General features: G+C 46.6%; 1 long non-coding RNA gene across 1 annotated transcript; it reads left to right on the top strand.

The window, feature by feature from the left end:
• The first annotated feature begins 51,321 nt into the window (after positions 1-51,321).
• LOC116982942 lies at positions 51,322-59,353 on the top strand. Its single transcript, XR_004414567.1, has 3 exons — positions 51,322-51,376; positions 52,582-52,587; positions 59,343-59,353. It is a non-coding gene; the product is annotated as an uncharacterized LOC116982942 (long non-coding RNA).
• The last annotated feature ends 12,736 nt before the right edge of the window (positions 59,354-72,089 follow it).

Genomic DNA, 72,089 nt, shown 5'->3' with positions numbered 1-72,089 from the left:
TTTTAAGGTCAAGATAAGACTATTTTAAGAACCCGAAGCTTTGAGGATACAAGATGGTGCCCGAAACATGGCGACTCTGTGTTCAGCCTCGGTGAAGTCTACTATTCTTCCACTACAATCATTGCACTATTGTACTTACCTTTGATTGTGCTTATGTACAGTACGATTTTACTGAATTGTATCCAAAACAAAGCATTTCACTGTATCCAAACACATGTGACAATAAAATGCTACTGAACCATTGAAAGTAGCAGAAATCTCCTTCCCGAACGTGTTGAACAACCTGAAGCAAGAACTACTACATTTATGATCATTCATAAATTTAAACCCATTCAGAATAAGCAGCTCTTGGAAAAGCAATTATGTCTATGTTGAACTAGTTAACAGCCGCTTGTTTTTTACGCGTTTCATGAAGACATTCTTAATTAGAATGTTAGCGTATTCAAGAGTTATCATCAAGAACTGATTACCACTTCTTTGTGTGGGAGTGTGGACGGCTTGAGCTGGTTTGCAGGCAGGAATACTACTCAAAGGATAGAAGTATGTAAAATTACGAGAGGCATAGATAGGATAGACAGTCAGAACCTTTTTTCCCATGTTGGAACTATTATATACTAAAGGGCACAGCTTTCTCTTTTAAATTTTAAGGTGAAAGGGGGAGAGATTAAAGGAGATTTAGGAGGCAGAGGGTGGAGGATGCCAGAAACCTGCTGCCAAGGGAGATGCTGGAAGATACGTTAGTGATGCTTAAGAGACATTTGGACAGAGTCATGAACAGACAGGGAATGGAAGGATACAGACCACATGTAGGCAGATGGCATTAAATAGATTGGCAACATGATCATCATAGATATTAGTTTAGGTTAATTTAGAGAAACAACATGGAAACAGGCCTTTCGGTTTACTGAATCCACACCGACCAGTGATCACCTCATACACTAGCTTTATCCTACACTCTAGGGACAATTTACATCAAGCCAATTAACTTATCAACCAGCACATCTTTGGAGTGTAGGAGGAAACCAGAGCACCCGGAGAAAACCCATGCCGTCCCAACATCCATGCAGTACAAACTCCATACAGAGAGCACCCGTAGTCAGGATTGAACCTGGGTCTCTGGAGCTGTAAGGCAGCAACTCTACTGTTGCACCACTATGCCACCCTACATAGTTTTAAGGTGAGAGGGGTAGAGGTTAAAGGAGATTTAGGAGGCAGAAAGTAGGGGGTTCCAGAATCATGCTGCCAGTGGAGATGGTGGAAGATATATTAGTGACATTTAAGAGGCATTTAGACAAAGCTATGAACAAGCAGGGAATGGAAGGATATCTGTTGGCAGATGGGAATAGATAGATTGGCTTCACGATCATCATAGATATGGTGGGCAAGGAGCTTAATCCCCTGCTGTACTTTGTTTTATGTTCTATGTTCACTTAAAAATCAACGTCCAGTTGTATAACTCTGAGAAAAATCAGTATGATGAAATTGAGCTTCTAGGCATTACATTTCTATAGCAAATTTCAGAGCTTTTCAACCCCCTGTACTGCCAATAAAAACATCCATTCAAATCAATCTCCATGGTCAACAATGTGATTCTGACCTATTTCCTCTTGCTTTTGGGTGTTATAGGATCATACAGCACAGAAACATACCCTTTGGCCAGCCATCATGGACCTGTCTTTCACCAATCCAATTTTCTGTGGGTAGTTTGAAAGTTGTAAGACAAGGGGCCTGTTCCAACTGAGATACTTAGAGGTTTTTACTCACAAAGGGGAAGGTATTTCTGGAATGTTTTGCCCCCAAGAGTTGTGGAGTCTGGTTCTTTGCAAGTTTTAAAAGAGGAGCTTGATGAATAAATAAAAGATCAGCAGATCGAGGGCTTTGGGGATCTGGCGCAGAGGGTAAGATGTGGTCTGGTGGAGATCAGCCTTGATCATATTATAGATGGAACTAGATGCGGAATTTGAGGTGGAAGTAAGGAGGAGGATTTAGAGAGAATTCGAGGTGAAATCGGAGGTGAAATTAGAGGTAGAATTTGAGGTGGAATTAGAGGAGGAATTGGATGTGGAATTAGAGATGAATTCAAGGTGAATTAGCGATGGACTTAGAAGTGGATTTAGTTAAGGAAATAAAGGTAAATTGGAACCACGGATTAATTACTGGTTAAATAGGGACAGATGAGTTTCTAATATGCGGTCTCTCTTTAACCCGGATTTCACTGCAATGGTACCGTGCAGCGACATGTTTAATCCAGTGGAGGGAATCTCACCTTGGAGACATGGTTTTGCATCGGTCTGGATGGTCATGGAGAATCATTGATATATTGCTCCTTTCATGTTGGTATTTGGGGTTCAATTGATAGCATTGAATGCTTGCTCAATTTAAATTATCAGTTCAGTTGCATGGAACTTTGAATTAAGAATTGTGTTCTGTTCCATTTGTTGCCTCACCCATCTCTATACCTTCCTCCTACCCAATAGCTCACTGACATTGCTGCACTTTTCAATGGTAGCCTCCTTTAGACTAGAAATACAGCGCTGAAACAGGCCCTTCGGCCAACGGAGTCCACATGACCAGCAATCACCCAGTACACTAGCACTATCCTACACACTAGGGACAATTCACAATGTTACTGAAGCCAATTAACCTACAAACCTCTATATCTTTGGGATGTAGGAGGAAAATAGAGCACCTAGAGAAACCCATGCGGCCACAGGGAGTGCGTACAAATTCCATACAGACAGCACCCATGGTCTGGATTGAACCCAGTTTTGTGGTGGTTTAAGGCAGCAACTCTACCACTGTGCCACCCCTTATCTGACACTCTTTTGTCTCCTTTTCACCTCTAACCTTTGTCACTATCTCGACCCTTCCGTAAATCACTGCACTCCCTCTATCACTTCTCAAGCTTTGCCTAACCCCTCGCCCCACTTTTATAGCATTCTTCCCCTACACCCCCCACTATCAGCCTGAAAACGTCATCAGTCCATTCCCTTCAATGATGCTGCCTGACCTATTGAGTTCCTCCTGCACTTTGTATTTTGCTCAAGAATCCAGCATCTGGAGTTTCTTTGTCTCCAACCACTTCCTCCTCAGATCCCCTCTAATCCTTTGATAGACAAAAGGGCTGGAGAAACTCAGCGGGTGCAGCACCATCTATGGAGCAAAGGAAATAGGCAATGTTTCGGGCCGAGACCCTTCTTCAGACTGATGTGGGGGGGGGGGGGGGCTGGGAGAAGAAAGGAGAAAGGAAGAGGAGGAGCCCGAGGGTTGTGAGAGAGCTGAGAAGGGGAGGAGACAGCAAGGGCTGCCGGAAATTGGAGAAGCCAATGTTTATGCCGCTAGGGTGCAAACTGCCCAAGCGGAATATGAGGTGCTGCTCCTCCAATTTCCGGTGGTGCTCACTCTGGCCATGGAGGAGGCCCAGGACAGAAAGGTCGGATTTGGAATGGGAGGGGTAGTTGAAGTGCTGAGCCACCGGGAGATCAGGTTGGTTAATGCGGACCATGTTGAGGTGTTCGGCACAACGATCGCCAAGCCTACGCTTGGTCTCACCGATGTAGATCAGCTGACATCTAGAGCAACGGATGCAATAGATGAGGTTGGAGGAGATGCAGGTGAACCTCTGTCGCACCTGGAACGCCTGCTTGGGTCCTTGAATGGAGTCGTGTGGGGGAGGTAAAACAACAAGTGTGGCATCTCTTGCGGTTGCAAGGGAAAGTGCCCGGGGAGGGGGTGGTGCGGGAGGGAAGGGAAGAATTGACCAGGGAGTTACGGAGGGAGAGGTCTTTGCGGAAATTGGACAGGGGGGAGAGATGGGAAGATGTGGCGAGTGGTGGGGTCACGTTGGAGGTGGCGGAAATGACGGAGGACTATTTGTTGTATGTGACGGCTGGTGGGGTGAAAGGTGAGGACTAGGGAGACTCTGCCCTTGTTACGAGTGGGGGGATGGGGAGAGAGAGCAGTGTTGCGGGGTATGGAAGAGACCCTGGTGCGAGCCTCATCTATGGTAGGGGAGGGGAACCCTGTTCCCTGAAGAATTAAGACATTTCCTTTGCCCTGGTGTGGAACACCACATCCTGGGAGCAGATGCGGCGTAGACGGAGGAATTGGGAGTGCGGAATGGAGTCCTTACAGGAAGCAGGGTGGGAAGAAGTGTAGTTTAGAAAGCCATGGGAGTCAGTGGGCTTATAGTGGATGTCGGTCAGAAGTCTATCGCCTGCGATGGAGATAGTGAGGTCAAGAAATGGTAGGGAAGTGTCGGAAATGGTCCAGGTGTATTTGAGTGGTGAAGCAGATGAAGTCAGTCTGTTGTGTGTGTGTGCAAGAGGTGGCACCAAAGCAATCGTCGAAGTAGCAGTGGTAGAGGTCGGGGATGGGGCCCATAGCTACGCCTTGTGTTTGGAGGAAATGGGAGGAGTCAAACGAGAAGTTATTGAGGGTAAGGACCAACTCCGCTAGGTGGAGGAGAGTATCAGTGGACGGGTATTGGTTGGTTCTCCGGTCGAGGAAGAACCGGAGGGCTTTGAGACCATCCTGGTGGGGGATGGAGGTGTAGAGTGACTGGACATCCATGGTGAAGATGAGGGGATGGGGGCCTAGAGAATGGAATGCCCGGAGATGACGGAGAGTGTCTGAGGTGTCTTGAACATAGGTAGGCAGGGATTTAACCAGGGGGGAAAGGATGGAGTCAAGGTATGTGGAAATAAGTTCGGTAGGGCATGAACAGGCAGAGACAATGGGTCTACCAGGACAGTCAGGTTTGTGGATTTTGGGGAGAAAGTAAAATCGGGACATGCGGGGCTGGGGAATTATGAGGTTGGAGGCTCGGGAGGGGAGGGGGGGGGGGGGGCATTCACCCTATCTATTCCCTTCATGATCTTATACACCTCTATAAGATCACCCCACAGTGCCCTGTGCTCCAAGGAATAAAGTCCTTGTCTGCCAAACCTTTCCCTATAGCTCAGGCCCTCAAGTCCTAGCAACTTTCTTGTAAATCTTCCCTGCACTCTTTCCAGGTAAGCAACATCTTTCCTATAGCAAGGTGACCAAAATTGAACACAATATTCCAAATGCGGCCTCACCGACATCTTGGTCAACTATAACATAACATGCCAACTTCTATACTCATTCAGACATAAAATGCTGGAGTAACTCAATGGGTCGGGCACCATCTCTGGATAAAAGAGCTAGGTGATGTTTTGGATTTGGGACCCTTCTTCTATACACATTTCTTCAGAGCTTCTTTCTCCCTCTTTAATCCAAAATTCATTTTTGTTTATTTATTCTCGGGAAATCATTAGCAAAGTTGATGTTTACTGTGCACACCTAATCGTTCCTGAACTTGGAAAGACTTGGAGTCCACTATCATGGTGCATCTGAAGCCACTTGCAAGCTGCACTGGTAAGGGAGGGCAGATATCCTCTCATAAAGAACATAATTCAATCAACCCTACGATTTTGTGATAGACGTAGAATGCTGGAGTTACTCAGCGAGTCGGCAGCATCTCGGGAGAAAATTTGAATTTGAATTTGATTCCTTTATTGTCATTCAGACCTTTCGTTGCCTGCAGTCATACACAGTAACAATAAATAACAAAACATACAATAAACACAAATTAACATCCACCACAGTGAGTTCACCAAGCACCTCCTCACTGTGATGGAGGCAAAAGTCTTAGTCTCTGTCTCTTCCCTCCTTGTTCTCCCTCTGCGCTGAGGCGATCGATCCAGGCCGAAGATGCCGCTCTCCAGTCCAGCGGACCTCCGTGGTGATGTCGCCGCTGCCGAAAGCCGGAACGCCGTCTCCGCTCCGAGTCGGCCCGCCACAGCCTCAGCTCCGAGTCCCGCTGCATCAGCTCCGAGTCCCGCTGCAACAGCTCCAAGTCCCGCAGCCTCAGCTCCGAGCCCCGCTGAATCAGCTCCGAGTCCCGCTGCCCCAGCTCCGAGTCCCGCTGCAACAGCTCCGAGTCCCGCTGCAACAGCTCCGAGTCCCGCTGCAACAGCTCCGAGTCCCGCTGCCCCAGCTCCGAGTCCCGCTGCCCCAGCTCCGAGCCCCGCAGCCCCAGCTCCGAGTCCTGCTGCCCCAGCTCCGAGTCCCGCTGCCCCAGCTCTTAGCCCCGCTGCAACAGCTCCGAGTCCCGCTGCAACAGCTCCGAGTCCCGCTGCCCCAACTCCGAGTCCCGCTGCCCCAGCTCCGGGCCGCTGCATCAGCTCCGAGTCCCGCTGCAACAGCTCCGAGTCCCGCAGCCCCAGCTCCCAGCCCCGCAGCCCCAGCTCCGGGCCGCTGCATCAGCTCCGAGTCCCGCTGCAACAGCTCCGAGTCCCGCTGCAACAGCTCCGAGTCCCGCAGCCCCAGCTCCGAGTCCCGCTGCCCCAGCTCCGAGCCCCGCAGCCCCAGCTCCGGGCCGCTGCAACAGCTCCGAGTCCCACTGCATCAGCTCTGAGTCCCGCTGCCCCAGCTCCGAGTCCCGCTGAATCAGCTCTGAGTCCCGCTGCCCCAGCTCCGAGTCCCGCTGCTCCAGCTCCGAGTCCCGCTGCATCAGCTCCGAGTCCCGCTGCCCCAGCTCCGAGTCCCGCAGCCCCAGCTCCGAGTCCCGCTGCTCCAGCTCCGAGTCCCGCTGCATCAGCTCGGAGTCCCGCTGCCCCAGCTCCGAGTCCCGCTGCCCCAGCTCCGAGTCCCGCTGCCCCAGCTCCGAGTCCCGCTGCATCAGCTCCGAGTCCCGCAGTCTCAGAAAATGGACCAGCAATCCTTCTTCAGCCCCAAAACGTCGCCTGTCCATTTTCTTCGGAGATGCTGCCTGATCCACTGAGTTACTCCAGCGTTTTGTGTCTATCTTTGGTACAAACCAGTATCTGCTGTTCTATTTTATTATCTACAATCTGGTGACACCCTTAGTCATCAGTAACGACGCAAGCTTTAAAATAAATACAGTTCTAGGTCTGATTACTCAAATTTAAATTGCCTGGTGTGATCAAAATCCAGTGCCTCGAATCAATCGTACAGGTCCGCAGGAGACAAATGCGATAACCTAACCACTCTGTGACCATGCCCTTGGATAGGGGCTAAGTTTAATGACACATCTGAAAGAGAGTGGCTCCAACAGTGCAGCACTCCCCCAGAACTGCGTGAGTAATAGGGATGTGATTTGCAGTTGATATTCTGCACATGGTCTTTCGAGGCAGATTTCACACATTCAGCTTGATAACATCAATTGGACAATGTCGATTAAAAAGCACAGCACCAAGCAAGGAACCAGAATTGACTGAATAGTTCAATAGTTATTTCATTGTCACATGTACCTAGATACTGTGAAATGCTTTGCTTTGCATGCAATCCGGTAAAATCGTCCCATACATAAGGACAATCATACGACACAGGGGTGACACAGTGGCACAGTGGTAGAGTTGCTACCTCACCGTACCAGAGTCCCAGGTTCGATCCTGGCTATAGGTGCTGCCTGTATGGAGTTTGTACGTTTTCTCTGTGACCGTGTGGGTTTACTCCAGGTGCTCCGGTTTCCTCCCGCACTCCAAAGACGTACAGGTTTGTAGGTTAATTGGCTTTGGCAAAATTGTAAATTGTCCATTGAGTGCAGGACAGTGTATAGAATTGTTGGTTGGTGCAGACTTGGTGGGCCGAAGGGCCTGTCTCCGTGCTGTATCTCTGATCTAAAATTTAAAGTAATTTGCAGGATAATTGGCAGCTGTAAATTGTCTCTCATGTGTCCGATTGAACTATTCTGATTGTGGTCAGCGCAGACTCGGTGGGCCGAATGGCCGGTTTCCACGCTGAATCTTTAAACTAAAGTAAAGTAAAATAAAGGGCGGCATGGTGGTGCAGCGGTAAAGGTGCTGCCTTACAGCGAATGTACGGAGTTTGTACGTTCTCCCCATGACCTGCGTGGGTTTCCTCCCAGATCTTCGGTTTCCTCCCACACTCCAAAGATGTTCAGGTACGTAGATTAAATGGTAAATGTAAAAATTGTTCCTAGTGGGTGTAGAATAGTGTTAATGTGCGGGGATCGCTGGTTGGCGCTGACCCGGTGGGCGGAAGGGCCTGTTTCCACGCTGTATCTCTAAACTAAACTAAAGTAAATTAAAGTAACTAAATTAAACTATACATAAGCACACAAGGGAAATGTTTGTAGTGTAAAAGCAATAGTAGGTTTCATCTGAGACCCAAAGAGTTACCACATTTCTGGCACCATCTTGTAGTTTTTAAGTATTTATTTTAAATATGCTGAGAAATCTTGGCCTTAAGGGCCCATTGTCCTGGTGGCACCACAGGATTGATAATGTGGGAATGACTTTGCCTGGCGATACTATTGGTGAGACCCAAAGTGCTGGGGTAACTCAGAGGGTCAGGCAACATCTCTGAATATGGATAGGTGATGTTCGGGATCAGGACCCTTCTTCAGACTGATTGCAGGAATGGCGGGGAATTAAAGTGTGGAGGGGGCAGGACAAAGCCTGGCAGGTCAACTAATGTGCTTGGCACCTTCCACCCCTGCTCTGTCACTCCATGCACCTCCATGCATGACCTACGCGCTCCTCCACCCTCCCTGGGATTTGAGAATTGGAAAACCACCAAGTTGAGAAAATAGCTTTAGACTTTAGAGATACAGCATGGAAAAAGGCCCTTGGGCCCAACGAGTCTACGCTAACCAGTGATCCCCATGCACTGGCACTATCCTACACATTAGGGACTATTTACAATTTTACAGAAGCCAATTAGCTGACTTTTCCCCAGGTTGGAAATGTCAAATATTAGAGGATATAGTTTAAAAATGCAGCATGCAAACAGGCCCTTCGGCCCACCAGCCACACCGAACATCAATCACCCGTTCACTTTTCCCCATGTTATACAGCTTTTGCATTCACTTCATGCACACTAGAGACAATTATTTACAGAAGCTAATTAACCTACAGACCTGCACATCTTTGGAGTATGGGAGGAAACTGGAGCACCCAGAGACAACCCATGTGGTCTCAGGGAGAATGTGCAAACTCCATGCAGACAGCAGCCGCAGTCAGGATCGAACCCAGGTCTCTTGCGCTGCAAGGCAACAACTCTACCACTGTGCCACTGTGCCACCCTGTGCCAGCTGTTTCACAAACTTGGCACGAGCAGACAATATAGATCCATGGGGTCCAGTACAGGCAGAGCAACTATTTCTGATGTACATTAATCCTTGTCCAACTCACCCTCCCGAATTAAAGTGTTCTCCACTACTGATGATGTTAAAATGAATTGCATTATTCAAATTAAACCAAGTGTATGACTCTTGTATCTGAGGGAACCATGAGCTGGACAAACAAATCAATTTAATCTAAATGCAATCCATCAATCTGTGAATCCTGAAGTAAAAAAAATTGTTAAGCACAGAAGCTTGAAATTCAAAATGGCTTGCTGGTTGAAACCATCTCTTAGCTTTTTACAAGTCAACAGAGGCCAGATTATTCCTCATAGAGTCATAAAGACACACATCATGGAAACAGGCCATTCGGTCCAACACAATGCCGTCCAACATGCCTTTTCTAAGCTTGTCCCATTTGTCCGCATTTGGCCTATATTTAGTTTACTTTAGTTTAGAGATACAGTGTGGAAACAGGCGTTTTGATCCACCGGGTCCATGCCAACCAGCAATCACCCACCCATTCACTAGTTCTACCGTACACACTAAGGGGCAATTTACAGAAGCCAATTAACCTACAAACCTGCACATTTTTGGAATGTGGGAGGAAACCGGAGCACCCGGAGGAAATCCACGTGGTCACAGAGTGAACGATCTTGTGCTGTAAGGCAGTAACTCTACCACTGCACCACTGTGCCACATTTCCTGTCACCCATTCCTTCTCTCCAGAGATGCTGCCTGTCCCGCTGAGTCACTCCAGTATTTTATGTCTGCCTTCGGTTTAAGCCAGTATCTGCAGTTCTTTCCTACACATCAAAATGTCCATATGTGTGAGTGAGCAAATCTCTTATAAACAATCCTCTATCGCCTTGATACATTTGTCAACCCACCACTCATCTTAATGCATATGTATTAGGAGTAGTAGTAACTTGGTAGGGTTGCTGCATCACAGTGTCAGAGGCCCGGGTTCGATCCTGACCTTGGGTGCAGTCTGTGTGGAGTCTGCATGTTCTCCCTGTGACCATGTGGGTTTTCCCTGGGCATTCCGTTGTCTTCCCACATCCCAATGATGTGCTGGTTAGTAGATTAATTGCAGTGGATGTATTCAAAAGAGAGTTAGATATAGCTCTTAGGGCTTATGAATTCAAGGGAGATGGGGAGAAAGCAGAAACGGGATACTGATTTTGGATGATCAGCCATGACAGCTGCAAATACATCGCTGGCAGAGGAGCTCAACCACTTTGTTGCGCGTTTCGAGAGAGGTCCGAATGAAAGAACCTCTCTCCAACTGGACCCTGCTGACCAGCCACTTACCCTCCAGTTAGAGGAGGTAAAGCGGGCCCTGAGAACTGTTAATGCTAGTGAGGTTGCTGGCCCGGATGAGATCCCAGGCAGGGTGCTCCGGGACTGTGCTCACCAGCTCGCTGGGGTATTCACAGACATTTTTAATCTTTCCCTAGCACACCCCTCCGTGCCAGCGTGCCTGAAAACCACCACTATCATCCAGGTGCCCAAGCAGAAAAACATCAACTCCCTCAATGACTACAGGCCCGTTGCTCTTAGATCTGTAGTCTCCAAGTGCTTTGAAAGGCTGGTCCTAGGTCACCTCAAATTATCTCTCCCCCCCTCACTCGACCCACACCAGTATGCATATAGGGCTAATAGATCTACAGAGGATGCCATAAACACTGTCCTCCATGCTGCACTACAACACCTAGAGGAGAAGGGGTCGTATGTCAGGATGCTTTTTGTTGATTACAGCTCAGCTTTTAATACAATCATACCCAGCAAGCTGATCACAAAAATGCTAGACCTTGGCCTCAGCAGTCAACTGTGTCGGTGGATATTGGGCTTTCTCAGTGAACGCCCACAGACGGTGAGACTTGGACCCTACACCTCGACATCCCTGACCCTCAGCACAGGAGCACCGCAGGGCTGTGTGCTCAGCCCGCTCCTCTACGCCCTATACACACATGACTGCTTGCCCCATCACCCCGCAAATAGGATCATAAAATTTGCGGACGATACAACCGTGGTGGGGCTCATCTCAAATGGGAACGAGGTCGCCTATAGAGAGGAGGTGCACAAACTTTCTGAGTGGTGTGCTCACAACAATCTCTCTCTGAACACTAAAAAGACAAAGGAGATCATCACTGATTTCAGGCGACATAGAGCGGAGCTCAGGCCACTGGAGATAGGGGGCGAGGAGGTGGAGAGGGTGCCTAGTTATAAATTTCTGAGGATCAACATCAGTGAGGATCTTAAATGGTCGGTGAACTCTGCTATAGTTGTAAAAAAGGCGCAACAGAGACTTTACTTCCTCAGAACACTGAGGAAGGCCCATCTCTGCTAAACTGCTGGAGTCTTTCTACCGCTGTTCAGTAGAAAGCATACTGACTTACTGCATAACTGCCTGGTTTGGGAACTGTTCAGCAGCTGACAGAGCAGCTCTCCAGAGGGCGATAAAAACTGCCCAGGGTATCATTGGACTCCCCCTGCCCCCTCTGGAGGACATTTACCACTCCAGATGCCGCAGCAGGACCTGTAATATCGTGAAAGACATTACACATCCTTGTCACCACCTTTTCACACTGCTGCCCTCAGGAAAAAGGTACAGGTCGCTAAAGTCACGCACAAGAACAACCTTTACCCATCAGCAATCTTGGAACTGAACTCTGTCTCGGGAGCGGGTTATGGGGAAGGAGGGGGGGTGGGAGACAGTGTTAATTTATTTAAATGTGAATCCATGGGTGGGTTTGGGGAGAGAGGGAGTGTAAAAAGTATGAGTATGTGAATGTTTGAAGTTCTTTTAAATGGAGAGACACAGTAATCTCGTTGTATGTGACACATGCAATGACAATAAAGCATTCTGATTCTGATTCTGAACGGCGGTGCTGGCTCAAAGGGCCGACTGACCTACTCCTGCACCTATTCCATGTTTCTATGTTTCTAAATGATCTCTGTAAATTTACCCCTAGTGTGTCACTCCGCATGGTCCATCCTCGTCCGTCGGTCCGCGCCCTCATCGACCGCTACACCGACCTCTCCATTACCGCTGCCTGGTCCCCACCTGAGGCCTACGTGGCGCTGACCCAGGCCACAGACGCGAGCTCCGCAGACACAAGCTCCGTCGCTATTCAGGTATGTACCTTTTATGTTATATAATGACATTGTCAATATATATAGAACTATAGAATATAGAACGGGCAGGAGAGGGACAGAGAGAGAGGGAAAGCAAGGGTTACTTGAAGTTAGGGAAATCAATATTCATACCGCTGGCTTGTGAGCTGCCCAAGTGAAATATGACACAATTATGTAACAAAAAAGTTGAGGCATTTTTGGCCCATCGGATGCATGTCAGGTTTGAGTGCAGCAATCCCATTCCACTCCATCCCCCTTCTCTATCTTATAGCATCAAATATTTTTCCATCAAGCTGCCTGTCTTACTCCTCTAGAGAGCCCCAGTTGACTGTTTTGTACAAACCTCCAGGCAGTGAATTGCAGATCAGAACTGTACCCTGTATATAGAAGAGTTCCTTCACATCCGCACCGACCCCCGCTGTTTCGTTAGTTTATCACTTTAAGCCTGCAGCCCCCCCGATCCTACAGACGTCCATGCTCTCTCTTCACGATCGTTCACCAGTCCAATGCCTGCATTTGACTTACTAGCAGAAGGCCTGACATTGCCAAGCCGTCAGCTGTGATCAGCCCTGGACTCACTCTCAATGAGCTGCAGTGAAAATCTCATCTTGCACCAATCTCTGCTTGGGAAGAAGCCATCACCTTAGAATGTGCCTCGAATGTAAAGCAGGCTCTCCGACCCGAATCCGTAGCCCGTCCAGAATCCTCTTAAAGGGGAATGGTTTTTTGTCTTGTGAGAATTTTTTTCTTCCTTAACAAGTGTAGCGGGAGAGTTGCTGCCTTACAGCGCCTAGAGACCAAGGTTCAATCCTGACTATGGGTGTTGGCTGTAAGGAGTTTGTACATTCTCCCTGTGACCACGTAGGGTTTTCTCTGGGTGCTCCGGTTTCCTTCTGCACTCCAAAGCCTCCAGGTTTTTAGGCTAATTGGCTTGGTAAAATTGTAAATTGTCCCTAGTGTGTATGTAGGATAGTGTTAGTGTATAGGGATTGCTGGTCGGCGCGGACTCGGTGGGCCGAAGGGCCTGTTTCTGCGCTGTATCTCTAAACTAAACTAACCTAAACTAAAATGAACTTTTATTGCATAATCAGTTACAATGTGTAAAGTACTGCATAGATCTAAACTGCACTGCAATGTGCATACATCATTGCTCAAATTACAGACTTGTCATCCATATCCATGACGGACATGAGACCTCACGGCCACCAGTGTTCAAGGTCACCGTGGACACTGTGTGCTCCCTCTCTAGCGACCGGAAGAGGGGCAGGCAGTCGACTCGAGCAGAACCTTCGGCCGCCTGCTGCCTGGACCATTGAAAGGCCAACCTGGCCCACGCCCAGGAGCAAACTGACCCCCCCCCCTCCCCCCATGACCTACCCCCCCCACCTCCCTCCCCGCCATACTGGGTCACCAAAGAACAGGCGCGTGGGGCTGAAATGTAGCCAAAACATTTGAAGCAGCCACTTTAGAAACTGAACTGGGCCACAGAAGCAGTTTTGTTTAGTTTAGTTTAGATATACAGCTTGGGATCAGGCCCTTTGGCCCATTGAGTCCACACCAACCATTGATAACCCATTCACACTTCCCTATAGACTAAGGGCAATTTACAGAGGGCAATTAACCTACAAACCCAAACGTCCTTGAGATGTGGGAGGAAACCGGAATACATGGAGGAAACCGGAATACATGGAGGAAACTCACGGGGTCACAGAGAGGATTTGCAAACTCCACACAGTCAGCATCCAAGGTCAGGGTCGAACCTGGGTCTCTGCACTGTGAGGGAGCGGCTCTACCAGCTGCGCTACCATGTTGCCCTCTGAACTGTGGAAAGAGCAAGAATGGGCTGTGTCAGTGGGAACATGTCATTGGAATGCTCCTGTTACCCTTTCGTCCTACAGAAGGCTAGCCATACAAGATATAGAAACTACAAACTGCATGCGCTGGTTAATGGATACAAGTACACAAAGTGCTGGAGTAACTCAGCAGCTCAGACACCATTTTTGGAGAAGAAGGATAGGTGTTGTAATGGGTTGACAACCCTTCTTTGGATATTGATGCAAGGTCTCGACCCGTACACCTCATGCTGCCTCGGCAAGGCCACCAGCATAATCAAGGAGGAGTCTCACCCTATCCACTCCCGCTACTCCCCTCTACCATCAGGCAAGAGGTGCACAAGTGTGAAAACGCACACCTCCAGTTTAAGGGACAGTTTCATCCCAGCTGTTATCAGGCAACTGAACCATGTATCGCCAACTAGGGAGCGGTCCGACTATCTTTAATTGGACTTTACTGGACTTTATCTTGCACTAAACATTACTCCCTGTATGCTGTATTTGTACACTGTGGACAACTTGATTGTAATCGTCTTTCCACTGACTGGCAACAAAAAAGCTTTTCACTGTACCTCGAAACATGTGACAATAAACTACACCAGTTAACTAAGAAAGGGCACAGAGTCTGAAAATGGGTCTCGAAATGTCTTCTATCCATATTCTCGAGAGGTGCTGCCTGACCCATTGAGTTACTCCAGCACTTTGTGTTCTTTTGGCAAGACATACAGGCACTGACTCGACAACAAAATGGGTATTTTGCAATCTAAATCCATCTGGTCTACTTTCAAATGATTCAATACTTTTGCCACAAGTTCCATGTGTTCTTTCGCCCAGAGAGCAGTGAACACAATGCTGGAGAGAATGCTCAATGGTCACTGGTACAATAACTGAGTCATTCTTCCTGCAGGTTTTTTAAAAAACCCGTCTTTTTTAATAAAGAGACAACATTTTGGAGTTACTCAGTGGGCTTGGCAGCATCTCTGTAAAGTAACGGTGGGTGACGTCTGGGGTCAGAACCCTTCTTCAGACCAAATGATTTCAGTCTTTTTTAATAGCTTGAGGTTTATTTTTGTTGCTGCAAGCTAAAAATACTAAAGGCTGTGTGTTATATTGTTTAATAGTAAGATTAAACGAGAACTTACCAGTTTGAAGTTTGATCTTTATTTTATGAGGAGTAACGTTGAGGGATTACGTGAAGACCCCGCCAGTACGCATGCGTTTCAATCTTCAAAGTAGCGGTGTGAAATCACAGACAACAGTAAATGAACTGAACATAGTAAGATTAGAGAAATAGGATACCAGTTGAACTTTGTGATCGAGGGTGGGCGTGGAGGGCACGTAATCTCTCAACGTTACTTCTCATAAAATAAAGATCAAACTTCAAACTGGTAAGTTCTCGTTTAATCTTACTATTTTACTTCGGAGTCACGTGAGTGACTACGTGAAGATTTTAAAGCTGTCTGATTTCATGCCGTGGAAAACGAGTCCAGGCGTCATACACTGCATCAGTAGGACAATGATGAGTGAACATTAATATTGCATTCAGACATGACATTGATATAGACATGTTGATGCTATTAATGAACAATAGTGCAATAGTAACCTCCCTCAACCGGGAGGAAACATACCTAACATAAAGTTGGCAAATACCCCCAATCTGGCAATGAGTTTGATCTGAATATTTGGACAGATCAATAGTTTGACCATCCTGCAGCTGCTAGGATGTGGTCCATAACCCTGCTGCTGAGGTATAGCGGTCCTGGTGGAGTGAGACTCAAAATGTCAATGTTCACTCCAGTATATGCCAGACCCATTTAATCCTCTGGAGAAGGTTTGTAGTGATTCCTTCTAACGAGGTTTATGTAACTAACAATATAGCTAGTCAGAGTCTATAAGACTCTTAAGGACCTTGACATACTGGTGTAGATGCGTGATTACACGCAACCCAAGGTCCATGGGATATGCAACATCTAGTTTGGTCTTATGTCCCTGTCTACTCTGCTTGACTAATCATGAACAAAACATGTTTATTATAGCCCACAGATATGATCATCCTATCCAGTGCAGCAATGACTGGACCCGTAGCGCTGTACTCAGCACCATGGCATAACCACTGGTAAGTGAGTTTGACCAAGGACAGGGATGTTGCTGGTGCCCATCGGCGAAGTGACGTAGCACAATGTTAACAACCCATATCTCTACGTCCCTAGACCTGGGAGGTTTTAAGTTGATGATACCCTTCATAATCTAGATGTCAGAGGGTGAGACCGGACAGAGTGATTTATGTTCACCGCAGCCAAATGATGAGGAGGTACTTCAGGCGCAGTAAATGGAATATTAACTTAATGTTATGATCCCATAAGACTGAATTTCAAGATGTCAGTCATCCGTGCCGAGTTAAACGTAAAGAAGCATAAACAATACTTCCCATCTCCTATGAGGAATGCTGCTATTTGATGCTATTCCTGCAAATGCAGTGAGCACTCCCAATGCTTTAGGTTTGACAACCCGAGCCGCAGGAACGGTCTCTCAGAGTCTGTAAGTCAATGAATTGATTATATCATGCAGAGGATGGTTTCAACATCACAACTGAACCAGCATCTTTGTGCCCAGAAATAACCATGTAAGGTTTTATGCTCATTCCCCACATTAGTGGGAACCATGGGTAAATCACCCAGGCAGGCACTATGAAAAGCCGGAAGCGGGAATTTTGCATGACCCGTCCTATGAGGCCAAATGGAGGAAGACATAAAAGACCATTCCTTCCTTGTGTAGCGAGAATGCACCCTTCGCCACTGATATGCCTCGTATTTTTGCAACTGGTGATTGAGCCTGGATGCAAGCATCTCGATCGTTAATGTTCCATCGATTCACAATGTCATTGAATACCTTGTGATCGCACATTCATTCTGTGTTGTCATTGATTTGCATGATAATACACCAGTGCTAAATGCGATTAGGTAAAACTATCACCGGATACTTTGATTTGATTGTACCTTAGTGATTAACATATTCCACCACCAAAGTGTATCACCTAGGACTTGTGCAGGCAGATTATGCATATTCACACAACCTTTAATGCACAGAACGCACCTGGTGTCCATTGGCAGTTGATACCATGACTGAACAATTGATAACTCGTGCTAATCCCATCTGCCTTCGTAACTAGAGATGGTATTAGTAAATTCCCCATCTTTGAACAATAGCATCAGTTTGTGAATGACTGAAGATTTACGGATGAGAGGTTTAGTGGAGCAACGCTGAATACTGTTCGTCCACCATTGTGACTTTGATAGTTTCAGCTGCGAATAGGAGATGTCTAATCTTTTGTCTCAGAGCCGAATCCCAGACAAATAAATGGATAGATAGTATTCCAATAATCAATAGTTTCAATTGGTATCAGCTTGATTTAAATTTAACTGGACAGGTTAGAACCCCAATTTATCAAATATAGCTATGTGGCTGATAGGCTAATTTAGTAAAATTCAGTATGTTCAATATCATCCAGATTGGCCATAACACTTATTTGTTAGCTCTGTGCAGTCAAAGCACTGATTGTAGTGATTTTGTAAATAATCTGGAAACTGAAGTTAGCCCATTTTGCAACGCTACTGAGTGTCTCATTGCCTCATCCAGTTACATTTCAATTATCTCCGAACCCTGTGAGCGGAAATGATCACATGGAAGTTATTCAGAAATGTCTATACTGCACTTGCGGTTTGAGGCTGTTGACAATGATCAGTCCACATCTCCATAATTGTGAGCCTGCCTTGAAAGGCTACTCCAACCATACCTATTGTGCAGTATAAACTAATCTTATGTTATCCCAAACCAGGGTAAATATTCAAACCAGGGTAAATATTACCAACTTGTATCCGTGACAGGAGACATCATGATGTGGCTCCCTACCTTCACACCGCCGGATGGGGAACTTCCAGGAGTTGCCTCAATCAGCTTCATCCTTCCACATCCGAATGGGAGGACTTATGCAACCCGACCCAGGAGCTGCCTCAACCATGTGTGCATGATTTTGCACTTCTGCTCCTGGGAGGTAGAGGAGGTCGAGTACGGGGTTGGCGCATCTTCCAGGAAGCTTTCACCAGCTTCAGTGTATCGTGGTTTGCTGGTGGGTGTGTAGGGGTGCTGCTGCTGGAGATGTGAGGTCTTGCGTGATGATGTGGCCTTCATGAGCCCAACGGCCCTTGTCGAGCTTCTTGACTTGTTTCATCAGGTTGCCCAAATGGCAGTATCCCCCTGATAGCTGTTCACCACAGGGACACTGAGCGAAATACAGTTCCCTGGTGCTGGGTATTTGGTAGTTGTTATTCACAGTCTTCTCCTACTGCTGGTTGTGTTGTTCCTGCACCCTGAGCACACTTGTGGTATCTTCAGCCAAACCCCTGACTTCAGAGTCAGCCTAGAAGTGACTCCTAATGCTCCCCTCTGTCGAGATGCATTATGCAGCCCTCGATAAGGTGCTGCCATGGGCGTCCTAGGATCCCATGGTGACTAGAACTCCATATACCGGAGCATGTCACATTGGAGCATCAGCTCCATCAACCGCTTCATGCAGGATATGCGATCATAGTCACTCCCGCCGGCGGTGAGTCTTCACAGCCCGACTCGTCCTGTCCGACTTCTGCTTGGCTTTCCCGCCAGTCTGTGGCGTTGATTCCGACTGTGCAGGTGCCAGGTCGGAGACTGCTGATCAATAGCGATCCAGGTCAAGCCTACCGCTGCTGATTGCCCGCAATTCCGCGGTCCTCCTCAGTCAGTTGCGGTCCATTCCTGTAACATTCTCATAAAATAGCACAAAACAACCTTTGAGTTAGGATTTTACCTGCATGTCCTGTTTTAAACCTTCTGCTGCAGGAGTTCGTGACTGGGGTTCTCCCTAGTCCCGACTTTGCCCTGGACTTTTAGCAGGACCTCTAAGTGGAGGTTCCTGCAAGAAGATGAAAAACCTGAAAAAGTTTTAAAAAAACTTACCTCAGGTCTGTTGCTGGCAGAAGAATCACGTCCATCCTGCCAGTCATCACGCAATGCGATAGATGATATGACACGCATGCGTACTGGCGGGATCTTCACGTAGTCACTCACGTGACTCCGAAGTAAAATAGAGTATCATTGCACGTATTAATATAAATTATTGTCAATTTCATTGACCTCGGACTGTTCAATGGTTCAATGTTACCTGGGGTACAGAGAAATTAATTTGTGTATACAGTTCAGAACACTTATCACTCTACATAAGCACTGGAATCGTGGAGCCAGAGTCACAAGGTTTAAGAAGATTCCTTCCCCAAAATATCATCTAACCATTCCTGACACAGATGGAAGAATCTTGGTGGAGTTGATGGGAATGTGTGGAGAATAAAATGGGATTAGTGCAGGTTTAGTTGTATGTGGGTACATGACGGCCAGCCTGAACATAATGGGCCAAATGGCCTGTTTCCATGCTATATGGCTCAAATCAGGGGAGAGGAGGAAATAACTGTTCTAAATGACTGGCAGATCCAGTACCACAAACTTACATGATATATAGAGTGCAGAGAAGATTTATCAGGATGTTGATGGGCAGGCTAAGACTTTACTCCTTGGAGCGCAGGAGTATGAGGGGTGAGTTTATGGATGTGTATAAGATCATGAAGGGAATAGATGGGATAAATGTATTTTACCCAGAGTTGGGGAAATCAAGAAGCAGAGGACATAGGATTAAGGTAAGAGGCAAATGATCTAATACTAACCTGAAGGACAACTTTTTCACACAGTGGGTATATGGAACAAACTGCTGGAGGTGGTAGAGACAGGTACTGTAATACAATACAATACAATACAATTTATTTGTTGTCATACAAACAAGAAGAAGAACCAAGATACAACACAATTTACACGAACATCCATCACAGTGAATCTTCTCCTCACTGTGATGGAAGGCAAAGTCTTATCTCTCCCCTGCACTCCTCGTTCTCCTCCCGATGTCAGAGTCAAAGCCCCTGGCGGGCGATGGTAAATAAGTCCCGCGGCAATTATAAAGCCGCGCCGGGTGATGCAAGGCCGCGCTCCGGGTCTTGGTGTTGGAGCCCCCGGCGTGCGCTAACAAGTCCCGCGGCCATTTAAAGCCGTGCCGGGCGATGTAAGGCCCCGCTCCAGGTCATCCTCAACCCCGTAACTCGGGCGGGAGAAGTCGCCGTTGCGGAAGCGCCGAAAAGCGGTCTCCCAGCAGGGACCCGCGGGCTCCCGGTGTCACCGTCCACCAGACCTGCGGTTGGAGCCTCCGAATCTCCTGGGTCGGGTCGCAGCCGCGCGCCACCACAGCTCCACCCGCTCCGAACTCGGCCAGCTCCGCGATGGTAAGTAAGTCCGCAGCTCCGCGACTGGAGCCCCAGGTCGTTCCGGTTGGAGGCCGCTCCACGGTGCTCGGCCCCAACGACAACGGAGACCCGACAGAGAAAAGGTTGGGTTCTCCGTGCAGGGGAAAGATTTTAAAACGTTTCCCCACCTCCCCCCCCCCCCCCACACACATACCCAGTTTAAAAAATAAATAAAAACTACATACAAACGAGACAAAAAAAAAAATGACAGACGGACTGCAGAGGCCGCTGCGACGTGAGTCGGGCCGCCCACCCGATGGGTACGGGTATGGTACATGAATAGGAAAGGTTTAGAGAGATATGGGGCAAATACGGATGGATAGGTGGGGCGAGTGTAGACAGGGCATCTTGGTGGGCATGAGCAAGTTGGAAGAAGGGCCTCAATTTCCATGCTGTATGAATCTGTGACTATAAGAAGATTGTAATTAAAATGAAATGTAATGCTCTCTTCATTTCACCTGTAGATTGTGTCATTTTGTGCAAACAACTGTGTAACAACATCTCACAACAGTGGCATCAAGTGGGGAGAGTGAGGCCCAGCTTTTGGTTTATTATTGCCTTTCAGTTTGTGAAACATATTGCACAGTTCTCTCAGATAATCCGTTCATTAAGCAAGCAAAACAATTCCCCCATCCCCGTTGAATGTGAGGATCTCCCGTGGTTGCTTGGCATCACAACAGGGGCTTGGATGCAAGCAGGATGTTTAGTTTAGTTTTGGGTGGCGCAGTGGCACAGCGGTAGAGTTGCTGACTTACAGTGCCAGAAACCCGGGTTCGATCCTGACTCTGGGTGCTGGCTGTATGGAGTTTGGACGTTCTCCCTGTGACCGCGTGGGTTTCCTCCCGGAGCAGTGTTTTACGTGCTATCCAAACAGTTCAGATACACTAAACATAGATACGACCAGTTTCCACTTTCATATCCATTCCCTGTTGACTAGGGGCAATTTACAGAAGTCAACTGATCTCAAATGTGGGATGAGGATGTGAGAGGAAATCGGAGCACCTGGTGAAAACCAGGTTGTCACAGTGAAAACGTGCAAACACCACACAGACAGCACTCACAATCAGGATTGAACCCAGATCTCTGACGCTGTGTGGTAGCTGCACCACTGTGACTCCCAAATTAGGGTGTCCTAATTCAGGATAACACGGTAGTGCAGCGATAGTGTTGCTGCCTTACAGCGCCAGAGACCCGGGATCGATCCTGACTACAGGTCTGTCTTTATGGAGTTTGCAAGTTCTCTCCGTGGGTTTTCTCCGGGTGCTCCCATTTCCTCCCACACTCCAAAGAGGTACATGCTTGTAGGTTAATTAGCTTCAGTAAAACTTGTAAATTGTTGCTAGTGTGTAGGATCATTTTAATGTTAAGGGATCGCTGGTTGGCATGGACTCAGTGGATCGAAGGGCCAGTTTCCACACTGTATCTCTAAACTCTAAACTTATCAAAATCCAGGAATGCGGTGAAATCTCCAGGATTTAAGGATTAGCCTACCAGACAGAATGCTGGCAGCAAACCTAAAGAAAACTCAGAACAATTTGAGGGAAAAAAACGTTTATTTTGCTCCTAACAACCAGTCTGCTTATTATTAGTTATAAAAGCAGTGGGAGGTGGAAAATCAGTTTGTTTGACTGGGTTTGAATCAATTGATCAAAACAAGGAAACCTTGAGGAATAAATTTAACTAAAATTGACAACAGTAATTGTTCACTTATATCTCTCTAATACTAAATGCACTGTCAGTTAAACAATAAACTTCCCCTTCATGTGTCACTTATAACATTGTGGACCTATCCCAGGAGTGTGAAGGTAAGATTATCAAACAATTTAACAACTTCTACAGAACATCTTGTAACTTCAGAAAATCCCAAAGTGCTGCACAGCCAATTCATTAGTTGTGAAAAGCAAAAAGGAAACTGCAGGTGCGAGAAATCGGAATTATAGGTAGAAGCAGCTGGAAATACTCAGCAAGTTAGGCAACTTAGTTTAGTTTTAGACAGCTTCTGAACACTTAAGTAAAAACCCCGAGTAATTTAATCAAACTATTGATCGGAAGATATGCCGCTGGTTGCAGGACCGTGTCTTAATACTTTGGGTTCTTTAGGTCTCTTGACCTAAGTGACGGTTGCTTGTGCTATCATTCTGGAAAGTAAGGTGACACAGTGGCGCAGCGGTAGAGTTGGTGCCTTACAGCGTAAGATCATGACTGCGGTCGCTGCCTGTATGGAGTTTGACCACATGGGTTTTCTCCGGTTTAGAGATACGTCATAGAAACACTGAATCCACACAATCACCCGTTCACAATAGTTCCATGTTATCCCACTTTCTCATCCACTCCCTACCCATTAGGTCCAATTTACAGAGGCTAATTATCCTACAAAACCGCACGTCTTTGGGATGTGGGAGGAAACCGGTTTAGTAAACTGCAAAAAAAACTGAAACTAAGACCCGTGTAAAGATCCAAATGTCTTTGAATATTGTTATTGTTCCTGTCTCAGCAACATCCTCTGGCAGCTCATTCCATGCACCCACCTCTCGTCTCCTGCAGCTGCTGCTCCAACTCTGACCTCAGAATCCATAGAGCATTTCTGATGTATTCAGGAGAGAGTTACATATCACTCTTAGGGCTAACCTGGGTACTGATTTTGGATGATCAGCCATGATCATATTGAATGGCGGTGCTGGCTCGAAGGGCTGAATGGCCTACCACTGCACCTATTTTCTATGTTTCTATAAGAGTATGAGAGGTGAGCTCACAGCCCATTCTCCAGCACCAATCTCCTCCTCCATTCACCTGCACCATCATCCTAATATCTTGATGGGCAATGTCCATTTCTTTGTTGACGGTTGAGGTGAGACTGACCGGAGTAGTATTAACAAGGAACTGTGGATGCTGGTTTATACCAAAGATAGACACAAAACGCTGGAGTAACTCAGCGGGTCAGGCAGCATCTCTGGACTTTTAGACTTTAGATATACAGTGTGGAAACACCAAGTCCACACCGACCAGCAATCATCCCATATATTAGTTCTATTCTATACACTAGAGACAATTTACAGCAGCTAATTACCCACAAATCTGTATGCCTTTGGGAGGAAACCGGAGCACCCCGAGAAAACTCACACGATCACATGGAGAACGAACAAACAGCACCCCTGGTCAGGATCAAACCCGGGTCTCTGGCTCTGTAAAGCAGCAACTCTCCCATTGCACCACTGTGCCACCCAAAATGGATAGATTACATTTTGGGTTAGGACTGAAGAAGGGTCCCGACCCGAAAGGTCACCTATCCATTTTCTCCAGAGATGCTGACAGACCCGCTGAGTTACTCCGCTATTTGCATCCTTCTTTGGGGCAGAAATTAACCAGATTATCTTTTTCCCTGCTTCTTGTGAGCAAGACCTGGCTGGGTGATTTTCCACAGCTTTGATTAAATGTACTGGAACAGATTGTTTGGAGGCATAGCCAGTTGTGGAGCACAGGTCCGCAGTGCGACAACTGGGATGTTGTCTGGCCACTGAATCATTCCTGCAGCCAAAGCTCAGCCATTTCTTGATGCCTCATGGAATGAATCCAATTGGCTGAAGATGATGGTGGGATCTCAGGATGAAGCTGTTCTCCTTCATCCGCTTGGCACTGCTTGCCGAACATGGCTGTGAATGTTTCCCTGTTGTTTTTGGACTTCTTACAGCATTGAGCCACTCATAGACCGTCCTTACTCTTGTGCTCTTTAATTGCCGACCATCATCTGAGCCTGTAGCCATGGTCGAACCTGGGTCTCTGGCACTGTATGGAAGCAACTTGTGGTGGCATAGTGGAGCAGTGGTAGAGTTGTTGGCCTTACAGTGCCAGAGACCCTGGTTCGATCCTGACTGTGGGTGCCGAGTCTGCACATTCTCCCTGTGACTGCTTGGGTTTTCTCCGGGTGCTCCAGTTTCCTTCAACACTCCAAAAATGTGCAGGTTTGTAGGTTAATTGGCCTCTGTTAATTGTAAAGTGTCCTGAGTGTGTGCAGGATAGTGCTATTGTATAGGGTGATCGCCGGTCGAGGTGGACTCGGTGGGCCGAAGGGCCTGGTTCTGCACTGTATCTCTAAAGTCTAAACTCTACCACTGCTCCACTGTGCCACCCTAGCGGAGAAAGTGCTTCGCTGCGTTTGCTTCTGCTGTTTGCTGATGTTTTACTCTGTGTTGCTGCTTCACTGAGCTGGCAGCTCAACTTCAGCGACTGCTTCCAACGTGCTCTTCCGCACCTAAAGGAACTTGCACCGGTGACTGCAGGTGATGTGAGTCAACGTTGGTTTCAACTGGTTCCGCGGGGAGAATCGAACTCTGCAGCTTGAAGAGTGTGACGATTTCTCTTTGAGACATATAAGACTCTTCAGGGGGTTCACAAGGTAAATGGGTTGATTAATTCCGACGTTGTGCCATATGCAATCTCAGTGGAGTAACTCAGCGGGTCTGGAAGCATCGCTAGAGAAAATGGATAGGTGACGTTCCGGGTCAGGACCCTTCTACGGACTCAATATGGATAGGTAACATCTCAGATTCAGGAACAGTTTCTTCCCTGCTGTTATCAGGCAACTGAATGGTCTCTCATCAGCTAGAGACTCGTTCTCACCTCCCATATATCTCATTGGAAACCTTTGAAATATCTTAATTGGAATTCAGTGTCAATGTTATACCTTTGCACTAAATGTTGTACCTCTTTATCCTTTCCCTGTACACTGTAGTCCGCTTGATTGTAATCTTGAACAGTCTTCTCTTTGACTGTATAGCACGCAAACAAAAGCTTTTCATTGTACCTCGGTACACATGACAATAATAAACCAAAGTAAACATTTTGGGTCGGGACACCTTCCTCTGATGGAACACTTTGTCAGCTGCTTCTCAAATGTCACAGAAACAAAAAATAACAAAACCAAAAGAACCAAGCATTGCTGGTAAAATCCATTCAGCCCCTTGAGTCTGTGCAACAATATGTTCAATTGCGGTTGATCTGAATCTGAATTCTTTCTCTCCACCTTGGTTCTGTAATCGTTACTACCCAGATCTTACAAAACACCATCAGTCTCAGATATCAACTGATCTGATGCCTCAAGAGTGTTTCTTCACCAGCAGGTCCCAGATTTGTGAACATCAACCATGAATGATTTGGCTCTAATTTCAAGGTTATGGCTCCCTTGTTAAGTTAGTCGTTGACATTGCCTCTTATTCCCTGAAGGTGACAAATGTCTCACTGATACAATGTAGTTGCTGATTGCATTTCTATCAATCCACTTCACCGTGAAAAACTAAATCCATTCTGATGCACTGACCATGAAACCGATTCCTCGGAAATTTCACTGAGGTGAACCGAGACGGGAAGATCGGACTGAGCTACGGCACAGAGTGACCTATTTTCTTAGGGATTGTAAAGACCACAGTCCCAGTGTGGGTTCAGACACAAGTTTCAGCGCCTTTTCTCTGTCTCTGTGAATCCTGCAAATAAACAAGGCCTGTTGGAATATTGTCCTTTGAACTTTAGAGATACAGCGTGGAAACAGGCCCTTCAGCCCAATGAGTCCACGCCAATCAGCGATCCCCATACACCAGCACTATCCTACAAACTAGGAAAAATTTAATTTATTTTTTACTAACGTTGATCATCGATCACCCATTCACACCAGTTCTATATCACACCAGTTTAGCATTCTACACACTCGAACCAATTTACAGAAGCCAATTACCCTACAAAGCTGTACGTCTTTGGAGTATGGGAGAAAACCGGAGCACCCGGAGAAAACCCATGCAGTCACAGTGAGAAAGTACAACATTTCCAGAGCTTACCTGCACAAATGTAAAAGGTCCTAAACTACTGTTTTCGTAAATTTTGGTATTCTGAAATCAAAAAGATGAATTTTTGAAATTTTATAACTCAACTAATAGTCTACAAGTGTAGGAAGGAACTGCAGATGCTGGTTTTCACCAAAGATCGACACAAAATGCTGGAGTAACTCAGCTGGTTGGTCAACATCTCTAGAGAAAAGCAGGTGATGTTTCAGGTCGAGAGCCTTCTTCCGACTCAGGGGAGAGGGAAACTAGAGCTATGAAGAGGCACCATCTCTGGAGAGAAGGAATGTGTGGCATTTCGAGTCGAGACCCTTCGTCAGACTGGTTAGGGATAGGGTAAACAAGAGATATAGAAGGTGATGTGGAGAGATAAAGAACAATGAATGAAAGATATGCAAAAAAGTAACAATGAATAAGGCAACAGGCCATTGTAAGCTGCTTGTTGGGTGATAATGAGAAGCTGGTGCGACATGGATGGAGGAGGGATGGAGAGAGAGGGAATGCTGGGGCTAACTGAAGTGAGAGAAATCAATATTCATACCACTGGGCTGTAAGGAGACTGTGCACTGATCTCACTACTGAATAGGAGCAATCCAAAGTCAGAATGTCTTTGGATGAACTTGCAAATATCAAATTCCACAGAGCTAAATATTCAGGATTGTTTTCGCTGGGATGGATTTGTCTATCTATCTATCTATCTATCTATCTATCTATCTATCTATCTATCTATCTATCTATCTATCTATCTATCTATCTATCTATCTATCTATCTATCTATCTATCTATCTATCTATCTATCTATCTATATCTATCTATCTATCTATCATATAAAAGTCTGTGGCTGCCGCCTGCCGTCCGTCCGGCTGCCTTTCTGCCTTTTGATTCGTTCCATCATGTGATGTCACAATGCCCAATGCTCGCAGATGTCCAATCGGAATGGATCCATTTACATGGACAGCTGCCGGCTGCCTTTCTTCCTTTGATTCCCTGCAACTCCGAAACCAGACGCAGAATCGCCGACATCTTTTCCATTTCGGTAGAGATTTCACTTTTCTTTCTAAGTATCCGCACCTCATTACATTTCATCGTGTTTAAGTACACGTTTTAAATCAAATCCTTCTCCCCCCCCCCCCCCCCCCCCCCAATATTTCAAAAATAAACTGGCTTCTCACCCACAGAAGCAGCCCCAGCCCCAGCCCCTGGTGAACGTTCCATCGTGTGATGTCACAATGCCTGATGCTCACAGATGTCCAATCGGAATGGATTCATTTACATATGCCTTTGCAGGAGCACAAGCACTTGGTGAACGTTCCATCGTGTGATGTCACAATGCCCAATGCTCAAAGACATTGGTGCCATAGAGGGAGTACAGAGAAGGTTCACCAGACTGATTCCTGGGATATCAGGACTTTCATATGAAGAAAGACTGGATAGACTCGGCTTGTACTCGCTAGATTTTAAAAGATTGAGGGAGGATCTTATAGAAACTCCTGATTACATTTTGTCATGTTTATGTACACATTTTTAATCAAATCCTTCTCCTCCCCCCCCCCCCCCCCACCCCATATTTAAAAAAACTGGCTTCTCACCCATAGAGGCAGCCCCAGCCTCAGCTCCAGCCCCAGCCCCTGCTGAACGTTCCATCGTGTGATGTCACAATGCTCGATGCTCACATATGTCCAATCGGAATGGATTCATTTACATATGCCTTTGCAGGAGCACCAGCCCTGGTGAACGTTCCATCGTGTGATGTCACAATGCCCAATGCTCAAAGACATTGTTGCCATAGAGGGAGTACAGAGAAGGTTCACCAGACTGATTCCTGGGATGTCAGGACTTTCATATGAAGAAAGACTGGATAGACTCGGCTTGTACACGCTAGAATTTAGAAGATTGAGGGCGGATCTTATAGAAACGTACAAAATTCTTAAGGGGTTGGACAGGCTAGATGCAGGAAGATTGTTCCAGATGTTGGGGAAGTCCAGAACAAGTGGTCACAGTTTAAAGATAAGGGGGAAATCCTTTAGGACAGAGATGAGAAAAACATTTTTCACACAGAGAGTGGTGAATCTCTGGAATTCTCTGCCACAGAAGGTAGTTAAGGCCAGTTCATTGGCTATATCTAAGAGGGAGTTAGATGTGGCCCTTGTGGCTAAAGGGATCAGGGGATATGGAGAGAAGGCAGGTACAGGATACTGAGTTGGATGATCAGCCATGAACATATTGAATGGTGGTGCAGGCTCGAAGGGCCGAACGGCCTACTCCTGCACTTAATTTCTATGTTTCTATGTTTCCCTCTCCTCACCCCTCTCCCTCTGCCACCCATCCCTCTCTCCCCCACCCCCTTTCCCTCTCTACCACCACCCCCTTCCCCCTACCCCTCTGTCCCTCTTCCACCACTCCCCCTACCCCTCCCTCCCCACTCTTCCACTTCTATCCCCTTACCCCACCCCTCTCCCCGCTCTCATTTCCCTCCCAAATCTATCCCGTTTCCTCCTCCTCCTCTCCCCTCCCTCCCCTCTTCTCACCCCCCCCCTCCCCTCCCCCCCCCCGCAAACGCCATTGGAGAAACAGACCCAACGGGTCTGCACTTGGTCTAGTTATTATATAAAACTGTGTGCCTGCCGGGGTCCGTCCGTCCGGCTGCCGGCCGCCTTTCTTCCTTTGATTTCTTGCTACGCCGAAACCAGACGCAGAATCGCCGAGATCTTTTCCATTTCGGTAGAGATTTCACTTTTCTTTCAAAGTATCCACTCCTGATCACATTTCGTCGTGTTTATGTACACATTTTTAATCAAATCCTTCTCCCTCCACCCTCCCAATATTTCAAAAAAAAAAAATGGCTTCTCACCCATAGAAGCAGCCCCAGCCCCAGCCCCTGGTGACCGTTCCATCGTGTGATGTCACAATGTCCAATGTTCACATTTGTCCAATCGGAATGGATTCATTTACATATGCCTTTGCAGGAGCCCCAGCACCTGGTGAACGTTCCATCGTGTGCTGTCACAATGCCCAATGCTCAAAGACATTCTTGCCATACAGAGAAGGTTCACCAGACTGATTCCTGGGATGTCAGGACTTTCATATGAATAGATTTTAGAAGATTGAGGGGGGTTCTTATAGAAACTTACAAAATTCTTAAGGGGTTGGACAGGCTAGATGCAGGAAGATTGTTCCAGATGTTGCGGACGTCCAGAACAAGGGGTCACCGTTTAAGGATAAGGGGGAAATCCTTTAGGACCGAGATGAGAAAAACATTTTTCACACAGAGATTGGTGAATCTCTGGAATTCTCTGCCACAGTAGGTAGTTGAGGCCAGTTCATTGGCTATATTTAAGAGGGAGTTAGATGTGGCCCTTGTGGCTAAAGGGATCAGGGGATATGGAGAGAAGGCAGGTACAGGATACTGAGTTGGATGATCAGCCATGAACATATTGAATGGTGATGCAGGCTCGAAGGGCCGAATGGCCTACTCCTGCACTTAATTTCTATGTTTCTATGTTTCCCTCTCCTCACCCCTCTCCCTCTGCCACCCATCCCTCTCTCCCCCACCCCCTTTCCCTCTCTACCACCACCCCCTTCCCCCTACCCCTCTGTCCCTCTTCCACCACTCCCCCTACCCCTCCCTCCCCACTCTTCCACTTTTATCCCCTTACCCCACCCCTCTCCCCGCTCTCATTTCCCTCCCAAATCCTATCCCGTTTCCTCCTCCTCCTCTCCCCTCCCTCCCCTCTTCTCACCCCCCCCCCTCCCCTCCCCCCCCCCCGCAAACGCCATTGGAGAAACAGACCCAACGGGTCTGCACTTGGTCTAGTTATTATATAAAACTGTGTGCCTGCCGGGGTCCGTCCGTCCGGCTGCCGGCCGCCTTTCTTCCTTTGATTTCTTGCTACGCCGAAACCAGACGCAGAATCGCCGAGATCTTTTCCATTTCGGTAGAGATTTCACTTTTCTTTCAAAGTATCCACTCCTGATCACATTTCGTCGTGTTTATGTACACATTTTGAATCAAATCCTTCTCCCTCCACCCTCCCAATATTTCAAAAAAAAAAAATGGCTTCTCACCCATAGAAGCAGCCCCAGCCCCAGCCCCTGGTGACCGTTCCATCGTGTGATGTCACAATGTCCAATGTTCACATTTGTCCAATCGGAATGGATTCATTTACATATGCCTTGGCAGGAGCCCCAGCACCTGGTGAACGTTCCATCGTGTGCTGTCACAATGCCCAATGCTCAAAGACATTCTTGCCATACAGAGAAGGTTCACCAGACTGATTCCTGGGATGTCAGGACTTTCATATGAATAGATTTAGAAGATTGAGGGGGTTCTTATAGAAACTTACAAAATTCTTAAGGGGTTGGACAGGCTAGATGCAGGAAGATTGTTCCAGATGTTGCGGACGTCCAGAACAAGGGGTCACCGTTTAAGGATAAGGGGGAAATCCTTTAGGACCGAGATGAGAAAAACATTTTTCACACAGAGATTGGTGAATCTCTGGAATTCTCTGCCACAGTAGGTAGTTGAGGCCAGTTCATTGGCTATATTTAAGAGGGAGTTAGATGTGGCCCTTGTGGCTAAAGGGATCTGGGGGTATGGAGAGAAGGCAGGTACAGGATACTGAGTTGGATGATCAGCCATGATCATATTGAATGGTGGTGCAGGCTCAAAGGGCCGAATGGCCTACTCCTGCACTTAATTTCTATGTTTCTATGTTTCCCTCTCTGACCCCTCTCCCTCTCCCACCCATCCCTCTCTCCCCCAACCCCCTTCCCTCTCTACCCCACCCCCTTCCCTCTCTCCCCCCGCCCCTTTCCCCTACCCCTCTGTCTCTCTTCCACCACTCCCCCTACCCTTCCCTCCCCACTCTTCCACATCTCTCCCCTTACCCCACCCCTCTCCCTCCCCCACCCCTCTCACTTCCCCTCCCTTCCCCTCTCTCCCCCACCCCTTCCCCTACCCCTCTGTTCCTCTTCCACCACTCCCCCGTCCCTCTTCCACCACTCCCGCTACCCCTCTACCCCTCCCTCCCTCCCCACTCTACCACTTCTCTCCCCCTTCTCTCCTCCCCCTCTCCCTCTCCTCACCCCTCTCCCTCTCCCATCCCTCTCTCCCCCATCCCCCTTCCCTCTCTACCCCAGCCTCTTCCCTCTCTCCCCCGCCCCCTTCCCCCATCCCTCTGACCGTCTTCCATCACTCCCCCTACCCCTCTCCTCCACCCTCCCCACTCTACCACTTTTCTCCCCCCACCCACTCTACTCTCCCTCCCCACTCTTTCCCCTCTCTCCCCCACCCCTCTCCCCCTCCCTCCCTCCTCCCCTCCCTCCCCATCCCCCCTCCCCCACATCTCTCTCCCCATCCCCCTCTCTCACCCCCTACCCCGCACTCCTTTCTCTCCCAAATCTGTCCCGTTTCCTCCTCCTCCTCTCCCCTCCCTCCCCTCTTCTCGCCCCCCCTCCCCCCACCTGTGTGTTTGGGGGGTGGTTAATGTGAGTGTGATGGCCGCAGCCCCCCCCCCCCCCCCCCCCAATATTTCAAAAAATACTGGCTTCTCACCCATAGAAGCAGCCACAGCCCCAGCCCCTGGTGAACGATCCATTGTGTGATGTCACAATGCCCAATGCTCAAAGACATTCTTGCCATAGAGGGAGTACAGAGAAGGCTCACCAGACTGATTCCTGTGATGTCAGGACTTTCATATGAATAAAGACTGGATAGACTCGGCTTGTACTCGCTAGATTTTAGAAGATTGAGGGGGTATCTTATAGAAACTTACAAAATTCTTAAGGGGTTGGACAGGCTAGATGCAGGAAGATTGTTCCAGATGTTGGGGAAGTCCAGAACAAGGTGTCACAGTTTAAGGATAAGCGGTAAATCTTTTAGGACCGAGATGAGAAAAACATTTTTCACACAGACCCTACCCCTCTCCTCCTCCCTTCCCCACTCTTTCCCCTCTCTCCCCCCATCCCTCTCCCCCTCCCTCCCTCCTCCCCTCCCTCCCCAGCCCCCCTCCCCCACATCTCTCTCCCCATCCCCCTCTCTCACCCCCTACCCCGCTCTCCTTTCTCTCCCAAATCCTATCCCGTTTCCTCCTCCTCCTCTCCCCTCCCTCCCCTCTTCTCACCCCACCTGTGTGTTTGGGGGGTGGTTAATGTGAGTGTGATGCCGCAGCCCCTCCCCCCCCCCCTCCAAATTTAAAAAAATACTGTCTTCTCACCCATAGAAGCAGCCCCAGCCCCTGGTGAACGTTCCATCGTGTGATGTCACAATGCCCAATGCTCAAAGACATTGTTGCCATAGAGGGAGTACAGAGAAGGTTCACCAGACTGATTACTGGGATGTCAGGACTTTCATATGAATAAAGACTGGATAGACTCAGCTTGTACTCGCTAGATTTTAAAAGTTTGAGGGGGTATCTTATAGACTTAAATTCTTTAGGGTTTGGACAGACTAGATGCAGGAAGATTGTTCCAGATGTTGGGGAAGTCCTGAACAAGGGGTCACAGTTTAAGGATAAGGGGTAAATCTTTTAGGACCGAGATGAGAAAAACATTTTTCACACAGAGAGTGGTGAATCTCTGGAATTCACTGCCACAGAAGGTAGTTGAGGCCAGTTCATTGGCTATATTTAAGAGGGAGTTAGATCTGGCCCTTGTGGCTAAAGGGATCAGGGGGTATGGAGAGAAGGCAGGTACAGGATACTGAGTTGGATGATCAGCCATGATCGTATTGAATGGTGGTGCAGGCTCGTAGGGCCGAATGGCCTACTCCTGCACTTAATTTCTATTTCCCTCTCCTCATCCCTCTCCCTCTCCCACCCATCCCTCTCTCCCACACCCCCCTTCCCTCTCTACCCCACCCACTACCCTCTCTCTCCCCGCCCCCTTCCACCATACCGCTCTGTCCCTCTTTCACCACTCCCCCTACCCCTCCCTCCCCACTCTGCCACTTCTCTCCCTACTCCACCCCTCTCTTTTCCCCTCCCTCCCCCACCCCTTCCCCTACCCCTCTGTTCCTCTTCTACCACTCCCCCTGTCCCTCTTCCACCATTCCCGCTACCCCTCTACCCCTCCCTCCCTCCCCACTCCTCTCCCCTCTCCCTCTCCTCATCCCTCCCCCAGCCCCCTTCCCCACCCTCCTTCTCTCTCTACCCCACCCCCTTCCCTCTCTGCCCCGCCCCTTTCCCCCTACCCCTATCCTCCTCCCTCCCCACTCTTCCTCTTCTCTCCCCTTCCCCCTCCACTCTCCCCACTCCTTCCACTCTCTCCCCCCACCCCTCTCCCCCTCCCCCCTTCCTCCCCTCCCTCCCCATGCCCCCCTCCCCCACATCTCTCTCCCCATCCCCCTCTCTCACCTCCTACCACGCTCTCCTTTCCCTCCCAAATCTGTCCCGTTTCCTCCTCCTCCTCCCCCCTCCCTCCCCTCTTCTCACCTCCCCTCCCCCCACCTGTGTGTTTGGGGGGTGGTTAATGTGAGTGTTATGCCACAGCCCCCCCCCCCCCCCCCCCCCGCAAACGCCGTTAGGGAAACAGACCCAACGGGTCTGCACTTGGTCTAGTTAATATATAAAACTGTGTGCCTGTTACCTGCCGTCCGTCCGGCTGCCTTTCTTCCTTTTGATTCGTTCCATCGTGTGATGTCACAATGCCCAATACTCGCAGATGTCCAATCGGAATGTATCCATTTACATGGACGGCTGCTGGCCACCTTTCTTCCTTTGATTCACTGCAACTCCGAAACCAGACGCAGAATCGCCGACATCTTTTCCATTTCGGTAGAGATTTCACTTTTCTTTCTAAGTATCCGCTCCTCATTACATTTCGTCGTGTATTTCAAAAATAAACTGGCTTCTCACCCATAGAAGCAGCACCAGCCCCTGATGAACGTTCCATCGTGTGATGTCACAATGCCCGATGCTCACAGATGTCCAATCGGAACTTAAGAGGGAGTTAGATGTGGCCCTTGTGGCTAAAGGGATCAGGGGGTATGGAGAGAAGGCAGGTACAGGATACTGAGTTGGATGATCAGCCATGATCATAATGAATGGTGGTGCCGGCTCAAAGGGCCAAATGGCCTACTCCGGCACTTAATTTCTATGTTTCTATGTTTCCCTCTCGTTACACCTCGCCCTCTCCCACCCATCCCTCTCACCCCCACCCCCTTTCCTCTCTACCCCACCCCCTTCCCTCTCTCCCCCGCCCCCTTCGCCCTACCCCTCTGTCCCTCTTCCACCACTCCTCCTACCCCTCCCTCCCCACTCTGCCACTTCTCTCCCCTTATACACCCCTCTCCCTCCCCAACCCCTCTCTCTTCCCCTCCCTTTCCCTCTCTCCCCCACCCCTTCCTCCTACCCCTCTGTTCCTCTTCCACCACTCCCCCGTCCCTCTTCCACCACTCCCGCTACCCCTCTACCCCTCCCTCCCTCCCTCCCCACTCTTCCACTTCACTCCCCCTTCTTTCCTCCCCCTCCCTCTCCTCACCCCTCTCTCTCTCCCATCCCTCTCTCCTCCAACCCCTTCCCTCTCGCCCCCCGCCCCCTTCCCCCTATCCCTCTGTCCGTCTTCCATCACTCCCCCTACCCCTCTCCTCCTCCCTCCCCTCTACCACTTCTCTCCCCCTTCCCCTCCACTCTCCCTCCCCACTCTTTCCCCTCTCTCCCCCCACCCCTCTCCCCCTCCCTCACTCTTCCCCTCCCTCCCCATCCCCCCCACCCCCACATCTCTCTCCCCATCCCCCTCTCTCACCCCCTACCCCGCTCTCCTTTCTCTCCCAAATCTGTCCCGTTTCCTCCTCCTTCTCTCCCCTCCCTCCACTCTTCTCACCCCCCCTCCCCCCACCTGTGTGTTTGGGGGGTGGTTAATGTCAGTGTTATGCCGCAGCCCCCCCCCCCCCCCCCCCCACCAATATTTCTAAAAATACTGGCTTCTCACCCATAGAAGCAGCCCCAGCCCCAGCCCCTGGTGAACGATCCATTGTGTGATGTCACAATGCCCAATGTTCACATATGTCCAATCGGAATGGATCCATTTACATATGCCTTTGCAGGAGCCCCAGCACTTGATGAACGTTCCATTGTGTGATGTCACGATGCCCAATGCTCAAAGACATTGTTGCCATAGAGGGAGTACAGAGAAGGTTCACCAGACTGATTGCTGGGATGTCAGGACTTTCATATCAATAAAGACTGGATAGACTTGGCTTGTACTCGCTAGATTTTTGAAGATTGAGGGGGTATCTTATAGAAACTTACAAAATTCTTAAGGGGTTGGACAGGCTAGATGCAGGAAGATTGTTCCAGATGTTGGGGAAGTCCAGAACATGGGGTCACAGTTTAAGGATAAGGGGTAAATCCTTTAGGACCGAGATGAGAAAAACATTTTTCACACAGACCCTACCCCTCTCCTCCTCCCTCCCCACTCTGCCACTTTTCTCCCCCCTTCCCCACTCTTTCCCCTCTCTCCCCCACCCCTCTCCCCCTCCCTCCCTCCCTCCTCCCCTCCCTCCCCAGCCACCCTCCCCCACATCTCTCTCCCCATCCCCTCTCTCACCCCCTACCCCGCTCTCCTTTCTCTCCCAAATCTGTCCCGTTTCCTCCTCCTCCTCTCTCCTCCCTCCCCTCTTCTCACCCCCCCTCCCCCCACCTGTGTGTTTGGGGGGTGGTTAATGTGAGTGTGATGCCGCAGCCCTCTCCCCCCCCCACCCCCCCCCCCCCCCCCCCCCCCCCCCAATATTTCGAAAAATACTGTCTTCTCACCCATAGAAGCAGCCCCAGCCCCTGGTGAACGTACCATCGTGTGATGTCACAATGCCCAATGCTCAAAGACATAGTTGCCATAGAGGGAGTACAGAGAAGGTTCACCAGACTGATTGCTGGGATGTCAGGACTTTCATATGAATAAAGACTGGATAGACTCAGCTTGTACTCGCTAGATTTTAAAAGTTTGAGGGGGTATCTTATAGACTTAAATTCTTAAGGGTTTGGACAGACTAGATGCAGGAAGATTGTTCCAGACGTTGGGGAAGTCCTGAACAAGGGGTCACAGTTTAAGGATAAGGGGTAAATCTTTTAGGACCGAGATGAGAAATCTCTGGAATTCACTGGCACAGAAGGTAGTTGAGGCCAATTCATTGGCTATATTTAAGAGGGAGTTAGATCTGGCCCTTTTGGCTAAAGGGATCAGGGGGTATGGAGAGAAGGCAGGTACAGGATACTGAGTTGGATGATCAGCCATGATCATATTGAATAGTGGTGCAGGCTCGTAGGGCCAAATGGCCTACTCCTGCACTTAATTTCTATGTTTCCCTCTCATCACCCCTCTCCCTCTCCCACCCACCCCTCACTCCCTCACCCCCCTTCCCTCTCTACCCCACCCCCTTCCCTCTCTCCCCCGCCCCCTTCCCCCATACCGCTCTGTCCCTCTTCCACCACTCCCCCTACCCCTCCCTCCCCACTCTACCACTTCTCTCCCCTTACCCCACCCCTCTTCCTCCCCCACCCCTCTCTCTTCCCCTCCCTTCCCCTCTCTCCCCCACCCCTTCCCCTACCCCTCTGTTCCTCTTCCACCATTCCCCCATCCCTCTTCCACCACTCCCGCTACCCCTCTACCCCTCCCTCCCTCCCCATTCCTCTCCCCTCTCCCTCTCCTCATCCCTCCCCCACACCCCTTCCCTCTCTCCCACACACCCCTTCCCTCTCTACCCCACCCCCTTCCCTCTCTCCCCCCGCCCCTTCCCCTACCCCTCTGTCCCTCTTCCATCACTCCCCCTACCCCTCTCCTCCTCCCTCCCCACTCTTCCTCTTCTCTCCCCCTTCCCCTTCCCCCTCCACTCTCCCCACTCATTCCCCTCTCTCCCCCCACCCCTCACCCCTCCCTCCTTCCTCCCCTCCCTCCCCATCCCCCCCTCCCCCACGTCTCTCTCCCCATCCCCCTCTCTCACCTCCCACCCCGCTCTCCTTTCCCTCCCATATCTGTCCCGTTTCCTCCTCCTCCTTTCCCCTCCCTCCCCTATTCTCACCTCCCCTCCCCCCACCTGTGTGTTTGGGAGGTGGTTAATGTGAGTGTGATGCCGCAGCCCCCCCCCCACAAACGCGGTTGGGGGAACAGACCCAACGGGTCTGCACTTGGTCTAGTTATTATATAAAAGTCTGTGGCTGCCGCCTGCCGTCCGTCCGTCCGGCTGCCGGCTGCCTTTCTTCCTTTTGATTCGTTCCATCGTGTGATGTCACAATGCCCAATGTTCACAAATGCCCAATCGGAATTGAACCATTTACATATGCCTTTGCAGGAGCCCCAGCCCATTGTGAACGTTCCATTGTGTGATGTCACAATGCCCAATGCTCAAAGACATTCTTGCCATAGAGGGAGTACAGAGAAGGTTCACCAGACTGATTCCTGAGATGTCAGGACTTTCATATGAAGAAAGACTGGATAGACTCGGCTTGTACTCGCTAGATTTTAGAAGATTGAGGGGGGATCTTATAGGAACCGATGTTGGGGAAGTCCAGAACAAGGGGTCACAGTTTAAAGATAAGGGGGAAATCTTCTTGGACCGAGATGAGAAAAACATTTTACACACAGAGAGTGGTGAATCTCTGGAATTCACTGCCACAGAAGGTAGTTGAGGCCTGTTCATTGGCTATATTTAAGAAGGAGTTAGATGTGGCCCTTGTGGCTAAAGGGATCAGGGGGTGTGGAGAGAAGGCAGGTACAGGATACTGTTGGATGATCAGCCATGATCATATTGACTGGAGGTGTAGGCTCGAAGGGCCGAATGGCCTACTCCTGCACCTGATTTGTATGTTTCTAAGTTTCCCTCTATTCACCCCTCTCCCTCTCCCACCCATCCCTCTCTCCCCCACCCCCATTCACTCTCTATCCTATCCCCTTCCCTCTCTCCCCCCGCCCCCTTCCCCCTACCCCTCTGTCCCTCATCCACCACTCCCCCTACCCCTCCCTCCCCACTCTTCCTCTCCCTCACCCCACCCCTTTCCTTTCCCACCCCTCTCTCTCCCCCTCCCTTCCCCCTCCCTCCCCTCTCCACCCCCACCCCTTCCCCCTACCCATCTGACCCTCCCCACTCTTCCACCTCTCCCCCTCCCACTATCCCTCCCCACTCTTTCCCCCCTCTCCCCCACCTCTCTCCCCCTCCCTCCACACTCTTCCCCTCCCTCCACACTCTTACCCCTCCCTCCTCCTCTCTGTCCCCATCCCTCCCCCCCACATCTCTCTCCCCTCCCCATCCCTCTCTCCTCCCTCTCTTCCACTTCACTTCTCTCCCCCCTTCCCCCTCCACTCTCCCTCCCCACTCTTTCCCCTCTCTCCACCCACCCCTCTCCCCTTCCCTCCATCCTCCCCTCCCTCCCCATCCCCTCACTCCCCCACATCTCTCTCCCCATCCCCCTCTCTCACCCCCTACCCCGCTCTCCTTTCCCTCCCAAATCTGTCCCGTTTCCTCCTCCTCCTCTCCCCTCCCTCCCCTCTTCTCTCCCCACCTGTGTGTTTGGGGGGTGGTTAATGTGAGTGTGATGCCTCAGCCCCCCCCCCCCCCCACGCAAACGCCGTTGTGGAAACAGACCCAACGGGTCTGCACTTGGTCTAGTTACATATAAAATTATTAAGGGATTGGATACGCAAGATGCAGGAAACATGTTCCAGATGTTGGAAGTATCCAGAACCAGTGGTCACAGTTTAAGAATAAGGGGTAGAACATTTAGAACTGAGATGAGGAAAAACTTTTTCACACAGAGAGTTGTGAATGTGTGGAATTCTCTGCCTCAGAAGGCAGTGGAGGCCGATTCTTTGGATGCATTCAAAAGAGAGTTAGATAGAGCTCTTAAGCGGCCTTTTCACGGGGCGACTTGACGCAAGAGTTAACCAGAGTTTAACATCGTGGGAACCTCATGCGATAACAGTACGGCATTCGTGGACCACCGTGGACCACCGTAGCGCTAACGACAGGTAATCGTGTATCTTGGTCACTCGGGAGAAAATTCAAGAAAGTTTGAATTTCTCCAAGAGTGACTTGTACACTTGTGGTTGAGCATTGCAACATTATATGGACGTAGTGGCCAGTGCGATATCCGTAATAACTCTTGCGGTTACCGTGGGAACTCCTGCGAACGGTGAACCCGGAAGCTGGACAGAGGGGACAGAAGGTGAGTAAAAATTGTCTTATGTGGGATTGAATTTAAAAAATAAATAAAAATAAAGATTTGCATCCGCATATGGACATCAACTTATGAATGAGTTATGTTAATGAGATTCAAGAAAATAACTATAATCTTTAAAAGGGACTTTAAAAGGGACTTTACTGAAAGGTTACGCATTTTTATGGTCCGTGAGAAATTTTTCACATGTACTTCTTTGAGAGATACAGGTCGGAGTCCTCGCCGACTAGCGATCGATGCCTTTCCGAAGCAGGGTCCGGAACGCTACCAATCAATGTTGTACAGAGACCCGTGTAAGGAGTGAACTGCACATGCTGGTTTAAACCGAAGACAGACACAAAAAGCTGGAGTAACTCAGCGAGTCAAGCAGCATCTCTGGAGAAAAATAGCTGATGTTTCGGGACGAGACACATCTTCAGACTCAATTCCGATTAGGCTGTCTGAAGAAGGGTTCCGATTCGAATCACCACCTCCAGAGATGCTGCCTGACCCGCTGACTTACTCCAGCTTTTTATGTTTTTCTTCCCAGATCTGACTTACCTGCTGAGTTACACCAACATTTTGTGTCCTTCTGTGCGTATTAACCAGCATTAACCAGCGTCTGCAGTTCCTTTAGACATTACCTAACTTCAGATTTTAGAGATATAGCGCGTGGGAACTCCTGCGAACGGTAAACCCGGAAGCTGGACAGAGGGGACAGAAGGTGAGTAAAAAAGGTGGTCTCAATATCGACAAGGGAACATGTGTCCTTCGAGGACGTCCCACCTAATTGTTATTGTTGGATAATCTTTTTAACAGGAACACTTGCAGAGATGGCTCCCAGAAAATCTCAAAGAAAGGGGGTAAAGCGTGTCAGAGATGTTTTTGCCATGTTGCTCTATTCAGTTTCTATATTGTTTCAGTTTCTATATCTATATTGTTGCTCTATTCAGTTTCCCAGGGGGTCGGGACGGGACTGGAGTTGGGAGGGAAAGGTGGGGGAGTCGAGGGAGAGGAGGGGGAGACAGATGGGGGTGTCTTCATTTACTGGCGGCGGGTGTCTGTCACTGAAACAGGCAGGTGAGATTTCACTTCCACCTTGTGTGTGCCTCTCTCTCTCTCTCCCTCCCTCTTACACAGGCTGAGAGACTCTGCCTCTGTGAGTGTACGTCTCTTTCTCCCCCTCTCCCACACACAGTAAGACCGAGGTACTGTGCTCAGTCCATCTGTGTCTCCCACATACACAGTAAAACATGTCTCCCAAATGAGCCAATTCAACCAAGGGAGGATATTTATAGTGTGTGAAAAAAAAAGTTACATCATTTGTGTCACGTGTAGTTCACGATGTTCATTCAAGATTTAACGCGAAAGCTCGGGAGACGGACAAGTCACTCGCACAAATAACAGAAATGCCGAGTACCGTGGGAACTCTTTATCTACCTCCCGTTATATCGTGCGAGACTTGTGCTGGACCACGACCACTTTACTCTGGTGACATCTTGCGTCAACTCGCCCCGTGAAAAAGCCCCATTAGGGCTAGCGAAATCAAGGGATATGGGGAGAAGGCAGGAACGGTGTACTGATTGTGAATGATCAGCTATGATCACATTGAATGGCTCGAAGGGCCGAATGACCTGCACCTATTGTCTATGTATCTATGTATCTATGTTCAAAGAACGAATGCTTGGAGGTGCAAAGAACAAAAGAACGGTCTATAAGGATATGTAGAAGCAGGGACCTGCATATGCTGGTTTACAAAAGAAGGCACAAAGTGCTGGAGTAACTCAGCGGGTAGGCAGCATGACAAAGTCTAATGTCCTTAATGGGGTAGAGGTGAATCGGACAGCCCAATGTTCATAAGTTCGAAGGAGCAGAATTAGGCCATTCGGCCCTTTGAGTCCACTCCGCTATTCAATCATGGCTGATCTATCTTTCCCTCTCAACCCCATTCTCCTGCTTTCTCCCATAACCTTTGGCATCAAGAATCAACATCCCACTATAAGATGACTAAAGCCAACTTGTTGGTGAAGATGGAGAGAATGTCCATGGATGGTAGAATGGCCCAAAATGCTGGAGTAACTCTGAGGGCCAGACAGCATCTCTGGAGAAAATGAATAGGTGACATTCTGGGTTGAGACCCTTCTTCAGACAACAGGATGGCAACAGGAATCGTCTTCCTTTACGATGCTGGTGATGAGCGTTAGCTGCAGGCTGATGGTTTCAATGCTGAACCATATGAATGCAGCTGGGGTTGTGAAACACATGTTCCCCATTGATGCATGGAATGGAGAACGCTTCATGGCTTGGATTTTATACCTTTAGCCTAAATGCCATCGAAATACGACAGGACATCAACATATTTGAAGCTGTAGGTAAGATCAGCGGCTGACAGAGAGCTGTGGAAAGGATTCTGGTGAGCTGACACTGGATTACTTAGTTTAATCCTTCTGGGCTCCAGGACAGAATTGAAGTACCACAACTGAGATTCTCCATCATTTCATCTCCAGTGAGAATCCGGCAGCTTGCTTTACTGAAATAGTTCAAAGCTCTGTTTCACTCCCTCCACCATATCCACATGTTCTCTGGGCTTGTTGAAGCAAAGGCATGGATCAAAAACTAATTAGGACTTCATAAGCTGAAGGAAAAGCGCTTTGCATTTTCAACATTGAATGTTGGAAATGCTAACTAAGTCCTTCTCTGGAGTCTTAAATCTTGGGACTTTCCCCGCAATTCTATATTCAGATGGAAAACATGCCCTCGCTGTATCATATAAATTATTAAGTCAAAAGGATCCATTCAATATGTATAACAAGCAACAGCAGATGCTGGCTTATATTGAAGATAGACACAAAATGCTGAAGTAACTCAAGGGGTCAGGCAGTATCTCCGGAGAAAGGGAATATGTGACGTTTTGGATTGGAATCCTCCTTCAGACTCGATTCAACATGATGTGCGTGTGCTAACTCAAACTGCTATCCACTTAAATGCAAAACCAAGTGGATAAATTGGTGGACACTGCCCAGTCCATCACATGGACTGACCGCTCCACCATCAAAGGGATCTACGGGAGGTTCTGCTCAAAAGGGCAGCCAGTGTCATTAAAGACCCGCAGCACCCTGGTCACGTGCTCATTTCACTCCTGCCATTGGGAAGAAGGTGCAAGAGTCTGAAAACTGTTATCCACCTATCACTTGCCAGACTTTGTCCCTCCTCCCACTCACTTCCAGCTTTCTCCCATCCACCCAGTCCCCCCACGTCAATCAATCTGATAAAGGATCCCAACCTGAAATGTCACCTGTCTATGTTCTTCAAAGATGCTGCCTGTCCCGTTGAGTTACTCCAGCATTTTGTGTCTTTTTTTGGTAAACCAGCACCTGCAGTTCCTTGTGTCGACAAATGATTGTCCTTTGTTGAATGGGCTGCATCAGGGCTTTCTGAGATGAGATCCATATAGAGGGCAGATATCTCTCACCTGGCTTCTTTAGTTTAGTTTAGTTTAGTTTAGTTTAGTTTAGTTTAGTTTAGTTTAGTTTAGTTTAGCTTAGCTTAGCTTAGCGCAGCAGTAGAGTTGCTGCCTTACAGCACTTACAGCGCCAGAGACTGGGTTTGATCCCGACTATGGGTACTGTCAATACGGAGTTTGTATGTTCTCCCCGTGGGTTTTCTCCTGGTTCTCCGGTTTCCTCCCACATCCCTAAGATGTACAGGATTGTATGTTAATTGGATTCTGTAAATTGTCTCCGAGATCTTCGGTTTCCTCCCACACTCTAAAGACGAACAGGTTTGTAGGTTAATTGGCTTGGGATAAATATAATTTCTCTTTAGTTTTTGTAGGATAGTGTTAATGTGTGGGGATCGTTGATCGGTGTGATCTCAGTGGGCCAAAGGATATATCTCTAAAATAAGATACAGCATGAAAACAGGCTCTTCAACCCACCAAGTCCGTGCGACCACAATCACTCGTACACTAGTTATATCCTACACACTTGGGACAAAATTACAGAAGCCAATTTACCTCCAAACTTGGACGTCACTGGAATGTGAGAGTAATCCGGAGCATCCGTTGAAAACCCACATGGTCATGGGGAGAACGTGCAAACTCTATACTGACAGCACCCGCAGTCAGGATCGAACATGGGTCTCTGGTGCTGCAATGTAGCAACTCCATTGCTGCGCCACTGTGCCGCCTTGCTCCCCTTAATGTTAGTACAAAAGCAATCGCCAGTTGGGACAAGAGGCAGTCAAAGAACCCAAACAATACATCGCTTCAAACAGCAACATAACCTCAGATCAATAGTTTCAAGAATGTGTTTTTATTTAAGTATTCAGAAATTGTCCATCAAAACTGACAGAATAAATAACATGGTTTGAAGGTATTGTCCCTCTCTAAGAAGCATTACTGGGATTAGTTGTATCGAACTAGTTGTATTTTCATGGAAATGAATTGGAGGCCTTTTGTTTCACACCCAATGTCACACTTAAATGGTCCTTCTAACTCTGAGTGACGACAACACTTTTCCAAAGACTCAATTATCACTTAAATTAACACCATTTCAAATGAAGAGAATTCGGTATGAGAAAATAAAATTACTTTAACTGTGACATGATCTGTTTGATGAGAAAAACAAACTGGGGAGTGATAATGGTCATTCATCCCCCTATTATATTCTGCCTCTTCCATTAGATGAAACTGATTTTTTTTTAAATCACATGTTCAGGCATTGGTTCACAAAAGATTTAATAGGAACCTGAGGGGCACGTTTTTCACACAGAAGGTGGTGGGTATATGGAACGAGCTGCCAGAGGATGTAGTTGAGGAAGATATGAGGTTGCTTTGGTAAGGTGAAAGCAAATCCAAAGGGTTTCTACAGCTATATTAATAACAATATTAATAACAAATGGATAACGAGGGATAAAATTGGTCCATTAGAGAGACAGAGTGGGCAGATATTGAACAATTTCTTATCTTCGGTATTCACCAAGGAGAAGGATATTGAATTATGTGAGGTAAGGGAAACAAGTAGAGTAGCTATGGATACTATGAGATTCAAATAAAAAGAAGTACTGACACTTTTGAAAAATATAAAAGTGGATAAGTCTCCAGATCCTGACAGGATATTCCCGAGGACATTGAGGGAAGTTAGTGTAGAAATAGCAGGGGCTATGACAGAAATATTTCAAATGTCATTAGAAATGGGAATAGTGCCCGAGGATTGGCGTACTGCGCATGTTGTTCCATTGTTTAAAAAGGGTTCTAAGAGTAAACCTAGCAATTATAGACCTGTTAGTTCGACTTCAATGGTGGGCAAATTCATGGAAAAGATACTTAGAGATAATATATATAAGCATCTGGACAAACAGGGTCTGATTAGGAACAGTCAACATGGATTTGTGCCTGGAAGGTCATGTTTGACTAAACTTCTTGAATTTTTTGAAGCGGTTACTAGGGAAATTGATGAGAGTAAAGCAGTGGATGTTGTCTATATGGACTTTAGTAAGGCCTTTGGCAATGTTCCTCATGGAATGTTGATTAAGAAGGTTCAATTGTTGGGTATTAATGCAGGAGTAGCAAGATGGATTAAACAGTGGCTGAATGGGAGATGCCAGAGAGTAATGGTGGATGGCTGTTTGTCAGGTTGGAGGCCAGTGACTAGTGGGGTGCCACAGGGATCTGTGTTGGGTCCACTGTTGTTTGTCATGTACATCAATGATCTGGATGATGGTGTGGTAAATTGGATTAGTAAGTATGCAGATGATACTAAGATAGGTGGTGTTGTGGATAATGAAGTAGATTTCCAAAGTCTACAGAGAGATTTAGGCCATTTGGAAGAATGGGCTGAAAGATGGCAGATGGAGTTTAATGCTGATAAGTGTGAGGTGCTACATCTTGGTAGGACAAATCAAAATAGGACGTATATGGTAAATGGTAGCGAATTGAGGAATGCAGTTGAATAGAGGGATCTAGGAATAACTGTGCATAGTTCCTTGAAGGTGGAATCTCATGTAGATAGGGTGGTAAAGAAAGCTTTTTGTATGCTCGCCTTTATAAATCAGAGCATTGAGTATAGAAGTTGGGATGGAATGTTAAAATTGTACAAGGCATTGGTGAGACCAATTCTGGAGTATGGTGTACAATTTTGGTCGCCCAATTATAGGAAGGATGTCAACAAAATAGAGAGAGTACAGAGGAGATTTACTAGAATGTTGCCTGGGTTTCAGCAACTATGTTACAGAGAAAGGTTGAATAAGTTAGGTCTTTATTCTTTGGAGCGCAGAAGGTTAAGGGGGGACTTGATAGAGGTCTTTAAAATGATCAAGTATCAAGTATCAAGTATATCTTTATTGTCATTTTCCTGAGTACGCACATACCCAGAGGAAACAAAAAAACGTTGCTCAACCAGTGTCCATTCAGTGTGCAGTAAAAAATAAATAGAAATAAAAATACATATATCATGAACAAATTAAATAGACACAGTTGACGTGGATAAGCTTATCCCATTGAGAGTAGGGAAGATTCAAACAAGAGGACATGACTTCAGAATTAAGGGACAGAAGTTTAGGGGTAACATGAGGGGGAATTTCTTTACTCAGAGAGTGGTAGCTGTGTGGAATGAGCTTCCAGTGGAAGTGGTGGAGGCAGGTTCGATTTTATCATTTAAAAATAAATTGGATAGGTATATGGATGGGAAAGGAATGGAGGGTTATGGTCTGAGTGCAGGTAGATGGGACTAGGGGAGAATAAGTGTTCGGCACGGACTTGTAGGGCCGAGATGGCCTGTTTCCATGCTGTAATTGTTATATGATTATATGGTTATATGGTTATACTCTCGCAACATTTAAAAGACATTTGGACAGGTACATGGATAGGGAAGGGTTTAAAAGGATATGGGCCAAATGCAGGCAGGTGGGATGAGCATACCTGTAGATGGGGCATGTTGGTCGGCGTGGGCAAGATGGGCTGAAGGGCTTGTTTCCTTGCTCTATACTCTAAATATCCTGACAGCTATGTGACCGGGTCATAGAAGATGTGGACCAAGTGCTGGTAAGTGGGATTAGTGTGGGTGAGAACTTGCGTGGACACAGTGGAATGAAGGAGTTGTTTATGTGCAGTATGCCTTTAAGTTTGAGAGTCTTCTGTGTGCTCCTAGTGCATGTGTAGGTGTGGCACAACAGTAGAGCTGCTGCCTTCCGGTACCAGAGACCCGTTTCGATCCAGACCACGGGTGCTGTCTTTACTGAGTTTGTACTTTCTCCCGATGACCGCATGCATTTTTTTAGGGTGCTCCAGTTTCTACCCACGCTCTAAAGTCGTACAGTTTTGTAGCTTAATTGGCTTCGGTAAGAATTTTTAATTGTCCCTAATGTGTAGGATAGTGTTAGTTTATGGGGATCGCTGGTCAGCATGGACTGAAGGGCACTGTAGCTCTAAACTCAACTCAACTAAATTAAACTATACCATAATAAACTAAATTAAACTATATTATACCATACTACACTAAACTAAACTAAACTAAACATGTGAGGGTATGTTACACCACTGGAACAGTTTTGCAAACAGCAACCTCATCTAGTGGACATTGGAAGTCTCATCTGAACGAAGGCTGTGGAACTCTTCCTGATGACTTGGCCTGCATTCATTTCTTGAATAACGTAAGTAAAGTGGATGATGTGTCCATGTCACTACCCTTCTCTTAAACATCTAAAGCAACCCACCAGGTATAAAGCACTTTGGGACTAATATTTTGCGTTCCCAACATAAGGAAGTGGAGTAATTCAATATCATAAACAACACGATCATCACTAACAAAAGCCAGACTCCAATCATTTCTCAATTTGTCTTATTTCCTTTTGAATTTGTTCCCCTTGATCCTGCGCCATTGAAAGTGCTTTTGAAGTATCGTCTCTGAAATAATGTGGTACCAGCAACAGCCAATTGGCAAACGTCAACTCTCAAATTCCAATGGAATAAAGAGCAGATAATTCTTTATTTATGATCCGTGGTGGAATTTAAATGTTGGCTGGAAGCACACACAGCAACCCTGGATAATGTTTAAATATTGGAGAACTTAATACTACAGAGAGGATTTACGAGGATGTTGCCAGGACTCAAGTACTTGAGCTACAGGGAGAGCTTGGGCAGGCTAGGACTTACATAAATTCATAAATTCATCAGTTATAGGAGCAGAATTAGGCCATTTGGCCCATCAAGTCATGAATCATGGCTGATATATATTTCCCTCTCAACCTTATTCTCCTGTCTACTCCCCATAGCACCTGACACCCTTACTAATCAAGAATCTGACAATCTCCGCCTTTAAAATTGTCAATGAATTCCACAGATTCACCACCTTTTATTCCTTGGAGTGCAAGAGGCTGAGGGAAGGTCTTAGAGAGGTATATTAAAATCATGGGGGTAATTGATATGAGTGAATGTACAGGGTAGGGGAATAATACGTTTAAGGTAGTGGTCAGTTTTAAGGTGAAAAGGGATATATTTAAAAGGAATTAGTGTGCAGAATTAGAGCACATTGTATTGGGAGTAGAGTATTGATAGAGAACTCGTTGGCAGACAGGAAGCAAAGATTGGGAATTAATGGGTCCTTTTCAGAATGGCAGGCAATGACTAGTGAGGTGCCGCAAGGTGCTGGGACCCCAGTTATTTGCAATATATATTAACGATTTAGACGAGAGAATTAAATGTGACATCTTCAAGTTTGTGGATGACACAAAGCTGGGTGGCAGTGTGAGCTGTGAGGAGGATAGAAACATAGTAACATAGAAAATAGGTGCAGGACTAGGCCATTCGGCCCTTCGAGCCTGCACCGCCATTCAATATGATCATGGCTGATCATCCAACTCAGTATCCTGTACCTGCCTTCTCTCCATACCCCCTGATCCCTTTAGCCACAAGGGCCACCCACATCTAACTCCCTCTTAAATATAGCCAATGAATTGGCCTCAACTACCTTCTGTGGCAAAGAGTTCCAGAGATTCACCACTCTCTGTGTGAAAAATGTTTTTCTCATCTCGGTCCTAAAGGATTTCCCCTTTATCCTTAAACTGTGACTCCTTGTCCTGGACTTCCCCAACATCGGGAAGAATCTTCCTGCATCTAGCCTGTCCAACCCCTTAAGAATGTTGTAAGTTCTTAAGGGGTTTCTATGAGGCTGTTGGTTGACTTGGATAGGTTGGGTGAGTGAGTAGATGCATGGCTGATGCAGTATAAGTGGATAAATGTGAGGTTATCCACTTTGGTGGCAAGAACAGGAAGGCAGATTATTATCTGAATGGTTTCAGAATAGGAAAAGGGGAGGTGCAACGAGACCTGGGTGTGCCTGTACTCCAGTCACTGAAAGTAAGCATGCAGGTACAGCAGGCAATGAAGAAAACTAATGGCATGTTGGCCTTCATTGTGAGAGGATTTGAGTTTAGGAGCAAGGAGGTCCTACTGCAGTTGTACAGGGCCCGGGTGAGACTGCGCCTGAAGTATTGTGTGCAATTTTGGTTTCCTAGTTTGAGGAAGGACATCCTTGCTATTGAGGGAGTGCAGTGTAGGTTCACTAGGTTAATACCCTGGATGGCAGGACTGACATATGATGAAATAATGGGTCGACTGGGCTTGTATTCATTGGAATTTGGAAGGATGAGAGGGGATCTTATAGAAACATATAAAATTCTTAAAGTATTGGACAGGCTAGAGGCAGGAAAAATGTTCCCGATGTTGAGGGAGTCCAGAACCAGGAGACACGTTTTAAGAATAAGGGGTAGGCCATATAGCACTGAGATGAGGAAAAACTATTTCACCCAGACAGTTGTGAATCTGTGGAATTCTTTGCCACAGAAGGCAGCGGAGGCCAATTTACTGAATGTTTTCAAGAGAGATTTAGATTTAGCTCTTAGAGCTAAAGGAATCAAGGGATATGAGGAAAAAGCAGGAACGGGGTACAGATTTTAGATGATCAGCCATGATCATATTGAATCAGAGTATAGAAGAGAGATCGAGCAACTGTCCATATGGTGCCAGCACAATAACCTAGCCCTCAACACCAGCAAAACCAAGGAACTGATTGTGGATTTTGGAAGAAGTAGGATAGGGACCCACAGTCCCATTTATATCAATGGGTCGATGGTTGAAAGGGTCAAGAGCTTCAAATTCCTAGGCATGCACATCTCTGAAGATCTTTCTTGGTCCGAGAACACTGATGCAATTATTAAGAAAGCACATCAGCGCCTCTACTTCCTGAGATGATTACGGAGAGTCGGTTTGACAAGGAGGACTCTCTCTAACTTCTACAGGTGCACAGTAGAGAGCATGCTGACCGGTTGCATCGTGACTTAGTTCGGCAACTTGAGCGCCCTGGAGCGGAAAAGACTACAAAAAGTAGTAAACACTGCCCAGTTCATTATCGGCTCTGACCTCCCTTCCATCGAGGGGATCTATCGCAGTCGCTGCCTCAAAAAGGCTGGCAGTATCATCAAGGACCCACACCATCCTGGCCACACACTCATCTCCCCGCTACCTTCAGGTAGAAGGTACAGGAGCCTGAAGACTGCAACGACCAGGTTCAGGAATAGCTACTTCCCCACAGCCATCAGGCTATTAAACTTGGCTCGGACAAAACTCTGAACATTAATAGCCCCTTATCTGTTTATTTGCACTTTATCAGTTTATTTATTCATGTGTGTATATATTTATATAATGGTATATTGACACACTGATCTGTTCTGTAGTCATGCCTACTATGTTCTGTTGTGCTGAAGCAAAGCAAGAATTTCATTGTCCTGTCAGGTAAATTCTCTTGAATCTTGAAAGGCTCAAAGGGCCAAATGGTCTACTTCTGCACCTATTTTCTATGTTTCTATGGAATTGCAGTAGAAGGATGGCCAATGAAATCATGCAGAATGTGGTGAGTGTATGGAGTGAGCTGCCAGAGGTGGTTGTGGCAAGTACAATAACAACATTTAAAAGACATTTAGACAGGTATCCGGATAGGAAAGGTTCAGAGGGATATGCATCAAATGCAGGCAAATTGAACTAATTTAAATGGGGCATTCTGGTTAGCATGGACAAGTTGAACAGAAGGGCCTGTCTGATCGGTGCGGCCTGACCAATGCCTTATAAAGCCTCAGCATTACATCCCTGTTTTGATATTCTCGTTGTTGAGTTGTTAAAAGATCGTGGTATGTATTAGCATCACGCAGAGCACAAGGGAGAAAACTTCTGTTCAAGGTATCAAATCCCTAACAAAGCTGAGCAGAGAATTCAGAATTAATTGACATTAAATTGGCAATTTCACACAGTCAGGGCTGGGATTAACTGGTGTACATATCTGAACGCCACCAGACAGCTGGAGTGTTACTGCTTCTCAGCAGCTGGGAATCGATGTGGTTAGAAACGATGGTCACCTTATTTCATCAAACGTATCTCCTATGTAATAGGAGATACGATGTTTCCTTTTTCTATGCTGTTCTGTAACAGCATAGGAAAAGGCCCTTCATCCCACAGAGTCCATGCCGAAAACGATCACCCATACACTCGTTCTATCACTGGGGACAATTTACCTAAGCCAATCAACCTTCAGGCCTGTATGGTTTTGGAGTGTGGAAGGAAACTGGAGCACCCGGAGAAAACCCACGCAGTCACAGGGAGAACGTACAAACTGCACCTATAGTCGGGATAGAATTCGGGTCTTTGGCTCTGTAATGCAATTACTCTACCGCTGCGCCACTGAGAGTGAATGATGCTTCCAATAGTGAACAAAGGCACCCAGTCCGGTGTTGCCCAGTGTATCCCAGTTGACAGGGAGCGAAAAGCCCTGTACATATCATCTGTCCATTCCCTCCACAGATAGACTTAAAATCCTGGAGTAACTCAGCAGGTCAGGCAGCATTTTTGGAGAGAATGATTAGGTAACATTTTCGGGTCAGAATTGGTGACGTTTCCAACCGGAAATGTCACCTATTCTTTTTCTCCAGAGATGCTGCCTGACCTGCTGAGTTATTGCCCTGTCCCACGGTGCGAGTCCACCCACGAGTTATCCCGGGTTAAAGAAAAAATCAAACTCGTGGTTTTCTACGAGATTCCAAGTTTATGTTCACGAGTTTAAACGAGTTCCCACGTGTATGTCTAGGTTTGCCGTTTACTTCTCATTTCTGCGATGTACCAAGTTCCTCTCCCGAGTTACCAAGTTCCTCTACCGAGTTACTCTTGAGCCAACAACGACTACCAACACGTGGAAAAATCATCACATGATAAAAATGATGTCATGCAGTTTTTTTTTCACTATAAAAAGCCTCCCATGTTAAATTTCTTAGGGTTACGGAATCAAGGGATATGGAGAGAAAGCAGAAACGGGGCACTGATTTTGGATGATCAGTCATGATCATATTGAATTGCAATGCTGGCTCGAAGGGCCGAATGGCCTACTCCTGCACCTGTTTGCTATGTGTTTATACCTTTTAAATGTTTTGACATGCGTTTCAGGATTCCAGCATCTGTCTTTTCCAATATCCCTTTCCCTGTATTTCTCTTGGGCTTTTCCTCTCTTTCCCCAACTCCCATCTCCTCCATCTGCCAGTCCATCTAAGTGTAGATATGAAGTTCTTCTTGGCTTTCTATCTGTATGTGTGGACTTTACATTAAAAGTCATCCATGATCATTATCTCACAATCCTTTAGGTGTTTTTGCCACTCATTTCTCGTGGAGTCATGGGTTCAAACAATAGTTGTTTAATTATTAGTTCTGAACCATTGTTGCATTGGGGCACAGTTATTGCTTGTTGTGGAAATACCCTGGGGTACTTTCTCATGAAATATGTTGTCTTTGCTTCCTGACACCGTGGTTGATTCCCATTTTTCATCCCCAAACGAAGATGACTTTCCTTTGCGTAGGAACATCAGATGCTTGTTTAAACGGAAGATAGACGCAAAAAGCTGGAGTAACTCAGTGGGTCAGGCAGCATCTCTGGAGAAAAGGAATAGGTGACGTTTCGGGTCGAGACCCTTCTTTCGACTGAGAGTCAGGGGAAAGAGAAACGAGATATAGGTGGTGATATAGAGAGATATGGAACAAATGAATGAAAGATATGCAAAAAAGTAACGATGATGAAGGAAACAGGCCATTGGTAGCTGTGTGTTAGGTGCGAACAAGTTACAGACAATGAGACTCAACAAGACGACTTTGAAGCTGGCACGACTTGGGTGGGGGAGGGATGGAGAGAGAGAGAGAGGAGATGCAAGGGTTACATGAAGTTAGACACTATACTTTTTTTCAGTCGCACGTACCTAACCTTGTTTCAAATAAGTTCCCACTTGTAAAACAAGTATTAATAATTGTATTAGGAAATCTGAATATACAGGGTGAATTCAGTAGGTCAGGCAGCGTATATGGGGAAAGAGGAATAGTCAGGGTTTCGGCTCTTCGACCTCCTCATCAAATTGGGAAACTACTGTGTAGGAAGGAACTGCAGAGGCTGGATTATACCAAAGATAAACACAAAATGTTGGAGTCACTCAGCAGGCCAGGCAGCATCTCTGGAGAGAAGGAATGGTTGAATTTTTGGGTAGGAACTCTTCAGTCTGAAAAAGGGTTTGGACCCGAAACAAATGGATGTTCAATCTTATGCATTGATAGTGAATGACCACGTTTCACATACGGGTGAGATAAACGCTACATTAGTTGTACCCGCGCAGTCCACACTATTTTGCAGAGCCTCTTGGACTGCCTCTCGCAGACCACACTAGTTTGCAGAGCCATCAGGAAAACCCAGAGACGAAAAACTGGTGTTAAGAATGGTGTTAGATTAAGGAGCGGCGGGATTACTTAAACAAATCCACAACAGGAATGTGACCTGTCACAGCGAAAGAAAAAGAGAACCTTTTTTTTCTGCGTGGCAAAAGCAAGATTTGCGAGTAGTCACTCAAGGGACTTGTCTAGGATGTAGTCACTTTGTACTGGGGCAGAAGGGGAGTATCAGGAACTTCTAGAGGGGATATTCTATTTGATCCAACATTAAAGGTTATTATCAGATGCTTTATATTAATATCAGAGGGCCCATTCGACAAATATTATGAGGATTGTATCAACAGTCTGCGCTGTAAATGCTTTGAATTTAATGCGATTACCCGCTCTATTCCAAAGGCCAAGGTGAGATTCCCACAGGTGTCTCCAGCATCAGGGAATCATTCTTGACAGGCAGACTTGGCAAACCTTATTTTACTCACCTTTTTTTCTCTGTTCAGCTGTAAGAGTACCCACGGTAAACTCACGAGACACTACGATAAACTCACGGGCTACTATGGTATTACAACGAGTTTAAAAGTTTCAAAATTTTCCTTCAAGAGTATATTTGACCCATAGAAATCTTTCAACATGTTGAAAATTTTTCACGAGGTAACACGTTTCCCGAGTACCTGCCGTCAGCACTACGAGTCGCTAAGTTACGTCCACGAGTTCCGACGTTCCAGCTACGTTCATTCGACGTGATTACCACAAGTTTGATTTGTTTTTAACTCGGGATAACTCGTGGGTGGACCCACACTGTGGGACAGGGGTTTTACTCTGTACATTTTGTGCAGACTGGAGAAGGGTCTCACCCCAAAATGTCACCTATTCCTTTTCTATTCCTATTCCTTTCTAGCCTTTGTATCTTCTGCCTGACAGAAGAGGGCCTGTTTCTGTGCTCTGTCTCTAGGTCTCTCTGACTCCATATCCCTCCATATTTTGTGTGTTTACATGTCTGTCTAAATGTCTTTTAAATCTTGCTAACAATGATCTCGTAAAGCGGTTTAACTACAACTAGTGTTATAGAACAGAGTGATCTAGGAGTGTAGGTACATAGTTCCTTGAAGGTGGTGTTACAGGTAGATAGGGTGGTCAAAAAGAGTTTTGGCACATTGCCCTTCATCAATCAGAGTAATGAGTGTAGAAGTTGGGAGGTCATGTTGCAGTTGTATAAAACATTGGTGAGGCCGCATTTAGAGTATTGTGTTCAGTACAGGACACCATGTTATAGAAAAGATGTTGTCAAGTTGGAAATGGTACAGAGAAGATTTACAAGGATGGTGCCATGACTGGGAGAGGTTGAGCAGGCTGCGACTGTTCCTTGGAATGCAGGAGGATGAGGGGTGATCTTAGAGAGGTGTATAAAATCATGAGAGGAATAGATCCGGTAGACATACAGAGTATCTTGCCCAGAGTAGGGGAATCGAGAACCAGAGGACGAGTTTAAGGTGAAGGCGAAAAGATTTAATAGGAATCTGAGGGGTAACTTTTTCACACAAAGGGAGATGGACATATGAAACAAGCTGCCAGAGGAGGTAGTTGAGGCAGGTACTATTGCAATGGTTATGAAACAATGAGATAGGTACATGGATAGGTTAGGTTTTGAAGGATATGAGGCAAACGCAGACAGGTGGGGCTAGAGTAGATGGGACATGTTGGTTGGTGTGGGCAAGTTGGGCCGAAGGGCCTGTTTCTATGCTGTATGACTATGACTTTGCCTCTATGACTCCATGATTCTATGACTCTGACTCCAAGAGTCCATGACTCTATCACTCTATGACTCCATCATTCTATGACTGTGACTCGTAACTAGATTCTGGACACTATTCCAACACTCCTGATGAAGGAGAGCTTGTTGGATTCAAAACAAATCATTTCATGTTCATGAAACCAAAATCTCATGTTCAGTAACAATATTCCATGTAAATGACAAGGAAATAAATGTCCAGAGATTAGCAATTTTGCAATGTGACTGTCTTGTTGGATTAATACAATATCCCAGTCTCTGGCCAGGAGTGAAGTCATTAATTCATGCCATGTAGCATATAGACAACAAATTAGATTCTGCTATTTACTAATGGCTTATTGAAAAGATCACGATCACTTGCTTTCATTCTTTCAAAACCAGAAATGTCAGACATCACAGCTAGAAATCCTCTCCTTATGAATATGCACCATTGGAAAGATGAAAGTTAAACTCTTTTTGGTATTACTTTTTTTAAAAGCCCAGTGATACTCATGGCCGAAATGTCTTTGATAATGAAATCCATTACCAGAAAGTAGATGTAAATGACATAGAATGAATGATGTTGCTTGTAATAGTTCATAAATAGCACTTATTCAATGAAATTCCACGTGCCACAGAGGCTGTAGAGGCTAAGTCTTTGAGTATTTTTAGTGGAGATTGACATATTCATGATTAGTAAGGGCATCAAGTGTCACGGGAGGAAGGCAGAAAATTGTGGTTGAGAGGGATAGATAGATCAGCCATGATTGAATGGTGGAGTAGACTCGATGGGCCAAATGGCCTAATTCTGCTTCTCTGCCTTATGAACATAACTGCTGTGGAGTTGTTAAATTGCAAGATACCTTGTGGCTATGTTATCTCGCTGGCAGAATCAGTGACCATTCTGCCCATCTGTCTATGCTGGTGTTGATGATTCACGAACCTTCGCCATTCACTGGAGAAGCAAGGAACTACTGATGCTACTACTTTAAAGAAAGGTCCCGACCCGAAAATCACCTGTCCATGCTCTCCAGAGATGCTGTCAGACCGGTTGAGTTACTCCAGCACTTTGTGTCTTTCCTTCTCCTTTCACTTCTGTCACTGGCCACTGGTAGAACGTAGATCTGTATAATACAGGAACAGGTCCTTCAGCTAACAATGTCGGTTCCCAACATGATGCCAAGTTAAACTAATCTCCTCTGCCTGCACATGATCCATATCTCTCCATTCCCTGCATATCCATGTGAGTTTCGACCTGGAATGTCGCTCTTCCATGTTCTTCAGCGATGCTGCCTGACCCGCTGAGCTACTCCAACACTGTGCGTCCTTTTGTCTATTTAAAAGCTTCTTAAACACCACTATCATATCTGCTTCCACCACCACCCCTGGCAGCATGTTGCAGGCACCCAACCACCCTCTGTATAAACTTTTTCCCTCTCACGTTAAAGCTGTGCCCTCGTGTCTTTGGCATTTCCACCTGGGAGAAAGGTTCGGACTTTCTACCAAGTGTCCTCAACCTCCGATGTTCCTCCTACACTCAAAAGACACTGTGCCAATTCCCAGCAACCACTTACCAACCCACATACATCTCAATTCCCTACAAACTGGGTTGGTCATAGAGCATAGAACAGTACAATGTAGGCAAAGGCCGTTCGGCCCACAATGTCTGTGCCGACCATGATGCCAATTTAAACTGTGCATGGTTTGTGTCCCTTTATTCTCTGGATTTTCATGCACCTGTTTAAATGCCTTTGCAACATTGCTACTGTAAGTGTTTCTTCCAGCTCCCATGGCAGTCTGGAAATGGTGGCAGTAGATACAACAGATTTTTTGAGTTCTAGAGTCATAGTGAGACTATTGTGCTCTAAAACTCTCAGACCATTCCTCCCAACAACTACACACTAACCATCAACCACCTTTTAAACTAATCCAATGTTTTAATTTTCTCTTAACCCGCTCCCACCGATCTCCCCAGATTCTATCACTCACCTACACACGAGAGGCAAACTACATTGACCAGTTAAGATACCGACCTGCACGTATTTGGGACGCGGGAGGTAACTGGGCACCCAGAGGAATCCCACACGGCCACAGGAAGGATATACTAACTCCATGCAGAGAACGCCCGAGGTCAGGATTGAACCTGGCTCTCTGGTGCGGTGAGACAGTGGCTCTACCAGCTGCACCACTGTGCAGCCTTCATCCTGTATTCTACAACTGCCTCCTCTTCAACTAACATTACATCACAGACTGGGCTGAAGCAGCCTTCTCATGCACAACATGTATTTACAGATATAAACAAATAAATCTAAAATTCTCCCACCTCGACTGAACAAATATCATTTTTACCTTGCAATTATATTGTGCAACATTTTTCTTGACTTGAAGCTCTGTCTGTCAGCTCTGCCAAGTACTTGTATTTTTTAAATCCATATCTCTATAAAACATACTTATTAAACCACTAACTATCTATAAATTTATTCGAAGTCTCCTCATCCTTTGGTTTTATGACTTAATTAAATTCGCTAAAACTTCAGTGATTTGTTATTGGACACCTCCTAATACAATCTGTATTCATGAAATTCTATAATGCCATTTGTTTTTAAAGAATGGATTTATTCTTAAATTCATTCTTGGGAGGTGGGTGTTGTCAGCAAGACTGGGATCTGTTTCCTTAACCTTGTCTAGTTTTGTTTATTTTAGCGATACAGCTCAGAAACCGGCCCTTTGGCCCACTGGTAGGCACAAGATGCTGGAGTGACTCAGCGGGACAGGCAGCATCTCTGGCGGGAAGAAATTGGTGATGTTTCGGTTCGAGACCCTTCTTCGGACTACTTTGGCCCACTGAGTCCACGCCCACCTGCGTTCTCCATACACTAGTACTATCCTACACACACACTAGCGAAAATTTACAATTTTAACAAAGCCAATTAACCTACAAATCTGTACTTCTTTGAGGTGTGGGAGGAAACCGAATATGAATCATATGAATAGGCAGATGAGAGTGGGCTTTCCTTTATGCTTGGAACTGACATTATGGTCCAAAAGGGCTTTTGTTCTACATTCTATATTCTATGTTCTGTGTACTAACATAGAGCTCTGCTTATGACCACGGAGAGGAATAGATCGGGAAAACATACAGAATCGCTTGCCCAGGATAGGGGAGTCGAGAACCAGACGACATAGGTTTAAGTTGAGGGGTGTAAGATTTAATAGGATGCTGAGGGGTAACTTTTTTACACAAAGCATGGTGGGTGTATGGAATGAGCAGCTCGAGGAGGTAGTTGAGACAGGTACTATTGCAACGTTTAAAAAACATTTATTCAGGTACATGGATAGGACAGATTTAGAGGTATATGGGCCAAATGCAAGCAAGTGGGACTAGTGTAGATGAAACATGTTGGTTGGTATGAGCAAGATGGGCTCGACGTGAGCAGTTGTTTCCACACTGTATGCTCTATGACTCTATAACTCTAAGACTATTCTGTCCATTGTCTCTTTGCTTCTGAAATAATAACAGAATAATGTGGAAAGTCTCCTCAGATTGAGCCACAGAGAGAAATCGTAAAAATTTTAGATTGATGAACATAAAGTGCAAGTGAAATGAATTTGCCAGCAGCGGTACACACAAAAAGAACACACACAAACACAATAAAAATTGAACACAAACATCCACCACAGCATTCATCACAGTGGTGGAAGGCACAACATTTGGCCAGTCCTCCTCCATTTTCCCCCGTGGTCGGGACCTCAACCCTCCGCAGCCGCCACTGCGGGCATCCAGATGAGTGAAAATCCAGGCAAGTCCAGAATCGGCTTCCCCACCGGAGACCGCGGCTTCAAGTTGGTGTAGGCCGCAGGCCGGCGGTCGAAGATTTAAAGTTCCCGCCGCGCCGCAGCCAGGAGCACCGCAGACCGCAGGGCCAGCGGTCGATGCTCCCCTCCAGGGATCCCCGGCGAGGGACCCCGCTCCCGATGGTAAGTCGCTGCCGCGCCCGCAGTAGAAGTAGGCCGCGGGCTGGCGGTGGTGGCTTCTTCTCCTCCGTTGGGTGTCGCCTGTATGGTCGTGAGTAGTCTCCTCAATCGCCCAAAGAGTCGTAACGTCACTCTGGTCGCCGCTGGATTTTCAACATGTTGAAAACTCTTTGACAACAGTGGCGACCGTGGGTTTGACATCAATGAGCCGAACTTGACGTAGGTGCCGTTGTAGGTTGTTGCCAGGTTAACGTAGGTTGCCAGGATGTTGTTGGTTGTTGCCAGATGACGTAGGTTGTCGCCGGTGCTGACTTCGGTGAATTCCATTATCGTATTCGCTGGCAGTCGCCTAAAAAATCGCCTAAGTGGGCCAGGCCTATTAGTCCAGTCGCCGGTTTTTCGGAGACCTGCTATGACTATGACAGTCGCCGGCAGTTGCCTAAAATCGCCGTAGTGGGACAGGCCCATTAGAGCTCCAGAGACCCAGGTTTGATCCTGATTACAGATGCTGTATGTACAGAGTTTGTACGTTCTCCCAGTGATCCCGTGGGTTTTCTCCGGGTGCTCGGTTTCCTCCCACACTCCAAAGTCGTATAGGTATATAGGTTTATTGGCTTGGTAAAATTGTAAATTGTCCCTTGTGTGTTGGGTAGCGCTAGTGTACAGGGTTGATTGCTTGTCGGCAAGGACTCGGTGGGCCAAAGTGCCTGTTTCTGCACTGTATGTCTAAAGTCTACATTCTAAAGACTGAGGATGCTGGGACTTTGAGAACAAAACAGGCTTCTGGAGGAACTCACCAGGTCAGGTATCCTCTGTGGAGGGAATGGACAGATGACGTATGAGTCAGGACCCTTCTTTAAAAATATTGACTGCTGCTGAGCAGACATAAGGAAGGCAGGCAAAGTGTGGCAGTTTTAGGCGCTGCCGCTTCACAGGGGCAGAGACCTGGGTTCGATCCTCACCTTGAACATTCTCCCTGTGACCACTTAGGCTTCCTCCAACATCCCAAAAATGTGTAGGTCGGTATATATACGGGCCGCTATAAATTGCCTCTAATATATAGATGAGTGGTAGAATCTGGTGGGAATGGAGAGAATAAAATTGGGTTAAATTAGTGTAAGAGGACCCAACTGAAACTTGAATTAAGTGTAAGGGATAGATTGGCACAGCACGAGGACCCAACTGAAACTTGAACTCAGGATCAGATGAAAAGCTATACTTTATAATCTACGAACCTATCTCCATTGACGTATTACAGGTAACCCATTCCACCTCCTCTGTTTTTCTGTTTTTTTTAATTTGTAACTTTCTACCCTCTCTTTCTCTCTCTTTCTATAAAAAATAAAAACACTAGAAGCAGAAGTAATTGATAATTGAAAATTTTAATAATGTATGACTGATGTATATGAAAAGTATTTTTACTATAATATGTAACTATACTTTATAATATGTCGACTTCTAATTTAAAAAAACAAAAAAAAAAACAAAAAAGAAAAGATTAGTGTAAGATTAGTTTAAATGGGTGATCGATGGCTGGCATGGAATCAGTGGGCCAAAGGGCCTGTTTCCCTGCTGCATCTTTCTAGCTATATTCCACAAAGTCACCGTTAGGAACATTTACCTAAAGATCGATTCCATTAGGTTGCTCATTTCTGCCAAAGCTCTTTGGATATCATCGAAACATTTTGATATTGAAATAGTTAATCTTTATTTCTCATGCAGAGAACAGTAGAATTTTCAATAACACCTTGCCTCCTGAATGATTAACATTTGATATAAATAAATCTATAAATCCATCTGCCATTTCACAAAAGCTATTTAATTAAATCCAACATTGGATAGAAGTCCTTTATTCTCACGTGGTGCCTTGAGATATAAGAGATACTGATTGTTATTTTTGAAGCTGTTAAGCATGAGATATTAAGGCTGCAGACTGATACAGTGCTAATTATACCAATTGATTCGATATGAGTGAGACAACATGGAACATGGTTGGAGCCTTTGGCAGAAATCCTGCAATGGGAATCTTAACAACACTTTGATTTACCTGATGAGGATTCGTGACTGGGAGAGAAGACTGAACACATCTGTCGTGGTGTGGCCCTGGAGAGCCTCAATTTTCAATGGATAAGTTGGACGATCCAACAAAATTACTGCTGCTTGCAGCTTATTCAGTCAACAATAGCTTTGCCGCAGCTCCGACACAATTTATTTTAAGCATTAATCAGGCTGCTTTCAATGAAAGAGAGATTTCGCAAAGAGTCTTTTTCTTATGGAGATACAGCATGGAAACAGGTCCTACAGCCCACAGAGTCCACGCCTACAATCGATCACCCACATAGCTGGGATACCCGCTGCCTCTCAGTGCCAGAGACCCGGGTTTAATCCTGACCTCGGGGGCTGCCTGTGTAGAATTTGCACGTCGTCCCTGTGACCGCGTGGGTTTCCTCTGGGTCCTCCGGTTTCCTCCCACATTGCAAAGGTGTGCGGGTTTGTATGTTAATTGGCTGCTGTAAATTATGCCTAGTGTGTAGGGAGTAGATACGAAAGTGGAATAACATAGAACTAGTGTGAATGGGGGATCGATGGTCGGCGTGGACTCGGTGGGCCAAAGAGCCTGTTTTCATGCTGTATCTCTAACTAAAACAGCCCCTCGGATTCTTATTAAATCTTTCCCTCTCACCTTAAACCCATGTCCTCTGATTCTTGATTCCCCTACCTTGGGTAAAATACACATCTATAAGATCACCCCTCAGCCCCCTGCACTCCAAGGAATAAAGTCCTAGTCTCCCCAATGTCTCCCTGTACTGTAGCTCATGTCCTGGCGTCCTGGCAAAATCCTTGTAAATCGCCTTTGCACTTGTCATGATTGTCAAGGCATAGAGTGGGACAGACCAAGTGCTAGTATATGGGGTTGGTATGGATGGGGTTTTGGTAGTTGGCTGGGTTGAGGGAAAATGACTCTGGCCGTGCACCTTATTTAAGCCCCTCATGAGTTAATGAACCTCATTAATGCCAGCACAGTGCCGCAGCTGTAGGGTTGTTGCCTTACAGGGCCAGAGACCCCGGTTCGATCCTGACTATGGGTGCAGTCTATACAGATTTGTACAGTTTTCTCCTGGTTCTCCTGGGTTTCCTCCACATCCCAAAGATGTGTGGGTTTGTTGATTAATTAGCCTCTGTAAATTGCCCCTATTGTGTTTTGGATAGAACTGGTGCATGGGGTGATCGTTGGTCGGTACAGACTCGATGGGCCGCAGGGCCTATTTCCGCACTGTATCTCTAAAACAAAAACAAAAACTAATGTAACCCCTCAGCCTCCTTTGCTCCAGGAATAACCACTCAGCCTTTTCAGTCTCTCTATTTGACTCAAGTCCTCCAGTCTCTATAAGGTCCTTGTCTTTTTCCCATTGGCAGATATTGGGCAAATTAGCCATCAATTACCTTGTTCTTGCCTCCTTTTTTTCTTGGATAGTGATGTTGCATTTGCAATTCTCTCAACCTTTGTTCCACTCCAAACACCAGGGAATGTTGGAGGATGATAACTAAGCAATGCATTAACTGCCTCTGAAGTTCCAGAAGGTGTGTATGCCCTTGGCTCTATTTGTTTGCCAGGGAATTGAATATTTAAAAAAACTGCTGATGCTGAAAATATGAATTCAAAGCAAAAACATGCTGGAAAAACGCTCACCCGATGCCAAAAGACACGCGGGGTTATAGGTTGTAGGTCTGTAAATTGTCCCTAGTGAGCAAGGAGTGGATGCGAAAGTGGAAAAATTGGAACTAGTGTGAATGGGTAATCAATGGTCAGCATGGATGCGGTGGGCCAAAGGGCCTGTTTCCATGCTGTATCTTTCAATCAATCAATCAATTAATCAATCACTCAACAGGCAACATCTGTCGATATCAAAACAGTTTGGCAACTTTTCATTAGAACTCATTTCGCCGCCTGTGCTGCTCAGTGTTTATATTCTGTTCCTGCTTTAGTTGGTAAAATATTTTTCCTCTAATGAGAATGATTGTTTTTAGTTTCTCTCTCTCTAGAGCCCTTTGATGTTTTTTCTCTCTCATCATTAAGATGTTTTTAGCATCTTCTACTGTGAAGACTAATCCCAAATAATTATTTTGAATCTGCAATATCTTTGTATGTTTATTGAAAGGACTAATATTTAATTGAGCTACTCACTTCCTTTCAATCTAGACTAACAATAGCTTGTTTTAGACTTTAGAGATACAGTGTGGAAACCGGCCCACCGAGTCCGCACTGTAAAGCGATCACCCCCGTTCACTAACCTACACACGTTCGGGACAATTTTACAACTTACCGAACACAATTAACCTACAAACCTATACATCTTTGGAGTGTGGGAGGAAATGGAGCACCCGGGGTAAACCCACATGATCACAGGGAGAACGTTCAAATTCCGCACAAACAGCTGCTGTAGCCAGGATCGAACCAAAGTCTCCGGCACTATAAAGGACCTGTCCCACTTACGTGGCCCAGGCACGCAAATTACGTGACCTCGTGGTCGCGTTGAGGCGCACGGGTGTCGTATGGTCGCGCGGGGCCGGTCCCACTTAGAAGCGCGGAGGGGTATGTAGTTGTGCGCGACATCGCGCGGGGCTCCGAAATTTTTGTAGTGAACAAAATCTTTGCGTGCCAACGGCCTGTCGCGGAACTGACGGCCAAAGTGGGACAGGCCCCGAGACCCTGGCGTGACTCAACGTCTCACCTTCAACAGCAGCAGAAGCAGGCAAACGATTGCCGAGCTCGACCTGGTGCTCACAGCCGTTGCGGTCCGGATCCACCCCACTTCTACTCCCAGAGCGGGGCCAAGAAAATTGAAGATGGACACCAAATGCAGGAGTAACTCAGTGGGACCGGCAGCATCTCTGGAGAGAAGGTTGGATGACTTCACCTGGAGGGTGACGTTTTGGGTCAAGACCCTTCTTTTCAGACTGAAGAAGAGTCTCGACACGAAACATCACCCATTGCTTCTCTCCAGAGATGCTGCCGGTCCCGCTGAGTTACTCCAGCTTTATGTCCATCTTCAAATGATGTCACGCGCTCCAGACGGCTGTGCGTATGCATGAAATCATGCCCGACCTTCGCGGGACTGTCGCGGCTCAACGCGACCACAAGGTCGCGTAATTTGCATGCCAAAGACGTAAGTGGGACAGGCCCTTAAGGCAGCATCTCTGCCACTGTGCCACCCTATATTTTCCGTTCCTTCCTGTCCCTAGCCTGTGTTGGAAGGTGAATTGAAGGAGGTCATTGTTGGTTACGACCACAATGGTTTATAAGCATCTTATCAAGAAGATTTAATCGAACATTAACCTGAAAAATAACAGGATCAAGGGCTTTTATGCTGTTTCACTAAAGAGGCAATTTGTAGGGGGTTAACAATTCTGAAAGGCTTCAGAGTGGTGAATGGTGAGAGATTGCTTTCTGCTGTTGGTGCAATGAGAGGCACATCAACAGAGGATTACCAGAAGAATGAAGAAACGACTTTGACAAAACAAAAATTCCACAGGGAGCCATATTAGACACGAGATACTTTAATAACAACTGCCTATTGAGGAGGAAATGAACACTTAACTTGGAGCTAGGTTTTTTTTTGAGAATTGGAGAATAAAAAAAGCAGCAGATAGAGGCTCAGCTGAGATAGCTCAAAGTGAACAGTTCTATGCCATGCTGTGATTTCAACCTCCAATTCCATAACTGTGGACAAGGGGCTTTAAAAGACCTGACGGCAGAAGTCTTAAAGCGTTTTTCCGGGACAGAGTGGCGCAGCTAGTAGTGCTGCTGCCTCCCAGTGCCAGAAACCTGGGTTCGATCCTGACTTTGGCTGTTACTGTCTGTGTGGAGTTTGCATGTTCTACCTGTGACCGTGTCGGCTTCCTCTGGGTGCTCCGGTTTAATAATAATAATAATAATAATAATATATTTTATCAGAGCTTCCAACTGATGTCAAAAAAATAAAATAAATAAACTGTGCTACGTGACCATCTGAGGGAGACAGTCCAGGGGGGATGGGGGGCACTCAGCAGGGCCGGTTCAGAGCCGCTATAGCTCTGGGAATGAAGCTGTTTTTGAGTCTGGAGGTTCGGGCGTAGAAGGCCTTGTAACGTCTGCCGGAGGGAAGTAGTTCGAACAGTCCGTTACAAGGGTGTGAGGAGTCTTAATGGATGCTGACGGCCTTCCTGAGGTACCGTGTGTGGTAGATGCCCTCCAAGGCTGGTAGCTGTGTCCCAATAATCTTCTGCGCTCTGTGGACAACGCGCTGAAGAGCTCTCCTCTCCACCTCCGTGCTGCTGAGATACCACACAGAGATGCGATACGTTAATATGCTCGCTGTGGTGCAGTGGTAGAAGGTTGTCAGCAGCTGTTGGGGCAGACCAGTCTTTTTTAATGTCCTCAGGAAGAACAGTCGTTGCTGTGACATCTTGACCAGCACAGTGGTGTTGGTGGACCGTGTGAGGTCCTCTGAAATGTGAGTGCCCAGAAACTTAAAGCTGGACACTCTCTCCGCACTTTCCCCGTAAATGGAGATTGGGGCGTATTCTCCATTATGGGATCTCCCATATCCCAAAGAAGTGCGGGTTTGTAGCTTAATTGGCCTCTATAATTTGCCACGAGTGTATGGGAGTGGATGCAAAAGTGGGATAACATAGAACTTTTCACTTTTAAAGCGGAGATTGACAGATTCGTGATTACTAAAGGTGTCAGGAGTTATGGGGAGAAGGCAGGAGAATTGTGTTGAGAGGGAAAGGTAGATCAGCCATGATTGAGTAGCAGAGTAGACCTGATGGCCCGAATGGCCTAATTCTGTTCCTAGATCTTATGAACTTATGTACTTATGAACAAGTGTGATCGGGTGATCAATGGTCGGCGTGGACTTGGTGGGCCAAAAGTCTGAAGAAGGGTCTCGACCCGAAACGTCACCCATTCCTTCTCTCCAGAGATGCTGCCTGTCCCGCTGAGTTACTCCAGTATTTTGTGTCTAACTTCGATTTAAACCAGCATCCGCAGTTCTTTCCGACACATGGTGTTCCAAAAGGCCTGTTTCCATGCTATATCTCTAAACTAAACTAAGCTAAATTCTGGAGGTCAAGGAAGATGACTCTAGTTAGACTGACTAAAATCACAAATATCACAGTTAGGGCTGCAAACATATTACCAGTAATTTAATAATGAGATCTGTTGCAGCAGGTTTTATTTGTAAGTGTTGTTTTCTCACTAAGGCTTGTCAAGTCTCAGAACAATTAAAGCAAAAGTGATAATTCTTAAATCAGTAGAACTAATGATTTGAAACAATTTCCCATTAATGATGTGTTTGATCTCTGTTGGAGATTACAGTGAATGAGAACAAGTTGAAACAATCCCATGGAGAAACAAGGAACTGCAGGGCTGGTTTCCAATAAGACACAATGTGCTTGAGTATCTCAGTGGGTCAGGCAGCACAATATGTTTATGTCATAGGAGCAGAATTAGGCCATTTGCCCATCGAGTCTACTCTGCCATTCAATCATTCTTGATTAGTATGGGTGTCAGGGGTTATGGGGAGAAGGTAGGAGAATTGGGTGGAGAGGGAAAGATAAATCAGCCATGATTGAATGGTGGAGTAGACTTGATGGGTCGAATGGCCTAATTCTGCTCCTCTATTTGCGAACCTATGAATCGTGACTGATCTATTTTTCCCTCTCAACCCCATTTCCCTGCCTTCTCCCCATAACCCTTGACACCCATACTAATCAGGAATCTGTCAATCTCCACCTTAAAAATACCCAATGACTTGATCTTCACAGCTGTCTGTGGCAATCTGGGGTGCAAGAAAGCTAGGAGGGGCAGCGAAAATCCTGGCAAGCGATGGGTGGATACAGATGAGGGGGTTGTATAGGCAGAAGTTTGGACAAAGGCCAGAGATGAAAGGACAGCAGGTATGAGACAAAAGGTTTGAAGAGTTTCAAATTGTGTAGCTAAAGGAAGGAATGGAGATGGAAGGAGAGGGACTGCGACAGAATGGATGTAAGTCCAGGTGGGCCACAGAACGAAAAATACAGTGAGTATGCAAGGAACTGCAGTTAGTGGGTTACAAAAAAGACACAAAGTGCTGGAGTCAGGCAGCATTTCTGGAGAACCTGGATAGGTGACGCTTGAATTATTCCTAAAATCGTCTATTACTTGCCTCTTTTATTGATACCCTGCAAAAAAGATTTTGACTAGCTACCCTATCTATGCCTCTCATAATCTTTTGTACCTCAATCAATTCAGCCTTCAGCCTCCTCCACTCCAGTGAAATCAAGCCAACCCCGTCCAATGTAGAAAGAAGGAACATTTACATGGTTTACATAAAAAGGCACAAAGTGCTGCAGTAAGTCAGTTGGTTAGGCAGCATTACTGGAGAACATGGATTGGTGATATTTCTGGTCGGGACCTTTCTTTAGATGAAAAGACTAAAGGCAAAGTTGGGACACTTCTTCAGGCTACCCAATGGTGGCGGTATAGGAAACCTCATGACATTTACAATCACCTGAAAGACTAGCTCAATGCTTAATAGAAATGCCATCATCTCCATTGGCAAGACCTGTTTGTATTGTGTTTACAATAGACAATAGACAATAGGTGCAGGAGTAGGCCATTCGGCCCTTCGAGCCAGCACCGCCATTCAATGTGATCATGGCTGATTATCCTCAATCAGTACCCCGTTCCTGCCTTCTCCCCATATCCCCATGACTCCACTATCTTTAAGAGCCCTATCTAGCGCTCTCTTGAAAGTATCCTTTATGGGGCAAAGGACTGTATTTATGGGTCACATCCCTGAATTTCATGTTTTGGAATCAAGGAATTTAGAAAGCATTTGAAGATGACATTTTCCTCTCAGAACCATATCCTATCTCTCATTGTTCTTTTAGATTAAATTGAAATCTAGAATGTTTAAAAACATAATTATCCCTCCAGTTTTACAATTCACTGATTCTTTAATAAATTAAACACACTGCTTACTTATTTATACACAACCATTTATATGATAGAGGTAGGAATCTCTATCATATAAAAGAGGGAAGAGGGGTTTGGTTAGTTGATGGAATGTTGCTATGTATCATGTTATCCTTGAGTACTGTGTTTACAGGCCTGTTTTGATGCTGAAAATAGGAACTTAATTGTTCCATTGTTGGTACATATGACAATTAAACATCTTTACTCTTGATTCTTGAGCCTCATCTGTGTCACCTTGCCTAATGACGGTTCAATAACCTTTACAGTTCGAAGCTAACAAAGTAAACAGCAGTAGGGACTTGTACATTTACACTCCACATTGCCTCGGCAAGGCATAATTAATGACCACTCACCCCGCTCACTCCCTCTTCTCCCCTATCCCATCCGGCAAGAAGTACAGAAGTGTGAAAATGCATACTGCACCTGCAGATTCAGGGACAGTTTCCTCCCAGCTGTTATCAGACAACTGAACCGTCCTCTCACCAACTAGAGGGCAGTCTTGAGCTACCATCTACCTCATTGGAGACCATCAAACTATCTTTACTGGATTTTATCTTGCACTAAACATTTTTCCCTTTATCATGTATCTTTATCATGTATCAGAGTTCCCGTGGATTTTGAAGCAACAGCAACAAAGAGAAGCAGGAGAAAGCACTGATTGGCTCTAGCCCGAGTGGGAGGAGAGTTAGAAGTGAGTCAGAGGGGGAAAACAGTTTAAAACTGAGGAATTTGGTTTGTAAATTGGTAAATTAGGCAATTTATCAGTCAATATAAGCAGGACGGCTCTTAGTTTTTGTTCCCAGTTCCTCGTGCTGGCGAGAGCAGGAACAGGGAGATACGGGATCTGAATGTGTGGCTGAGGAACTGATGCAGGGGGCAGGGATATAGATTCTTAGATCACTGGGATCTGTTTTGGAGTAAGGGTGAACTGTACAAAAGGGACGGATTGCATCTTAACAGGTGGGGGACCAGCATTCTGGCAGACAGGTTTGCCACTGCTACACGGGTGGTTTTAAACTGAATAAGGGGGGTGGAGTGTCAAATGGGATAGTCGAGAACGGAGTTAAAGGGAAAGAGAGTAAAGGGATCATTAATGACCCCAGAATTAATGGTAAATGAAGCTCAGAAAGGGATAGGAGAGTATGGCCAAGTGCAATAGGGATCGATGTGAATGGTGAGATGTGTAAGGAATTAAAAGTATTGTATATGAATGTGCGAAGTATGAGAAGTAAAGTAGATGAGCTTGAGGCTCAGTTAGAGGTTGGTAGATATGACATTGTGGGGATTACTGAGACGTGGCTGCAGGAGGATCGGGCCTGGGAACTTAATATTCAGGGTTATACATCCTATAGAAAGGACAGGCAGGTGGGCAGAGATGGGGGGGGGGGGGGAGCTCTGCTGGTGAGGGATGGAATTCAGTCCCTTGCGAGGGAAGACATAGGGACTGACGAGGTAGAGTCACTGTGGATTGAGTTGAGGAATTGTAAAGACAAGAAGACACTAACTGGTGTTATCTACAGACCCCCAAATAGTAGCCCGAATGTAGGGTGTGAGTTGCAGCAGGAGTTAAAACTGGCATGTAACAAAGGTAATGCCACTGTGGTGATGGGGGATTTCAATATGCAGGTAGACTGGGAATATCAGGTTTGTTCAGGACCCCAAGAAAGAGAGTTTGTACAGTGCCTCCGAGATGGAGTCTTAGAACAGCTTGTAATGGAGCCGACCAGAGAAAAGGCAATACTGGATTTAGTGTTGTCCAATGAACCAGATATGATAAGAGAATTCGAGGTAAAGGAACCGCTTGGAGGTAGTGATCATAATATGATTAGTTTTAATCCGCAATTTGAAAAGGAGAAGGTTAAATCGCAAGTGTCAGTGATGCAGTTGAACAAAGGGGACTATGAAGGCATGAGAGGGGAGCTGGCCAAGGTAGACTGGAAAGGGATCCTAGCTGGAATGACGGTGGAACAGCAATGGCAGGAATTTCTGGGCATAATCCGGAAGACGCAGGATCATTTCATTTCAAAAAGGAAGAAAGATTCTAACGGGAGTAGGAGGCAACCGTGGCTGACAAGAGAAGTTACGGTTAGAATAAAACTAAAAGAAAAGATGTATAACACAGCAAAGAGTAGCCGCAAGCCAGAGGATTGGGAAACTTTCATAGGACAACAGAAGGAAACAAAATGGGCAATTAGGCGAGAAATAATATTGGGTAGGCTAATGGGACTGAAGGATGATAAATCCCCTGGACCTGATGGTCTGCATCCCAGGGTCCTCAGGGAGGTGGCTATAAAAATAGTGGATGCATTGGTGATCATTTTCCAATGTTCAATAGATTCAGGATCAGTTCCTGTGGATTGGAGGATAGCTAATGTTATCCCACATTTCATGAAAGGAGCGAGAGAGAAAACGGGGAATTACAGACCAGTTAGCCCGACTTCGGTGGTGGGAAAGATGCTGGAGTCAATTATTAAAGAGGTAATAATGGGGCATTTGGATAGCAGTAAAAGGATTAGTCCAAGTCAACATGGATTTATGAAAGGGAAATCATGCTTGACTAATCTTCTGGAATTTTTTGAGGATTTGACAAGTAAAATAGAAGAAGGGTATCTAGACTTTCAAAAATCCTTTGATAAGGTCCCGCACGGGAGACTGGTGACTAAAATTAGAGCACATGTTATTGGGGGTAGGTTGTTGACATGGATAGAAAATTGGTTGGCAGACAGGAAGCATAGAGTAGGAGTGAACGGGTCCTTTTCAGAATGGCAGGCAATGGCGAGTGGAGTGCCGCAAAGCTCGGTGTTGGGGCCGCAACTGTTTACCATATATATTAATGATTTGGAAGAGGGAATTAGGAGCAACACTAGCAAGTTTGCAGATGACACAAAGCTGGGTGGCAGTGTGAACTGTGAAGAGGATGTTAGGAGGTTGCAGGGTAACCTGGCCAGGTTGAGTGAGTGGGCAGATGCGTGGCAAATGCAGTATAATATAGATAAATGTGAGGTTATCCACTTTGGCGGCAAACAAAAGGGGACAGATTATTATCTCAACGGGGTTAGGTTAGGGAAGGGGGAGGTTCAGTGAGACCTGAGCGTCCTTGTACACCGGTCACTGAAAATTGGCGTGCAGGTACAGCAGGCAGTGAAGAAAGCTAATGGAATGTTGGCCTTCATAACAAGAGGATTTCAGTATAGGAATAAAGAGGTTCTTCTGCAGTTGTATAGGGCTCTGGTGAGACCACATCTGGAGTATTGTGTACAGTTTTGGTCTCCTAATTTGAGGAAGGACATCCTTGTGATTGAGGCAGTGCAGCGTAGGTTCACGAGATTGATCCCTGGGATGACGGGACTGTCAAATGAGGAAAGATTAAAAAGACTAGGCTTGTATTCACTGGAGTTTAGAAGGATGAGGGGGATCTTATAGAAATATATAAAATTATAAAAGGACTGGACAAGCTAGATGCAGGAAAAATGTTCCCAATGTTAGGCGAGTCCAGAAGCAGGGGCCACAGTCTTAGAATAAAGGGGAGGTCATTTAAGACTGAGGTGAGAAAAAACTTTTTCACCCAGAGAGTTGTGAATTTATGGAATTCCCTGCCACAGAGGGCAGTGGAGGCCAAGTCACTAGATGGATTTAAGAGAGAGTTAGATAGAGCTCTAGGGGCTAGTGGAGTCAAGGGATATGGGGAGAAGGCAGGCACGGGTTATTGATAGGGGACGATCAGCCATGATCGCAAGGAATGGCGGTGCTGGCTCGAAGGGCCGAATGGCCTCCTCCTGCACCTATTTTCAATGTTTCTATGTTTCGACACAGTGGATGACTTGATTGTAGGCATGTATAGTCTTTCTGCAAGACTGGTTAGCATGCAACAAAAGCTTTTCACTGTACCTTGGTACGTGACAATAAGCAAATAAACTAATCCACAGACAGACACAAAATGCTTCAGTCTGAAGAAGGGACTCGACCCGAAACGTCACCCATTCCTTCTCTCCAGAGATGCTGCCTGTCCTGCTAAGTTTTACGTCTGTCTCCAGTGTAAACCAGCATCTGCAGTTCCTTCCTAAACTTATCCCTGTACTGGTCCTATTAAGGTCTGGCATCACATGAATATGAAACTCTGTTCAGAGTGACATTTTGGCTACTATTTCAAT

Source organism: Amblyraja radiata, chromosome 17 (genome assembly GCF_010909765.2).
Source record: "Amblyraja radiata isolate CabotCenter1 chromosome 17, sAmbRad1.1.pri, whole genome shotgun sequence".
In the NCBI taxonomy this organism is placed as follows: Eukaryota; Metazoa; Chordata; class Chondrichthyes; order Rajiformes; family Rajidae; genus Amblyraja; species Amblyraja radiata.
Note: the sequence above shows the minus strand (reverse complement) of the source record. Positions and strands in the feature narration are given on the sequence as shown.